The following is a 72,089-nucleotide window of genomic DNA, read 5'->3' on the forward strand; positions in this document are numbered from 1 at the left end:
CGCCGGCGGGGTTAGCGCTCAGAAAAGGCTGCTTCAAAATCGTTGGAGCTCTTTCGGACCTTCTTTTAAAAGAGTCGCCACCTAATTTTTAGGAAATTAGGAAAATCAGTTTTGAAGGGTTTATTCATACACCGTGAAAAATCCTTCTTAATCCAAAGTTATAGGTAAGGGTTCTAATGATCCCGTAGGGAAGGTGTTAGACATCGCAGTATTAAGGATCCGTACTATACGGTTGACCTTCGAATTCCAATATGTGAGTATTTGCATGATCTGTTTATTTAGTGTTTATTTCCAGCAAAAAAGCCTGTATGTTGCATATCATTTTTTGAAAAGAATTGAGTATGGTATTTAAATTCGGATTTATAATATCCGGGTATCATTATTTCCTTTTATGTATAAGGATAGTAGTTTTTCTATAGAAAAGGATAGAAAAGTTCATTTATTTTTTATAGTTTGGACGAATAGGTTTTATTCGTGCTTTACGCACACGTGGACTGGGTCAATCCGCTTAATACATTTCTAGAACATCCTTACCTATTTTTTTTTTTTTATAATTATAGGCGTAAAAATTGGACCGTTTTTAATTTTACAAGAAAGAGGTTCTTTAATTTTTATACGTTTTGTCTTTAGGGAAATCAATTGAATTTATTGGTCTGATAACTTGTGCACATATTCCCTTTAAAAATGTAATCCATATATATATATATATATATATATATATATATATATATATATATATTGAACAAAATCTCAAGTTTATTTTAAGGCAAAATTCAGCTTTTGAAATCTATTTTGTTTTATGGTCCAAAACACTTTACCTTATTTATTTAAAATGTGGGCCTTAGCCTAGAATTTTTCCAATCAAAGGTCTGAAAGAATCAGATGGGCTTTAACAAAAAAGAAAGGTATATGTTATTGGTTTCCTTTTTTAAATATAAAATTGTATGGCTTCTAGTAAAACAAAAAAAGGCCTTATTTTAGCTGTTAAACATGGGCCTCAATCATGTTTTCTTATCTACAAATTTATACCAAAAAGAGTTTAAGTGGATTCTTCAGCTCAAAAAATAGCTCATGTCATTTTGTTTTCAAAAGACTAAACTAAGAGCCTGTTTGGATGGGCTTATGCCTATAAGCTGCAAACAGCTTATAAGCTAAAAAAAATAAGTTGGGGTAGTCTAACTTATTTTTTTTGGCTTATAAGTTGTTTTCAGCTTATAAGCTGCTCTAGATAAGCTAAGTCAAATGAGCCCAATTATTTTTTTGAGCTTGTTTTAAGCACAAAATGACTTTAAGCTGGCCAGCCAAACACTTAAAAAAGCTGAAAACAACTTATAAGTAACTTATAAGCAACTTATAAGCCAATCCAAACGGGCTCTAAATGGGCTCTGGCCCGAAAAGATTTTTTTCTTGAAATGTTTAGTTTTCTTTAAAAAAGACTCTGATGGGCTCTGGCCCAAAATACCCCGTTTTTATTAACTCCAAAACCCAGAAAATGTATTTCAATAACTGAAAATGATTTTCTTATCTAATTTTGACTCATCCTCTTAATCTTGAACAAGCTAATACACTAATCTAATACACTATATTGTCTTTCAAAAAAACCTTTTTAGTTTGTTATCTATTAGAATAGACGCAGTTGCTTTCCATTATTTTTTTAATTTTCAAAATCAGTACGTGTTTTTTTCAGATCTTTCAAAAAAAGAAATTTTGAAGAGCTAAAGTCAATCTAAACGGCATATGCACCATTTTACCTAAAATGCCTAATTCACAACATAAATGATTCCAATAATGTTTTTGGTTTTTTTTTTTTAATTTTTTTTTACAAATAATGAATACAATACAAGGAAACACCTTAAGGAAATAAATAAAAACATGAATATGTATATGGAAGGTAAACTAGGGTGTACCAAACCCTAACCATTTTCACCCATGGCTGGGCCTTTATGTCATTTCTACCCATGACTGAGCCTTCAATATATTAGCTTCCCTTTCTTCTCTTTTAGACTCAATGAACTTGAAAGAATTTCCTTATTGGGCTTTTGACCCAATAGGATGGCTGGACCTTGGCCCAAGTGGCCATACAGTAGAGAGGGGAAAGAAACAAAAGACCACGGTTAGTTTATATTTTTACTGTTCTTATCATACATACACTATACACATATATACACAGTGTCCATTTTCTTTACAACTCCTATACTATACACAATTTTACACATGTACAGGCGATATATCCTACTTGTTCACAAGCTCACATGATGTGTGTATGCATTTCCATGCCTTTAAACTCAAACCCCAAACTTAGGTGGTGGGAAGGCCAAGTCATCACCTCCCTTATTCCTGATGCCGCACAAGTTCCAAGAGGTTTTATGAACCTCCGGCATGGCTGGTCACCAGGGGAAGGCTCAAACTAAACCCCCTTTCACCTAAACTACCTCTCAACCAACAATAACCATAGAAGACACAGATCCACATACACACATCCCTGGCTTGGAATAAATAGAATAGGTCCAATATGCATGATTATGGAAACAATTATAAGTTATCAAGAACATATGAGAACAAGAAAAGAAGAGATTGTTAGACTCAGCAGGCAAATTAATCTCATGAGCCAAAGCCAAGGCATCAAGTATGATTTAAACATGGGAAAAGAAAGCAATCTGCATGGGCACAGTATTGCCAAGACTGAACTAAACCAAGTAATCACAACATAGACAATCACATAGGAGTAGTACAGTTCCTAACAATATTGATTCAAGTAGACATAACAAAGTGTAAATGCATACAAGGATAGGGTAAACTAGCTTCTAGATATGGTACAACACAACAGATTTGGCATTCATAGAGTACATGTATAATTATTTAGACAAAATCTTCAAAGGAGCCTAGATGTCCTATGCACAGTCCAAGTAAAGGTTCTTGCCACTTTTCAGAAATTATATTCTAAAGTCTAGGTGACCCTCACAGAGAATACAAGAGATAAACAGAAGGATCCAAATTGTAATCCTGACAGCCATGATATGTACCAATCCAAATAGGTGAAATCAGAGTTCTTTTTATTGAAACAACCATCTACTAGTGCGTAACACACAAGGTAAGCATACTTAATCCCCTTAACTGTTTATGATACCCACAGGAACAAAGTATAGATAGGTCTAACTAGGATAAAGGAGTTCCATAAGAGCCATGAATTCATTAACCTAGACAGACACATGTGTGGTGCTGCATTACTCTCAGCCGAATCCAGTTTAAGACACACGCAAAAAATGAAAACTAAGCCATGATCAATTGTGGGAAAATGCCAAAAGACTTTCAAGTCCTAATAGTTCTATGTAGAGTACACAAACTTAGGTACAACAACTACATTTTCACACACAACTTAAGCAAGTAGAAGGGCCAAAAGTCCCATGGATGTACAAAAGATTCATATTTTAAGGTTAAGAGTTTGAAATTCTTTTAGTCTTTTCCTTCTGATCCTATTTTGTTGCAGAAAGATCCAAGTTGATTTTAAAAAGGATGCACATGATTTAGACATATTCATAAACAGTGGCTTACTCTTAGTTTTCGTTCTTCTAAAACTGGACAAGCATATCATATCCTTAGCTGATTTCTAATGCTGCACAAAAGGGAAAACACATCTATCCAACATGACCAAGTTTAGTTTTATCTTCTATTTAGACTTTAGACTAATGAACTCAAAACATATCTCAAAATGGGAAACATGGCATATTATCCAAAGTATCATAAAGAAGGGGTCAAAGTTACCCCTCAGACTGTACTGCCACCTGAAATAGATGCAAACCACTGATTTCTTTACTTTTAAGGTCCTACTGTTACTTAGAAAAAAGAAGAAGACAAACCATCTTTCAAACACAAGTTGGACTCAAATCAGTACACACAGAATTCACATGAAGGTTTTAATTATGAACCCAAATTAGCCAAATATCAAAGAATCCGTTATACCTTATCATATTATCTTCATAAAACTTTTCTTGCATTATTTTCAAAGAAATAGTATTCCTTTTTTAAAGCCTTTTCCTATTTCCAGTTTTATTGCAATCTTCAAATTATCATACATTACCTAACCTAATGAAACCGCCTCCCTTAAGACATATTAGAACAGACACGACAAGACTAGGTTTATTAATCTGAGTGAACAATTAATAAATGCACAAGAAACTCATTTTTTAGGATGCATTTAACTTAACAAAATGGCAAGGAAACACCAAATGTGCAAAGGTAGCAGGTTACACCCCATAGGCTTATGAAAAATGCCATGACAATCTCTTATTTGGGAAGAAAGATACTATGGGTCAAGTGATGCTTGACCCTTTATCAACCTTCTCCTAAGATGTCTTTAAAAGACTTCCCCATTTAGCCAATGAGTTTTCAACCCCCTACATCTACACTTATGATCCTCTTTATTACCCTTAAGTATATACTAAAAGAAGACTGGACAGTTCACATATTAGAGCTAAACATTTGCTTAAGGTTTCAACCACAATTTCCCCTCTTTTCTATCCTTTTTATCCTCTTCTTTTACTCAGACTAGAATTATAAGATCATTCCTTCTATTTTTATACCTTTCAATTCCAACATGATCACTAACCAAGTTACAGACTGACGACTATCTTGTTAGTTAGTTACTAGTTAGACTAACTGTAATTAATCTTCAAATGGGGACTTAGTCCTACATTTCCTAAAGTTGATCCTTTCTTTTCATTTTTCCCTTTTACCAAACTCTGAACCTTTAGGAGTAGACCATCTTCAGATGTAAACTTGTGACATGGACTATACAAGTCAAGCTATGAGCATCACATGTTCAAGCAACAAGTTCAGGCAGAAACTAAAGTCTTAATCAAACCAAGGAAAGAACAGAATTCACACTCAAGCACCTTAATCACATTAGTTCTAGGATTTGCTACAAATCATAGATAATTAGCACACACTCTGGCCTACATTAGATGATAACATAATCACAGGTATTACCAGTAACAGTCTACCAACCCACAAACTCAAACTGAACCTGATTCCCTTTTAATCTGAATATTAATTGATAGAAAAGGCAAACTGTTAACTAATCCTACCTTTACTCTATTTTATGTGAGTAAGATCATTTAAGAAGGAGGGAAAGGGAAAATGGAATAATCTACTATTATATCTCCCAAGAATCAGCAAACAGATTTAAACAATACCTAAGTGTTTATTTATTTTACAAGAAGAGAACACACCAGAAATTGTATCCAAATCAATTGTTAAGCTAAAACATTTGTAGTTAAAAATATCTTGATAAGATACTTTGCTTCACAAGGGATGGTAGTTCATGGCTGATTAGCAAAAAGGTACGTGATTTCTAATTATAAACACAAGCACACATTACAAGTAATTTATCCATGTTCATATGAACCAACATGCAGGCTGTCTTATCTCCTTTAAACAACACCTAGGATTTGAGTAGAGGAAAATAAGTTGAACCTTACTACATTGGTTGTACTTGGGATTACAGTTCACAAAACTATCATGACTTCAAGAGGGAAGGAAAAGAAAAAGGGAATTTTTTAAAAGAACTTCAACCATACCCCTTCAAAGTGAACATGGAACATTAGAATCACATGAACAAACAAGCCAATAGGAAGTTCAAACAACCTACTTCCTAATGAGTTTCAACATAACATTCACACTAGTTCTACTGTGTTTACCTCGAGAAAATACATAAGCTAAGCACACAATCAAATAGGGAACTCTTAGCAATGAGAACCACCATTAACAAGTATCAAACCATAAGCCAACTTAACTAATGTAAATACACTTAGACTAGGCAAAACTCTAAATAACAAAATAAAATGAATTAAAATTTACCTTTTGTGTGCGCAACCAAGAAAAGAAATGAATTCGGGAGCTTTGTGCTTCCAACCTCAATAACTCAGCCACACGAAAAAATAAAATGAAGCAAGAAAATATTTTGGAACTGAGAAAACCCTAACTATTTTCAGTCAAGGTATTAAAATTCTTTACTAAGAAGTTTTTGAAAAATCAAAATTTTCCAACTTCATTAACTTTCAGATTTTTCCTCTATTTCTCTATCTACTATTTTTTCCCTTGTTTTTCCCTACCTCCTCTATTTTTGTGAGAGTGTAGAACCCCAAAAGTTCAACCAAGACCAACAATGAACTATATGGGATAAACCTTCTTCCAATAACCAAATATTCAGTAACCAAAATCAACGTCCCAGATCTAACGATTTAGCAACACATGCGGTCAGATCTGACCCTTCTTGGGTTGATCTATAACAACAAACATGAACCAATAGGAAAATGAGAGAAATAATAAATAAAATAACCTAAAAGCAAAAGAAAATCATGAGTTTTGACTGAAAAATAAGTAAAACAAGGATTCATTACCATATTTTGGTGAAAAGAACATGAAGTCGGGTAAAGCATTTAATGCTTTCACCATAATAAGCATGTAACAGTTGTATTCACCAGCTAGGTGATTAGTTGGTATTTTACCAACTCTTCTTTAATCTTAGATTTTTGCTATGCTTGATTGAGAAAATAGTGTATTTAATTGCGCTTACTTCCATTTTATAGGTTTTATGTGATTTAGAAGTGATCGGAAGAAACCAATTGAAAACAAGTCAAAAAGATGTCAAATTGAAGAAAATGAGAAAAGTGGCTAGAAGTGCAAAAATTGGCTAAAAACGTAAATCTGAAGTTTGAGGGCTGTTTTTGTCATTTCTCATTGGGAAATTTGTGGAACTACAAAAATAAGACATGAGAGACATTATTCTCATCTTTGGCCACATTTCAATTCATCATCAACCACACCATTGGAGGAGAAGATTGGATCACCTTAATGAGAAATTTCTTAACCCTTTCTCAATTTCTTGTTTTGTATTGTATATCTAAGTGTGTAGAATATTATTCCATCACTTTAATCTTGTTTATGAAAATATTCATTTGCAAAGTTGGATTAAATCTCTTGTTATGCTTATGTATTGAATGATTTTTATTTCTATTGGAGTGTGTTTTTGCTGTTTTAATTAATCTTGTTCTTTAATGTTTCTTAAGGGATTAGCTAACCCTAAGACCCGCCCATTTACTTCGATTTGAGCTCGAGAGAGGAAGATTGAAGTTGAGAAAGATTAATTAATAAGAATTTGGGTCATTAAATCCCATCTAATAACTTGAGCTAGAGATAGGAAAATTACTTGAGATTATATTGATTGTTCATATTTTTCACATTCTAAGGCTTGAGAAAGCTTAGTAATAATATTCATCAATTTGGTCTAGAGACTTTTTGTGAGATTTTAGAAATCATTATCTATTAACATAAACCCACTCTTAGTTATAAAATCATAAAATATATTGGATCGTTACTTGAGAGTTCCTTGTATCCATGCTTGTGGCCATTGATTATTTTACTTGCTTTCTAGGTTAGTTTTATCTTTGTTATTTTTTAAATCAAAAATCAAGCATTGAAAAAGTGTTTGGCTTAGCTTAGTTGGTGATAATTCCTTACTTGATTAAATCGCCTTTATATTGTTCCCTATGGATTCGACCCCGACTCATAGTTGAGTAAATTATATTGCGATGACCGTGTACACTTTCTCTTTGAGGAATGGATTGGGACGTTATCACTAGGCTCCGCGATTTTGCCATTTTTGGCGGAGAGAGACGGTGAGAAATCAAAGGCGGTGCTAGGGTTACACAAGAATGGAAGAGAGAGAAGCGGGGGAAGTGGGGGGGGGGGGGGGGGTGGTTATTTGCAAAATAGGAAAATGAAAATAAAAGGGGGAGTATACCCCTCTTATCCGTTTAAGTGAATTGGGCCGGGTCTTAGCCTGGTCTTGAGCTGGACTCGATCCAAATTTGAATATATTAAAGAGGGCCCTATTTGTTTATTTATACACCAAGTGTATACATATGTATATCTAGTACATAAAAAGAAACAAATAATTAGAAAAATATTAAAATTGATGAAGCTTTAATTATAGGAAAAATTAGGACACAATCATTTTATTAAAATAATTTAAAAATCGGCCAAATTGTTAATGGGCCTAAAATTACGAACATGGCCTTAATTAATTCTAACATGGCATAATCATTTCAATTATGGCCTTTTTTTGGCCTAATTAGAAAATTTTGAAATTAAATTAAAACGATTATATCAAATAAAACTATTTAGAGGCTAATTTTACAAAAATGGCCCCAATTTCTTTAAGTCATGAACTGATTATTTTAATTGTGGCCATGGAAAATTATTTATATAAAAAGGATCAATTGACAATAATTATCATTTAATTAATTAATTAGCCTAATTAAAACATTTATGGGCAATTATGCATATTTTTAACAAATCATGCAATTATATAAAAATTAGAGATTTAAAGGATTAAATAGTTAATCACTCAAATTATTTAAATTACTCAAATTCTCAAAGATTAAAAGAGATAAAGTAGTTTGATTTCTTGACAATTTTAAACAATTAAATAAAAGGCCCTTTCTCTCTCTCTCTCTCTCTCTCTCTCTCTCTCTCTCTCTCTCTTTTTTTTTGTTTTTTTTTAAAATTAAATTTAACAAACATCTCCTAAAATATCATGAAAGTACTCTTTAATTTCCAAATAAATTCATGATGCCATGAAAATCCCCTTTATCAATTTAAAGGAGCAAAATATTGACTTGAACAATTTATAAAAATCATTTAAATCTTTCAAGATGCCCAACTCATTTTATTTATTATCCGGGGACTCTGAGTGATTGAATAAATTACGGGAGGTCAAAAATTAGGTGTCAACAATGGGTTCAAACAGCCGTCTATGGGAATGATTTGATTATCTCCTGAAATGACCAATGTGCCATTGAACGATTCAAAGACTATCTCCGAGCATGCTTTCACATGAAGTATTTAGGCCCTCTAAAGTATTTTTTGGGAGTTAAAGTTGCACGTGGACCAACTGGGTTATTTCTCTATCAAGAGAAATATGCCTTGGATATAATCTCTGAGTCCGGATTATTGGGAGCTAAACCAATCAATACTCCCATGGAACAAAATCACGATTTGGCGTTGGCCAAATGATCTAATTTGGGTGATTTGGAACCATACCAACGTCTGATCAGTAGATTGATATACCTCAGTTTTGTGCGACCTGAGTTGTCGTATTATGTGCATGTTCTGTCCCAATTCATGCAGCAACCGAAGAAAGCACACTAGAACGCAGCTCTCTGTATGGTGCGTTACTTGAAGAAGAACCCAGGACAAGGCACCGTGACGAGAAAAGATTGCGATCTCGAGTTGTACGGATGGTGTGATCTGGACTGGGCCGGATGTCCGTTGACTCGAGCATCACTTAACGATTGGTTTATCTCCCTTGGGAATTCATCCATATTATGGAAAACCAAGAAGAAACACATTGTCTCTCGTTCGTCAGCGGAAGCAGAGTACCGATCAATGGCATTGGCAGTTTGTGAATTGAAATGGTTAAAAAGAATTTTACATAGTTTGGGCGTTGAACAAAACTTTCCGGTAAAAATGTACTGTGATAGTCAAGAGGCATCGTATATTGTACGAAATTCATTTTTTCATGAACGGACTAAACACATTGAAGTCGACTGTCACTATGTCCGGGACGCACTCTAATCCGGTATTGTTGGCATCAGCTAGACTGATGAATATATGAGTTTTGGTGATTGACAAATGAGCAAACAAGGATTGACAAAAAATCACATTGATTGGTACCATAAAGAAGACAAATCCAGTCTAGATACATATGAGAATGTACAAGAATGATTGAATAAAGCTAGACAGTTGGATGAATGAAACAGAAGTTCCAAACACAAAAGACTAGTTGTCTAAATGAGTTGGAATGCAGCGCACATTGAACAAGTCCAAAAACCTGATCACAGAAATAGTTGCAAGTAATTGACCTGAATCATTTTCACAGACACATCAAGTACAGACAAGCACAGAGGGGAAGAAGATGTCCTAGCCTGTCATAGAGATGTTCAGTGTATAGAATGAATGATGTATGAATAAGACAACTGAACAAGGCAGCAAAGGGAGAGAATATGACTTAGCAGAAGAAGCTGCTCAGTGAAGAAATAGAATAAGTATACAAGCTGTTCTATAATAAGGAGCCATCATGTACAAGGGATAGTCACAAGTCATCAGGTGCATTGGTTGAATGACCTAGCAGTGAGGAGAGTTGAATTGACTCAGACGACAATGATTAGAAGGAAGAAATTATTCAGCTAAAGAGTTTGCAGACAAAGCATGTGTATCAGGTTAACAGAAGAATCAGGTCTGCAAACATGTTCCATTACAGAGCAAGAACAAATCATATGTCAAAGAGTGAGTCAAGATTAAAGACATGATTTATTCTAGCAATGAATAAATGCAGGAGGAGAAGACAGACCAGAGCTTAAAGTTATATGAAAAAGGTCTGTCAACATGTTCCAACCAAGATCTCAGAAGCATTTCAACGGCAGATGAAAAATAAAAGACATTGGCGAAACAAGTACTAGAACATGTTGTATCTTAGACAGTGCAGAGATCCGGAGGCAGACAAACTAGGTGGATAAAACCAGTGTTTTAAAAGGCGGGGGCGTAAGGCGGGGCATTTTACATACGCCTCGAGGCACGGGGCGTAAGCCTCATGGGTATTTAATTTTTAGTATTTTTTAAAATAATATAATTACAATAAATATTTTTAAATAGGTAAAATTACATAAAAAAATAAAATAAAACTGTAAATAAATGAAATATATATATATATATATATATATATATATATATATATATATATATATATATATATATATATATATATATATATATATATATATATATATGTGTGTGTGTGTGTGTGTGTGTGTGTGTGTGTGTGTGTGTGTGTGTGTGTGTGTGTGTGTGTGTGTGTGTGTGTGTGTGTGTGTGAGCACGCGCGCGCTTGATCCTCACAAAAAAAATGATCAAAGCCCATTATACACCGCTTATAACTTATAATTATATATAACATAATTTTACAAGTATAAACAATACAATGAAATAAAAGCTATTATGAAATGCAAAACAATTCTAACATTTTAACTTTCAAACACGGAAAAAAACACAGTTTCTTAAAACACTATTACTATCATACTATTCATTTTATCTCCCTATAAGCAAATAATCAATAAAATTTATCAATATTACAATTAAAACATAACTTCTTCATGAACAAAAAATAAAATTACATGATAATTCTGATACATAGGACTTATGACCAATGACAAGTGAAAATGTACAATTCCGCTATGTGTTTTTTTTTTTTTGTAAAATAAGTGATATTCACCCTCACGACGTTCTCAAATAGTAAATATCCAATACTACGATTTGTTATATGAGTTACACCCAATCTTCTATTTCTATAGATGAAAAACTATTAAGTATCATTATTTTGTTAAACAATTATGAGGGTGAATGATTTTAATTAAGGAATTTAAAATATAATTTGTGTAAGAACTGTTAGGCGAGCCCTGGGCGTTGGGCGTTAGACGTGTTTATGGCGTACGGTTGGGCGCTTAGGGCGTAAGCCTCATAGGAACTAAGCCCTGCACGTTAGCCCCAGGCTTTTTGCCACTGCCCTGCCCCGAGGCGAGCCCCGGGGCGAGTCCTGACATTGCCTTTTAAAACAATGGATAAAACAGGTTCATGGATATGTTCCAGGGAAAGTCTTACAACAACTAGGATTTGCAAAATTATGGAAAGAGCATGACGGCCAAGTAAGAAAGATTCTTTGCCATATTTGTAGGATTAGTAAGCCTTCTACACATATTAGAAGTAGGCTCAACAGGACAAGAATCCCAGTACTATACAAACCCTACGTACGTGTCATTGACTAACTAAGAAAGGGTTATGTGTTAACCGACCTGTGGAGCTTCAATGTTAAAAATACCCAGGTCTTTCCAAGAAGAAGCGTGCGCACCCACAAAGAGAGAATTCAGAAATTGAGCGAAGAAGATATATTCAAGAATTTAGGGTTGCGTCCCTATTACACAGAGAAGGATCGATAGAGCTGTTTTTCTGAATAATGTTTCTCAGTTCTGAAGTCTATATTTGTGTATTAGGTTTGTTCTATAAAAGTGTATATTTATCAGCTTATTAGAAGTATTAAAAAAGATACAAACAATTGTAACTCTAAGTAGGAAGTTTACTACTTGGCGATAGCTTGCTAGTCAGAGTTTGGGTAGCAAGGTTGTTGTAGAAATTAGCTTGCAGAGTGTGTAACTTAATCTGCAGTTGGCTCAGCTGTAATGAAGTTGTTGGGAAAATTCTACAGGTCTGCAGGTCATGGTTTTTATCACCTTTTGAGCCGGGTGGTTTCCACGTAAAAATCCTGTTTTCTTTACTTTACTGTTTGTTGTTACTCTGCAAACACGCTTATAGAATAGGTTAGGTAATGTGTTATGTCCATAGGCGAAAAGTAGGTACACATTGAGACAGACACTTAGGATGTGCAAAGCTAATAGGTATAATACTTCCCAGTCATGTGTCAACCAGTGATAAATTGGCCGATATGTTTACAAAGGCTTTAGGAAAATCGCAGTATCAATATTTTCTTGGCAAGTTGGGTATTCGAGACCCTCATGCTCCAACTTGGGGTGGGGGGGGGGGGGGGTACAGAACCATATTCTAGTCTAATTGTAATACTTTTATTTATGGTAAATTGTAATTATTGTAATATAGGATGTGTAGTCTTATTAGAATAGGAGTTACCTTATTAGATTAGGAGAAGAAAGACCTTACTTCTATATAAGGAGTCATTATGATGAATACAAAGCAGAAAGAATTTTCGCATTATTCTTGTCTCTCTAAATTCTCGTCCCTGTCTCAATTCTAACACATTTACACAAACACTTTTTAGTTCATATGATCTAATAATCTAATAAAGGAAATAAACTAACTTAGGTATGCTAAAAATGATTTGTTCATGATCCAAAATGGAACCAAATTAATTGTGATTTTCAAGAGAGCTGAATCCTAAAATAATTTAGCAAACTTCTAAAATATCTTGAAGTAGTTATAGTAAAGTGAGCTAAAGAGGAAATTTTAAGAAAGAAAAAAATAAAAAAGGAAAACACATTACGTGTTATAAAATAATAAAACTAGAACAAGAACATTGTAGAGAAAGAGGGAAGAGAAGAGAACACTTTATTTCTCTTGAGGGAATTAAAATATATTGAAGAGAACATCTTTATTTATAAGGAAAAAGTATCTTGGTCCCAAAGTCACAAACCCTAATTTTTCTCCTAAAGATAGACATCCATAACAATAAATAAATATTATTTATAACACTCCCCCTTGGATGTCTATTTAATAGATAATGTGTCTTGTTAAAACCTTACTAGAAAAAACCCAATGGAAAAAATTCTAGTGAAGGAAAAAGAGTACACATTTCTAATAATACGCCCTTTGGTTGCCTCAAGGAAAACCCAGTGGGACAAAAACCTTGAAAGGAAAAAAGAGTACAATGCGTATTAAATCCCCCTTATGAGACTTCAATCCAAAAACTGAATCTTCACAACCCAATCTTGTGTACCATCTTCTCGAAAGTTGCAGTTGGTACGAACTTGGTGAATAAATTAGTCATATTATCACTCAAACGAATCCGTTGCTTGTTGATATCACCATTCTTCTGGAGCTCGTGTGAAGAAAAAATTTGGTGAAATCTGATTTGTTCTATCTCATTTATAAATCCTCCCTTTACTTGGACTGTGTATGTTGCACCTCCACTCTTTTGATAGTGTTGCATCGTCGGCATATAATATTGTTGGAATAGTGCCAAGTACATTTCTGACTTGCTTTATAAACTGATGTTACCTTTGTATGAGTTGATTATCATGTTGAACAACATCGTATGCCCGTAATCCTTCATTGAAATAGATAATATGTCTAGATCGAACATTTTTGTCAATTAGATGAATGCTCTGGGTATTCAATAAAATTGATAATATTTGTTAAAACAACACATTCATATCAAACTTGTAATTGATCTTATTTCAATTTCTCCATGTAGGAATAAAATTATATCAGGCTCATAGTTATAACAAGATAAAATGCATCAATTGAGTAAAGATTTAGTACTTTAGGACCAAAGAATTTTGCAAGTTTTCTCATTTCAATTTCTTTCAACATATAATATACTACTTTTGAGAACTCTTCAAGAGCTTTAATAATATTCAAGTCATCAACTTGCACCAATAATATGACATATTTTGATTTCCACAAAGACGTGTGGAAAAACAACATCTTAGTCAATGAATATTCATTAAGATGATTAAATGACATTCACCTTGCTTGATTTAATTCATATTAGAGTTATGACCAAATTTCTAGAACACGTATATGCTTTAGGCAGTTAAATTCTTCAAGAATTTTCATATAAATGTTGTCAGGTAACAATATTCATTAATATTTGAATGCGTGACATTTTCTGGTGTGTGGACTGCAGGTCCAATAAGCTTTACACTTACAAAGATGCGTAATGTCACTTGGTAATAATTTCTAGATTAGCAGGCTTTAATAGGCGTAGAATTTAGATCCTCGCAATCTTTTACAATATTGCATGCTATATTGCACTAAAGATATCGTCGACGATATATCATTTGTATCAGTTCGTAATGTCACATAACTTATTCAGAACTCATTACTTTCATTATGTCACGACCCGAAACCCACCCTGGACGTGACCGGCATCCGACGTCACGAACAACATCGGAAGAACCTAAACAACACAATAATGGTACTTGAACCCGCCAGGTTCAACATTCGCCTCCAACAATTTATAAATTAAATGCAACACATCATGAGTTAAATCAGCGGAAGTCTTTATAAGTACTAGCCATCAACGTGGCAAACACCCATTAAGTCGTACGAGACTTTTGACAATCTACCCACAATTCTAACAACTATCTATGGAGCTTCTAAGAGACATAACAATCCTCAAACTTCGGGACGCAGCCCGGAAATCTAAAATAATAAATGAAACAGGGAGTGTCCCACGAACAATGATGTGGGCTCACCAAATCAGCAGCAACAACGAGTCCTTTCTAAGCGCCTGAAGTGTCAAGAACCTGCTCTTCTCCGTTACCTAACATACCATCCAAAAACAACAATGGTATGCCTGAGTACTTCGTACTCAGTGAGTGCCTCGGGGACAATAAGTAATATAGACATAAATATAATAATACATAAAGAAATCAGTTCCGAAAAAGATAGTATACAAACTGTTATTCCACTTTATGAGTCTTAATATCACTTATTGCACAGTTTAATAAGCCATTTCAAAATACCAGTTTCAATTAAGCTTTAAATCAATCTGGCATAAATACCAATTTCATAATAAAGATGGATATCACAATCGCCTATATGAGCCCAACTCAATATCATCAACATTTCGTAATACACCGGAACATGACTTCACGGTGGCTACTCTTCCTCCCGAATAGCAAGGCAATTAATGCACCCCCAGGTAGCGAACCCGGAAGTGGCCACTCTTCCTCCCGAATGGCAAGGCAATTAATGCACTAGGATCCATAGTGGCTACTCTTCCTCCCGAATAGCAAGGCAAATACAACAACAAGATTCATGGCATAGAAGCCGATTTACAATTTATCTCAAAGTAGTCACACCATTAATAACATTAAAAATTCATTAAGCCATATCGAAGGAATAAGTCATTCAAATCAACGGTTTGAAAACATATAACTTCTTTACAAAAGATTTCCATGTCCCAAATTCATCAATGAATATGTCATTACCAACCCTTAACCATCATCATTACGCATCTCTCATAGAAGAAAAACATTCACAATATCTCATACCTCTATAGGGTTTGTTACAATCTAGGTTTAATGTGGGTTTGTCCCCTCACACACATTAACCACCATTTAGACATGAATTAGAGTTCAAGAAACATGAAAAGGTTAGTTTTCCTTTAATTCATAAAAAAAAATCTTGAAAGAAAATTCATATTTCTACCCATAGATTCAAAAGTGATTTCATTCAAAATAAGTTCTTAAAAGAGAGACATACCTTAATTTGTTAAACAAGGTTTAACAATTCACTTTCTAATGAAGAACACCCAAACCCTAGCTTGAATCCCTTTGGAAAGAATTATGTTGCAACCCTAGGTTTTTGTCACAAGAATCATGTTAAGAATCATGGGTTTATTGTTAGGATTGATAATCAATGATTAAGATGTTCTTACCTTAGTGTTGGAGGCTTGGGGAATGATTTTCGTCCTTAGGGTTTTGAGAGTGAAAAGAATGGAAGAAAAACTAAAATTTGGCAACTTATAAATTTTCAGCCCGTCAGGCACAATCGACGGTTCAAACGACGAACCGTCGATCCGATCGACGAACCGTCGATCTGTTCCGTCGAATTCGTCAATTTTCCAGTGAGTCAGGCACAATCGACGGTTCATTCAACGAACCGTCGATCAGATCGACGAAGCGTCGATTTACTCCGTCGAATTCGTCAAATTTCCAGTGAGTCAGGCACAATCGACGGTTCATTCGACGAACCGTCGATCAGATCGACGAAGCGTCGATCTACTCCGTCGAAGCCACCAAACTTCCAGCGAAGACAGTCTTCAGTAAAACGGTCATAACTTTTTGTACAAAATGTTGCTCGGGCTGGGCGACCTACCGTTGGAAAGCTATTTCAAATATCTACAACTTTCATCAAGGATGTATTTCCAAATTCGCAACACATTTGCATGAAAATCGCCCAGAAGACAGACCTACCAAAACTTAGGCGAATTTCAGAGCCCCTAAGAACGTCACTAGTTGATTTGACTTCAAAACGATCCTTCTCCACCCGAATTCATCAAGAATGGATTCATATACATATAATATCATCTTAATACTAGATTTTTAATATATGCACACTTAATTCAGATTCACGAGGTGTTACATTATCCCCCCCTTAAGATCATTCGTCCCCGAATGAAGATAGTATTCGAGGAAGGTAAGTAACCAACATGAATTTAACCACACAATCACCTTGCACACGAATAGTTCAAAACTTAACTCATACCTGAAATAGGGAACAAGTGCGGATATCTCTTCTTCATGTCCTCTTCCGCTTCCCAAGTAGCTTCCTCAGTATTATGATTTCGCCACAACACTTTGACTGATGCAACATCCTTTGTTCTCAACCTTCTAACTTGGCGATCTAAAATCTGAACTGTTTCTTCTTCATAAGATAAGGATTGATCAATCTCAACCTCTTCATAGTTCAACACATGAGAAGGGTCAGGTTTATACAACCTTCACATCGAAATGTGAAACACCGGATGGACCATGGACATCTCAACCGGTAACCTCAACTCATATGCTACCGTTCCAACTCTTTTAACAATCTCATAAGGACCGATGTAGCGAGGACTAAGCTTGCCCTTCCTGCCAAAGCGCATTACCCCTTTCATAGGTGACACCTTCAAGAAAACCTTGTCACCAACAGCAAATTCCAATTCCCTACGCCTCATGTCCGTATACGACTTTTGTCTACCCTGAGCGGTCTTTAGTCGTTGCACAATAAGATTTACCTTTTCGATCGCCTCATGAACTGAATCAGGACCCAACAACTCTACTTCTGTTGGTTCAAACCAACCAATTGGAGACCGACAACGCCTCCCATAAAGAGCCTCATAAGGAGCCATCTGAATACTAGCTTGATAGCTATTATTATAAGCGAATTCCACCAAAGGTAGGTGTTCATCCCAACTTCCTCCAAAATCAATTATACAAGCACGCAACATATCCTCCAAAGTTTGAATAGTTCTCTCTGCTTGCCCATCAGTTTGAGGATGAAAGGCAGTGCTCAGTTTCACCCTAGTCCCCAAACCTTCTTGAAACGTCTGCCAGAAATGAGCAGTAAATTGTGTACCTCTGTCAGATATGATAGATGTCGGAACACCATGCAACCTAACAATCTCCTTCAAATATAACTTAGCGTACTCTGCCGCAGCATATGATGTCTTTACAGGAAGAAAATGGGCAGACTTCGTGAGTCTATCCACGATCACCCAAATTGAATCATACTTGGCCCTTGTGCGAGGTAAACCTGAAACAAAGTCCATATTTATCATCTCCCACTTCCATTGAGGAATATCAATGTTTTGAGCCAAGCCACCGGGCCTTTGATGTTCGGCCTTCACCTGTTGGCAATTCAAACACTTAGCCACAAAGTTAGAAATATCAACCTTCATACTCTTCCACCAATAGTGTTGTTTCAAATCCTTATACATCTTGGTGGATCCCGGATGAACCGAATACTTAGAACTATGAGCTTCCATCATTAGTTCTTGTCGAAGACCATCAACATCGGGAACACACAATCGTCCTTGTAATCGCAGAACGCTATCGCCAGTCCCAACCGTAAATGAAGTGTACTCACCCCTTTCCACTCCATCTCTCAGCTTTGCCAAAAGTTCATCATCAGATTGCTTGGATTTAATCCTTTCCACAATGTCAGACCGTGATGGAGTGATTCCCACTAACTCTCCATCTTTAGTTTCATCAAGCCTAACTCCAATACTGGCGAGCCTTCGAATCTCTTTCCCCATGGGCATGTCATGAGCACGTAAATAAGCCAACGTGCCCATAGATTTTCTACTCAAAGCATCAGCAACCACATTAGCCTTACCAGGATGATACAAAATGTTCAAGTCATAGTCTTTCAACAACTCCAACCACCTTCTTTGTCTGAGATTCAACTCTCGTTGTTTGAAGATATATTGTAGGCTCTTGTGATCAGTAAAAACATCACAATGCTCACCATACAGATAATGACGCCAAATTTTTAAAGCAAATACCACAGCAGCCAACTCCAAGTCATGAGTCGGATAGTTCTTCTCATGCTTCTTCAACTGACGCGAAGCATACGCAATCACCTTACCATTCTGCATCAACACACATCCCAAACCAATTCTAGAAGCATCACAATAGACCACATATCCACCAGACCCCGAAGGTAACGTCAAAATAGGAGCCGAAGTCAATCTTGCCTTAAGCTCTTGAAAACTTCTTTCACAAGATTCAGACCACTGAAACTTAGCAGTCTTCTGTGTCAATTTAGTTAGTGGAGAGGCTATTGATGAAAAACCTTCCACAAACTTTCGGTAATAACCTGCCAAACCCAAGAAACTACGAATTTCAGTCGCACTAGTGGGTCTAGGCCAATCCTTCACTGCTGCAATTTTCTGAGGGTCTACTTTAATTCCGTCTCCGGTTACCACATGGCCCAAGAAAGCCACAGAATCAAGCCAGAATTCACACTTAGAAAATTTTGCATACAACTCGTTCTCCTCAAGTGTTGTCAAAGTTATCCTCAAATGATTAGCATGATCTTCACGATTCTTAGAGTACACCAAAATGTCATCAATAAACACAATAATGAATCGGTCTAGATACGGCTTAAAAACACGGTTCATCAAATCCATGAATGCAGCAGGCGCATTAGTCAAGCCAAACGACATGACTAAAAACTCAAAGTGCCCATAACGAGTACGGAAAGCAGTTTTCGGGATATCTTCCTCCTTTATCTTCAATTGATGATATCCAGACCTTAGGTCGATCTTCGAAAAGAACTTAGCACCCTGAAGTTGGTCAAACAAATCATCTATCCTAGGCAAAGGATACTTATTCTTAATGGTCACTTTATTAAGCTGGCGGTAGTCAACACACATTCTCAAGGAACCATCCTTCTTCCTAACAAACAAAACTGGAGCACCCCAAGGCGAGGAACTTGGTCGGATAAAACCCTTATCCAACAAGTCCTTCAATTGATCCTTTAATTCCCTTAGCTCCGCTGGAGCCATTCGATAAGGTGGGATAGAAATAGGTTGAGTGTCGGGAATAACATCAATTCCAAAATCAATAACTCTATCAGGAGGAATACCAGGAAGGTCTTCACGAAATACCTTGGGATAATCGCTCACTATGGGAACAGATGTGAATTCGGGTACTACGGCTTTTGTATCATTAACAGCAACCAAATGGTAAATACACCCCTTAGTAATCATCTTACGAGCCTTAAGATAGGAAATAAATCTACCCTTTGGCTTGGCAATTTCACCCTCCCATACAATAACGGGCTCATCGGGAAAAGCGAAATGAATCAACTTATGGCGACAATCCACATTAGCATAGCACGCCGACAACCAGTCCATCCCCATAATTACATCAAAATCCACCATCTCAAGTTCATACAAATCGGCCACAGACTCACGGCCTTTACCCACAACAACACAATTTCTATATACTCTAGAAGCAATAACAGGAACACCTGTAGGCGTATCAACAGCAAAGGGTTCCAACAAAGATTCGGGTTTCATACCCATATCAATAGCAAAATAAGGAGTCACATAGGATAAATTTGAACCCGGATCAATCAATGAGTAAGCATCATGAGAACAGATGGTAAGAATACCTGTAACCACAGTGTCAGAAGACTCAGCTGTCTCCCTACGAGTCAGCCCATAAAGTCGAGCTGTCCCTCCACTAGAAGTATTAGCAATTTCTTTTCCCTTGCCATTATTATGAGCATTCTGATAATTATTGGTAGCATTCCCAACAGACGGAATTTTAGCAGATGCAGAAGCAGGCGAATTATTCTTTTGATTATTCATAGCAGCCATCTCACGTAGCCATTTTCCGCAGTTCCTCTTTATATGCCCTTTCACTCCACAATGATGACAGGTACGATCCTCCCACACTGGCGGACGACTACTTCCCCGCGAAAACCTACCAGTATTGTTATTATTTTTCTGGCCTTGCCTACCCGAAGGCACACTGGCATGGGAATGGGTGCCAGAATGAGCAGGTGCAGAATACACTTTACTCTGCCCTCCCTTATAATTAGTACTACTAAAACCACCCGCTGATCAGGCCTTCTTGTGCTGATCTCGATCCACCCTTTCTTCATTTTTCCAACTTTCTTGTTGTTCAGCAAACCCAACCAGAGATGAGAAGGTGTAAGTGGGAGACATAGCAACAGCAGCACATGCAGACTTGATACGTGGTACCAAGCCTTTCACAAAACGAGTCAACCTATGCTTTTCAGTCGGAATCATGTATAAAGCATACTTTGACAGACGAGTGAACTCCAAACTATACTCTCGAACTGACTTGTTACCCTGCTCCAGTTTCTCAAATTTCGTAGCCATAGCAATTCTTTCCTCATCAGACAAGAACCTTTCCATGAACGCCTCCTCAAATTCAGCCCACGTCGGAGCTAAAGCAGCGTCACCTCTCTCCGATTCCCACATCTCAAACCATACGTGAGCAACATCCTTCAACTGATACGAAGCAAGCCTCACAGCTTCTGAATCCTGGGCATCCATTGCCCTCAATGCCTTAAAGGTCTCATCTAAGAAGTGTTGGGGGTCGTCCACCTCTCGTGACCCAAAGAACTTTGGTGGCTTTAAGTCTAGGAACTGCTTAAATCTGCCTCCACCATGAGGTCCCACACCTCCACGCTGCTGTTGAGCCGCAACCAAAGCAGTCAACATTTGAATAGCCGTTTGCATAGTACCAATCTCAGGCACACCCGCAACGGGAACAGCAGGAGCAGGCGGTGCTGGAGGTGGTGCTTTATTTCCAGCATCATTTCCATTACCAACATTGGCGCCCCCCAGATTTTGCTTAGCTTTCGCGGGACGTCCTCGTTTACCATTTTTGGATCGCGTCAAAGGCATTTCTGCAAGGCACGAATTAACGAGCGAATTAGAACGATCCTAAAAAGACTTTAGGCTCTACAGCACAATCTAGAGTCAATAAGAATAGGAAACACCTATAAATGTCCTGGGAGTTTCTCAATCATGTAGGTGATCAGGCTGCACAAGGAAAACTCCACTAGACACAGCTCCACAGACACCAACAATAATCCTAGGACGTATTTAAACCTAGGCTCTGATACCAAGCTTGTCACGACCCGAAACCCACCCTGGACGTGACCGGCATCCGACGTCACGAACAACATCGGAAGAACCTAAACAACACAATAATGGTACTTGAACCCGCCAGGTTCAACATTCGCCTCCAACAATTTATAAATTAAATGCAACACATCATGAGTTAAATCAGCGGAAGTCTTTATAAGTACTAGCCATCAACGTGGCAAACACCCATTAAGTCGTACGAGACTTTTGACAATCTACCCACAATTCTAACAACTATCTATGGAGCTTCTAAGAGACATAACAATCCTCAAACTTCGGGACGCAGCCCGGAAATCTAAAATAATAAATGAAACAGGGAGTGTCCCACGAACAATGATGTGGACTCACCAAATCAGCAGCAACAGCGAGTCCTTTCTAAGCGCCTGAAGTGTCAAGAACCTGCTCTTCTCCGTTACCTAACATACCATCCAAAAACAACAATGGTATGCCTGAGTACTTCGTACTCAGTGAGTGCCTCGGGGACAATAAGTAATATAGACATAAATATAATAATACATAAAGAAATCAGTTCCGAAAAAGATAGTATACAAACTGTTATTCCACTTTATGAGTCTTAATATCACTTATTGCACAGTTTAATAAGCCATTTCAAAATACCAGTTTCAATTAAGCTTTAAATCAATCTGGCATAAATACCAATTTCATAATAAAGATGGATATCACAATCGCCTATATGAGCCCAACTCAATATCATCAACATTTCGTAATACACCGGAACATGACTTCACGGTGGCTACTCTTCCTCCCGAATAGCAAGGCAATTAATGCACCCCCAGGTAGCGAACCCGGAAGTGGCCACTCTTCCTCCCGAATGGCAAGGCAATTAATGCACTAGGATCCATAGTGGCTACTCTTCCTCCCGAATAGCAAGGCAAATACAACAACAAGATTCATGGCATAGAAGCCGATTTACAATTTATCTCAAAGTAGTCACACCATTAATAACATTAAAAATTCATTAAGCCATATCGAAGGAATAAGTCATTCAAATCAACGGTTTGAAAACATATAACTTCTTTACAAAAGATTTCCATGTCCCAAATTCATCAATGAATATGTCATTACCAACCCTTAACCATCATCATTACGCATCTCTCATAGAAGAAAAACATTCACAATATCTCATACCTCTATAGGGTTTGTTACAATCTAGGTTTAATGTGGGTTTGTCCCCTCACACACATTAACCACCATTTAGACATGAATTAGAGTTCAAGAAACATGAAAAGGTTAGTTTTCCTTTAATTCATAAAAAAAAATCTTGAAAGAAAATTCATATTTCTACCCATAGATTCAAAAGTGATTTCATTCAAAATAAGTTCTTAAAAGAGAGACATACCTTAATTTGTTAAACAAGGTTTAACAATTCACTTTCTAATGAAGAACACCCAAACCCTAGCTTGAATCCCTTTGGAAAGAATTATGTTGCAACCCTAGGTTTTTGTCACAAGAATCATGTTAAGAATCATGGGTTTATTGTTAGGATTGATAATCAATGATTAAGATGTTCTTACCTTAGTGTTGGAGGCTTGGGGAATGATTTTCGTCCTTAGGGTTTTGAGAGTGAAAAGAATGGAAGAAAAACTAAAATTTGGCAACTTATAAATTTTCAGCCCGTCAGGCAACCGTTGATCTGTTCCGTCGAATTCGTCAATTTTCCAGTGAGTCAGGCACAATCGACGGTTCATTCGACGAACCGTCGATCAGATCGACGAAGCGTCGATCTACTCCGTCGAATTCGTCAAATTTCCAGTGAGTCAGGCACAATCGACGGTTCATTCGACGAACCGTCGATCAGATCGACGAAGCGTCGATCTACTCCGTCGAAGCCACCAAACTTCCAGCGAAGACAGTCTTCAGTAAAACGGTCATAACGTTTTGTACAAAATGTTTCTCGGGCTGGGCGACCTACCGTTGGAAAGCTATTTCAAATATCTACAACTTTCATCAAGGATGTATTTCCAAATTCTCAACACATTTTCATGAAAATCGCCCAGAAGACAGACCTACCAAAACTTAGGCGAATTTCAGAGCCCCTAAGAACTTCACTAGTTGATTTGACTTCAAAACGATCCTTCTCCACCCGAATTCATCAAGAATGGATTCATATACATATAATATCATCTTAATACTAGATTTTTAATATATGCACACTTAATTTAGATTCACAAGGTGTTACACATTATTTTAGGTACCTAAACCTCTCATGAGGTTTCATGAAATGTTATGTCGTAGGCTCTTCAAGAGCACACTGCCTCATTGCTAGGACCATTTTGATCATTTGCTCCTCTTTCTTTTCAAGGATTTCTTTTTTGGAACCGATTGGTCTATCACGCTTCATGCATATTATAAACTCTGTCCTTCAGGGACAATAATTTTAATAGGAGCACTTTGCAGCTGAAATATGAGATTAGTTTTAGGTTAGCAAATGCTTCTAGCATTTGACTTGAATTACCTTTGAATGAGGATCAATACTAATGATAATTCATAGCATATATCTTAGCTTCTTATTCTCTCCCCCTTATATTAGAAAAACTAACATATATCCCATCCTTTTTGGAGGAATCCATCTTTGTGCATGGAAATATCTGGTGCCTGACACTAAACCAATTGTAACAGGAGAATTTATCATAATTTATTAGTCTGAAGCATACAAGTGATGCATTATGCAATATATTACATCTCAAACTTTGTTCTCATGAACAATCATTTAGCTATTAATTGGAGGCATTCAATGCTAAACTAGTTTGGATATGAACCAGCATTATCAAAATGAACTGTCTTGATTACATAATCTGAAAATCATGCTCTTAACTAAATTATTTTGAGCAAGCAATTATGCAAATGTCAAATTGCAGGTTGGCAATAAGTGCACATGTGCTGCTCGACTAGTGCTTAACAATACTTTGGGCCAAACGGCCAACTTGGGGTATTAAGTCCAAATGTGGGCCAAACAAATTTCCGATGGCCACTGTGTGTCCTTTTTCCCTTCAAGCATATATGTGTGTGTGTCTTTTTTTTCTCAATATCAAACCAACCCAAACCAAAGCCTAAGATTTGATCTGACTTTTTGATTTGGTGTGGTCTTCAATTTAGTTTGTAAACCCGGCCCTAATTGTAGATTCCCGTGGCCAAAGACTAGTTTGAATTGAGGAGATATGTTCTTCAACTCTACTAATTATGTTTTCCGTTTCCAAACAGTTAACGTAAAAATGTCTCATAAATTTTACTTTTCAAGTCTGAGTTAGAATTTGTTTCGTTATCTTGATACCTCAAATGGTGCTATCAATATATATGTCTCGAAAGTGGAAAGACAATTAATTCGTATTTTGTTGTTTTCAACTTTCCGTTTCATATAACCTTGTTTCAAAGTCCTTATGACTTTAAGTTTGGTTTTGTGATATTTTACTAAGTAAATTTAACTTTCAATTAATTAAAATGTGTATTTTTTTATTCTCGTATTTGTAAATATCCACAAATTTTAAAAATTACATATCATTACATCAATTGACTACCCATATATTATGTTAAGTTTCTACATTAGTTCATATATATTAGAGGGTGATATAGTTTTAAACATAGTCTAAATCTAACATATTTGCTATATAAAAGGATTAAAAAAAAGACATATTTTAATAAATTGAAGGTTAAATATAATCAGTCATATGTTATATGGATCAAATTTAGAATTTATCCATAACCGAGGGACTGAAACTACTGTTATCCCAAATTGTTTGTTCACTTCGCTAAAAGCTTATTTTGATCATAGAGAACTTCATTTTAGATTGAAAAGATCCATAGATTGCTACTTTAACAACAAAGTAAACCTAAAAGCCATACAATAAGAAAGAAGAAGCTATAAAGAGCTCTTTGTATAGAAAGTGTTTTCAAATAATAACTCAAAGTATCGGTAATAAGACTTAGAGTAAACGAATGATTTCAGGCTCCTTATAGAAGATAGTTTAGCTTAGTATATATATATATATATATATTCCATCATGAAATGGCTAGTTAACAAATTTAGAAGCGACAGAATTAGCGCAACCTTTCTCACAACAAAAAGAGCAATAACATTTTCCAGTTGCACAACTTCCCCCAAGAATTTGTCCTTTAATAGAACCAGGTGTCTTTTCTCCAAACTTATTAATGCATTTGGTGTGACAGTCTCTTGGCAGGCAAGTGTCACTATCTCCAAGTGGAATCAGACATATCCGTGCTCCGCATGTCCCCCTTAAGGTGGTGCCTACATTTGTTTTAAAAAGAAAAAAAGGGGAAAAAAAACTCAAAGTGAATATAAGAAAATTGATTAAAATCGATGACCATGAATCAGTATTGAGGATTTACATACAGAAACAATCAGTTTGATGGAAAATAGATATCTGTATTATTCATGTTTTACCTATATAATTTCTTTTGGTTTATATAGCAAGTTGTTAAAATCTATTAATCTGAAAAAGTGCTTTTATAGAGAACTAGTTTATTTTTTGCTAATCATTTTGGAAGAGTTTTTGAGCAGCAATTTGTCAAAAAGCATTTTTGAGTGTCAAGCTACAAATAATGACATGATTTTTTCCCACTTAATTGTTAATATTTTTTAAGTGGATAAATAATTTTAAATATTTATTAAGAAGATTATAGTTATTTTTTTCACTTTAAGATAAATTTAGTTAAATAAGGTCTATGAAATTTAGAAGTACTCTATTCTTTCAAGATAATTTAAATATATCAAAATATCATGCAACAAATATAAAAATACTCTTGAGAGGAGAACTACGATTAGAATAGCGTAAATATTAGGTTAAATTAAGTAGGGTTATTTTGATATATAAATTTTTTTGATAATGGTATTTTTGCAAAAGATTTTTTTTTAAAGTTGCTTCTACTTTTTGGGAGAAGCTAAAACAACTCTGTTTCTATACTCAAAAACACTTTATTTTCTCCTAAAAATTTAGTCAAACATCCCAACTCTAAAAAATAAATATTTTAATTGAAAACAAAAACAATAATTTTAGCTTCCTAGAAGCTTGGCCAAAGAGGCTAATGCCAACAAATTTTAAGCAAGAAGACAATAACAGACTTAAACATAAAAGTATATGTAGTATGAATACTTACCGAGAACAATGAAGAGGAGGGCAAATATAAAGGCTAGGCTAGAGAAATTCTTCATGATTCTTAATGGATTCCCAGGCTCCGGAACCAAAATGCCCTAAAAAAAAATATTTTGAACCAAAATACCCCAACAAAAAAAAATGTTACCATAATGCCTTTAGCGCAGTAATTTACTGCGCTAAAGCAGTTAACGGGAACGGCTCCGTTAACTACTATAGCACAGTAAATTACTACGCTATAGTGTGCCTCCCATTTTTTTTCCAGCCCTTTTGGTTAACCCTTCTTCCATTACACTTTTTAACGTACTTTGATCATAGATTAATCATGCTTCGAGATCCCGAAACTTCAATATTTTATATAGAGCCCTACTTATTTTTGTGCGATTAATAAGGTAGGATCAATACATCAAGGATACACAAAAGTTCGGATGACTGTTTTAGTGGTTGAAAAGTGCTCGAACGCCAGTTTCGTTTGAAGGCTCGGTGACATTAGCTTGAAGTTCTTTACGAATACTTAAACTTGTTCATTAATAATTAATCCAAAGTTAGTCAAAATGGCAGCATTCATACAAAAAAAAAATAAACTTAATTAAATCGCATCATTCATAACCTTGAGTAGATGAAAATACTTAAATTTGTTCATTAATAAGAAACCCAAACTTTTTAAAATACAATCATCAAAGTAAGAAAAAAACTTTAAAAACATTCATCAATTAATGCCCTTGAGTTGATCTTCCGCCACCACCGTGAGATGTTCCACCACCGCGAGATGTGCCACCACCACTAGAGGTACTTCCACCACGAAAGTTTCCTCCACCACGAGAGGTACTTCCAGCGCGAGATGTAGTTTTACCACCATGCCGTAAGGGACACTTGCACTTATCATGACCAACATAATTGCAAAATGAGCATTTTCGAGTGTATCTCCCCGGTGGAATATCCATTTCATTATGAATACGCGAGTATGCTTTCTTTCTGAATTTACGGATAAATGCTTTATTTGCAACCATTGAAAATGGATCCGGTGGCCAATAACTCTCACTGCCAAGTGGGTAGAACCTTCCATCATACGTTCTTGCATAATTTTCAACTGTATATTCCTCAGCTATGTATGGGGAGGCGTTCTTTCCCATTGCGATAAAACACTTGAAGGCATGAGGACATGGCATGTGATATGATTGCCACTTGCTGCATGTGCATGTTCTTGGAATCTCACAAATTGTGTGGACGTTACCTCATTTACCTTGGTGCACACTTGTTGTGAGTTCAAATATGCGCTCTGCAGGGTTGTACTCCATCCGGTCATGTTTCTGAGCTTTATATTTGTGGTACTCGAACAGTTTTGATGGTTTTGGCATCCATTTTAGACCTGTTGTTGCATGTGCTTTGGCCTATTTTGATCTACTGACGAACCGCTCCACAACCTGCTTAAATGTCATTCTCACCATTGCGGTGACGGGTAGTCCCCGTGCAGATTTCAACAAGCCATTGAATGACTCAGAGCTGTTTGTTGTCAGCATACCTCATCGCCTACCTTCATCCTGGTGTAATGTCCATTTGTCTTTATCAATTGCATTCAACCAGTGGAAGGTTTCCTCATTCGCCCGCCTAATAATGTCCATCTGCAGGTTAAACTTCTTCTCCTGATGCTCTGTTGCAGCCGCCCACATCCAATTGCAAAGTGCTGGGATTCGATATGCCTTTTGGAAGTTTGCCTTCAAATGCCTTAAACAATAACAATGGTAGGTAAAGGGTGGTTGCCACCCCTGCAAATTGAACATATTGTGTAATATGCCAGCATGTCTGTCTGATATCACACATATTCCCATGCGATCCTTAATATCGTGTTGCCTTAAGTAGTCCAAAAGCATACCCCACGTACTAATGCTCTCGTTAGCTGTAATTACAAAAGCTAGAGGGAATATAGCTCCATTTGCATCCATTTCAAGTGCTATTAGCAGCTTTATGTCATACTTCCCGTACACATGTGTTCCATCTATTGATATTACAGGCCGACAATGAGAAAAACCATAAATGCATGGTTTGAATGCCCAAAACACAAAATCAAAAAATACTACCGGGCACACCAGGCTTCGATTTGAGCTTCCATTCAACAACAATACCATGATTGAAGTGTTGTAGAGCCGCCATGTATCTCGGCAATTGATACGCCCAAATTACACCTTTAATATCAGGAGTAAGTGGTCGTTGTCAAATATAGAACCCAACGAGGTTGGGGTCGAATCCCACAGAGAATACAATGAAGAAATATACTTAATAAGTGTAACACCCAACTATTAGTCTATATTTCGGGGGAAAGGGGAATATAATAGTGGTTTGATTGTTGTTTGTTCATTAAAGACTAAGAGTGGTTATAAGATGTAAACGATTGTTAAATGGGACTAAGGTTGTGGTTCCAATGGAAAGTAATGCGATTAAGTATCAATTCAACTTATTTATATGCCTAAGTGCATTAAACCAAGGGTCACGCGAATCCTGCCAAAAGGTTTTGAACCAAATTAACAAATTTCATCCTAGGCTTTTCCAAGCCCTAGAATGTTTTATAAGAGAACGCCCATGTAGCCTCAACTAGCTTTCCTATTCCTAGCTCAAGCTATTAGATGGATTTAATGACCCAAATTGTTGCTATTAACTCTTTTCCTAACCTCTACTTTCTTTTCCAAGCAAAGTAATGGTATTAAGGCACAAGTAATGTTGTACACCATCACAAGACATTAATGCTTGAAGAGTTAATAGAAAACACCATTAGCATATAAATGTAGTATGATTATGAAACCCAATCACATAACTAACACATTTGGTCCCACAATCTTAGCTAAAAAGATTAGCTACTAATATTCATTAAAGGTAAAGCAATAAAATAAAGTGTATTCATAAAGCTTACAATAGTGTTGAATGGAGAAGATGACAAAAGCCAAAAGGAATCTTAAAAGCTTCACCAACCAATAATAAATGAGCTCCACAAAAATCTAGGCTAAACAACTGTAGAATAATGAGTCCAAAACCCTAGAAAATCTATTTATAGAATGTCCAAAACGGGATCAACTTCCAGACAAAAATGCCCCTGCGCATCTGGTGTGAATCGCACTTGGTGTCACATGTGCAACCTGCGAGTCGCAGGTTGCACCAAAGCATCGCAGGTGTCGCACCTTCAATCATCTGTGGAGCAGCATCTGCGACATAAGATGCGATTCGCATGTGCCACCTGCGACTCGCATGTGGTGCACCAATGTCTGTCTTCTTTGGCCATCTCTGTCAACAGATGCTGCACCACCTGCGACTCGCAGGTGATGCCCTGGTTCAGTTCAGCTGGAATTTGCTTCATTTTGCCTCAAGTTGCTTCCGGCACATGTTATTCTACAAATTGACACAAAAACACGAGAAACGACATCAAAAGTACTTGGGGATTTACAAAAGGCTAAGTAGTTGGCGTCGAATGTGCCGTAATTTCACGACACATCAGCAACTTCTTGAAAGAGCCCTCCCAATTGCCGTAGACTATCTCATGTGCACGCCTACGCCCAAGATACACCTTCCTCCTAGTAACAGTTTTGCTATATACTTTCAGGACGGCTGTAATACAATCTTTAATAGGGAACCTGAAAAAGTTAAATATCTGCATTTAACAATGAGGAACATTATATTAACACCAAAAATCCAATTCCACTTAGGCGAAGGGGATACCTTGCGTTTTTTCCAATGTCGCCAACTAATACACGCGCAATCAAATTAGTATCTAGATTGCAATGATCATCTGGGAGGTCACCCATATCACAAGTGTGCTGTGTGTAGAACTTTGAAATAGTCCACATCTTTTCAGCAGTTTCCTTACCACGGAGCATCCATTCGCAGCCTTGATATTTTCGCTTGCAGACCAATCGCCAAAGTTTTCGTATGGAATCATCAACTTTAAACTCCCTCATCCCCTGGATGCCATAAATCTTAACAGCCCTTCGCAATGATTTTTTAGAGCTAAAAATCATCCCTTTTTCAATATGAGTTTTTTGTTTTAAAAGATCCACTGGCTCTTTCCACAAATTTCGCCGAATATGATCATCATCCCTAGTAAAGACAAAGGCATTTGGGCGATCTTGAAGATGATCAAGATAGGGGATCTCATCGGAATGCCACTGAATCGGAGTCAACTCTTGCTGTTCAAATGGTTGCTGTGAATTCAGTTCCTTCTCGTGTGCCGGACTGTCCATCATGTCTTGCAACAGTTCTACTTGATGTTGAAGATTAGTTCCAACCTCAATCTCATCGTCACTTTGCTCATCGTCACTTTCCTCCGCATTAGGTATTTCCTCACTATCGCTGGATGATGTCACTATATCATTCGGATAATCCGGACCATCCATAGCAGGCCTTTGCCTATAATTTGGTGCAACCACCACATTCTCCCTACATAAGAAATTAGGGTGTTTTAAGTACTACACATCAAATAACACTATTGATGTTAAAAAAAAAATAGACGTACTGATAGTAATCAACTGCACCGAAACTTGAGGAAGGACCATCGCTTTGAGTTGTTGGATAGGCTGAGGATATTCCAACCTGATTCCTCCATACTGATTGAGGAGACCGTCCGATATGATCCATATCAGGTGTATAACCCCTAAATAATATAATCGACATCATTAGTAGCATTTAAGTGCCACTAATAATAATAATAATAATAATAATAATAGTAGTAGTAGTAGTAGTAGTAGTAGTAGTAGTAATAATAATAGTAATACTAATATGATACTAATAGTAATAGTAATAGTAATAGTAATACTAGTAATAATAATACTACTAATAATAATAATAGTAATAATAATAATAATAGTAATAATAACAATAGTAATAGTACTAACAATAGTAGTAATAATGTTAAAAAAAAAATAGACGTACTGATAGTAATCAACTGCACCGAAACTTGAGGAAGGACCATCGCTTTGAGTTGTTGGATAGGCTGAGGATATTCCAACCTGATTCCTCCATACCGATTGAGGAGACCGTCCGATATGATCCATATCAGGTGTATAACCCCTAAATAATATAATCGACATCATTAGTAGCATTTAAGTGCCACTAATAATAATAATAATAATAATAATAATAATAATAATAATAATAATAATAATAATAATAATAATAGTAATAGTAATAGTAATAGTAATAGTAATAGTAATAGTAATAGTAATAGTAATACTAGTAATACTACTACTACTAATAATAATAATAGTAATAATAACAATAGTAATAGTACTAACAATAGTAGTAATAATAGTAATAATAATAGTAATAATAACAATAGTAATAATAACAATAGTAAATAGTAATAATAATAATAATAGTAATAATAATAATAGTAGTAATGATAATAATAATAATAGTAATAATAATAATAGTAATAATAATAATAATAATAATAATAGTCATAATAATAGTGATAATTACAATAGTAATAATAACAATAGTAATAGTACTAACAATAGTAGTAATAATAGTAATAATAATAGTAATACTAATAATAGTAATAATAACAATAGTAATAGTACTAACAATAGTAGTAATAATAGTAATAATAATAGTAATACTAATAATAGTAATAATAACAATAGTAATAATAACAACAATAGTAGTAGTAGTAGTAGTAGTAGTAGTAGTAATAATAATAGTAATACTAATATGATACTAATAGTAATAGTAATAGTAATAGTAATAAGAATAAAAATAGTAATAATAATAACAATAGTAATAATAATAGTAATAATAATAGTAATAATAATAATAATAATAATAGTAATAACAATAATAATAATAATATTGTAAAAAATGAATATTTACCACTGCCCGTCAAATTGCTGACTTAAACTATCCAGAGGCATTTGGCTAGTCAAAATGCTTTCATAGGTACTCATGTCAGGGTAATTGTGTTGATAAGTAGGTTCCGCTTGAGTGACTTCGACCTGAATTATAGACGGGGCTTCCCGACGAGGTCTATTTCGGGCTTCCCGAGGAGCTCTAGCCATGAATTCAAGTCGATTAATGGGCACCTTCTCTATATACATTTTATGGACGTTTAAAGTTATGCATTGCCTATAATCATAAGGCGCCTTCAAATAATCAGTCAAAGAATCATCGTCTTGAATGTACCACTGTCCATAACTAGTTACACCTTGCGGCGTAAATGACATTGGATATTTTCCAATTATATTTAGATCAAAATCACTTCTACTAACTTGTAGTCTATTATACAAGGCTTGGAGTAGTTTTGAGAATTTTAAGTCAAGTGGAAACTTAACATGGTATTTTGGGGAAGAATCATAGCGCAAATTATTTTCCTCGAATATAATTTGTCCGTCCCAGAATAAAGAAACTCTAATTCTTGGAAAATCTGCCATATTTTGAATAATTTAGGAGGACTACAAAAATGCAAAAACTAGATGAAACTTCGATTTTTTTTGCTTTTCTTTTGCCTTATACGAACTCGGTATTAATAGGATTTGAAGTTTGAATATAGAACCAACGCATGCATGCAATTACAGTGTCTTGCAGTGTTACGTCAAATCAAATTATATGGAGCATTGCCATAACGCATGAAATAACTGCGTTATGTCAGAATAGCGCATTAAATTACTGCGTTACTCTGTCACAACGCGGTAAAATAATGCGTTATGACAGAATAACGCAGTAATTTAATGCGTTATACAGTATAACGCAGTATTTTACTGCGCTATACCTCTGCATCTTATTGTCACCTCAACTGTCAAACAGAAAAACGTCATGATTCGAATCAAACTTTATATAACGTAATTTGACGAATAACTGTTACCAACCACACAACATTCCACACAAAATTGAGTTACTATGTCATTTTTTGACCAATTTAGAGATATTAATCGTGTTATATCGTTCACTCCAGCAAACATCTTTGAAGCAATGGGTAGGACCTGGGAACTAGGTGATGATGATTTTCATTACTCAAATAACCCTAACGACAGATTCAATCGAGAATACAATAATAAAATGAGAGAGGAGTGAGATTGACGTGTTAGGGAGGCTGCAGCACTGGAGCACAAGTTAGCCTCAGTAGGGATTAAACGCCCAAAAAAACGTGCTATGTCAATGCCTCGCGGAACTCCACAAGAGTTTAATTTGGCTCTTAATCGTTTTCGCGAAGAGAACAATCGGATGCAAATACGTTACCATAGGGTAGAATATGGTATACATGGTAGCACAAGATTTAGATCCAAGTGGGATTCGGATTGTGAAATGTCCGATGAAGATTAATATTTTTGTTACAATAAGGTAAGTAGGTAGGGTCATAAAGACCCCCCCCCCCCCCCAGGGTACTTGGGGGTTTGCAACTATATAAGTAGCCCTTTCTTTTGTTATTAGACTATACCATATTCAATGTCAAGTAGTAGAAACTCAGCTTGGTCTTTACTCCTCCCAAAAGAACCAAATAGCAGTGATGATGAGAGTTCAAATCATAGCAGTTTTTCGAGCGATACTAGTGATTTCAAACTAGATGATCTAAATCCCCACCTTCTTATAGAGCGTAATGATGATTTCTGCAGTGTGGAATATTCAGATCCGCGGGAATATTATTGCGGTTTACGCTGAGAATGGTCACATCGGCTTGCCGAATCAGAACCTTGTTCGTGACTTGAAAAATCTCAACGCTCCAATCCCAACAAGGTACTCCCTAACCATGCCTCAAGTAGGTCCAGAAACTTGCGAGCTTGCCGTGCAAAGGATTAGAAAAGAAAACAACAGAATGCTGACAAGACGATGTAGCTTTTACATGCTAAAGTTGGCTGAAGAACAAGCATCATCAACCGGTAGAGAACTAACTGCTACTGAAAAAAGATGTGTCTTAAGAAACCACCAATATTTTTCTGAGGACGATATTGAGGACTTGTACTCTGATGATGATTAAGAATGTTGTGATTTTAGTTTTAAGTTTAATTTATGAGTATGCTGTTATTTTGAAGAATATTAGTATGTTAAGTATTTTCATCTACTCAAGGTTATGAATGATGCAATTTAATTAAGTTTTTTTTTTTGTATGAATGCTGCCATTTTGACTAACTTTGGATTAATTATTAATGAACAAGTTTAAGTATTCGTAAAGAACTTCAAGCTAATGTCACCGAGCCTTCAAACGAAAATGGCGTTCGAGCACTTTTCAACCACTAAAACAGCCATCCGAACTTTTGTGTATCCTTGATGTATTGATCCTACCTTATTAATCGCACAAAAATAAGTAGGGCTCTATATAAAATATTGAAGTTTCGGGGTCCCGAAGCATGATTAATCTATGGTCAAAGTACTTTAAAAAATGTAATGGAAGAAGGGTTAACCAAAAAGGCCGAAAAAAAAAAATGGGAGACACACTATACCGCAGTAATTTACTGCGCTATAGTAGTTAACGGAGCCGTCCGTGTTAACTGCTTTAGCACAGTAAATTACTGCGCTAAAGGCATTTTGGTAACATTTTTTTTTGTTAGAGTATTTTGGTTCAAAATGTTTTTTTTTGGGGCATTTTGGTTCCGGAGCCTGAATTCCACAAGAAGTTCACTAATCAATATCTATTTAGTGAGATTATTTTATGTTGGGATTAATGTGTATTGAAATTTATAGGGCCGGATGAGCACTGAAAATGGAAAAAAGAGGTAATAATTTTCTAAAATCTAGCTTCTATTATCTTTTTGTAAAACATGAATTATCAGTCAATCTTTCAGATGGAGCTGTTATTGTATTTCCATTTTCATTTACACAATACTTTTTAGTTCATATAATCTAATAATCTAATAAAGGAAATAAACTAACTTAGGTATGCTAAAAATGATTTGTTCATGACCAAAAAGGAACCAAATTAATTGTGGTTTTCAAGGGAGCTGAATTCTAAGGTAATTTTGCAAACTTCTAAAATAACTGGAAGTAGTTATAGACTTTCTATTAAAGGTCTGACTTCAAAACGTTGCACTTATACAAAATCTTTTGATTGGAAATAAATTTGCTATTGATTTCTTATTAAAGATACATTAAAGGGAAAAGGATAAAAAATATCCTTCTACTTTGTTTTAATGGCTAAAAATATCCTTCATTATAATTTTGAATTATTTATGCCATTTCCGTTATGATAGTTAACAAATATAACCCTCATTTAACAGAAATCCCCAAATTGACTCCAAAAAATCCGATTTCACAAAAAATAACCCATCCCTATTTTACCTAGCCTTGACGCACTTCCTAAAATAACTCATTCTCCTATAATACACTAGACAAGTTCACTAATTAATTAATCAAAAGCTGGCTCTTTTCAAAGATGGTAAGGTACGTAATCTTTTCCTGCACACTGCTTCAGTAGTGTGATCCATTTGACCATAACACATGCTTCAGTAGCTTCTCCCCTGAATTTTTGACTGAAATATTCATTAGTTAAAACATTTAACAAAAAATAATACAGTTTTCTGATAAACCTATCAGCAACAAACTCTTCCGATCGGTCAAATATTTTCGGGTCTTTAGTTGCAAATGGTTGAAACTCATAAAGTAGATCTGCCGTATTGCGATGCTACTGGTGGTTCAATTCGTAAAGATTCATAGGTTGAGAATAAACCCGCCACAAAAATAATATTCACGGTATTTACAGCGGAATAATTGTAGCACCGTGATATGGTTAGTCAACAAGAATAATAAAAAAAAAAAAAAGAGCGATAATGACACCAAATTTTTTATGTAGATACCCAAAAGGGAAAAACCACGGGCCGAGAGGAGCAACTGATGTCACTATAGCAAGGATTTTACACTTTGTAGGTTCGAGTAAAATACTCCAAAGACCACTACACACTCAAAAGAAATTACCCTCTTTTAAGATTTTCCACCTCACTACAATATCGCTCACACTCTCTATTTTTCCTCACAGACTATTTTCCTATCTGTGAATGCCTCACTCTTCTTTCTCTCTTTGTTGGTGTGTTCTCTCTTTGTTGGTGTTTTTGAAAGAAGTGAGCGAGCTTCTCCTTTTATAGGGCAAAAATACTTGGCCTCCAAGCACAAAAAGAGAAAGGAAAAGAATGAAAAATTTATCTTCCACAATTTTTTCCTTGCTCCCCAAGTTCAATTTGTAGCCAATTACCACCAAATGGAATGGACTTCATCAATCTCCCCCTCTAGTCCCATTCACCTGAAGGAGGCAACGTCGGGCTTCTAGTTTGAGTGCATGCCGACAAGTTCCTTGCATAGCTCAAACTTGTCTTTTGGTACCACCTTGGTCAGCATATCCGAGGGATTATCACCTGTAGGGATCTTCTTGACCTGCATAGATCCATCTTCTATCTTTTCTCGAATCCAGTGATATCTCACGTCGATGTGCTTCGTCCTTGCATGGTACATGAAGTTCTTGCTCAAGTATATTACACTTTGGCTGTCACAATAGATGACATACTCCTCCTGATGCAATCCAAGCTCTTGAAGGAACCGTTTCAGCCATATCATCTCCTTACCAGCTTCTGTAGCGGCAATGTACTCTGCTTCAGTTGTAGAGAGTGCGACACACTTCTGCAACTTCAACTGCCATGATATAGCTCCCCCTGAAAATGTGAACATGTATCCAGTAGTAGATTTACGATTATCAAGATCACCTACCATATTACCATCTGTGTAACCCTTCAAGACTGGATCAGATCCTTCGAAACACAAACAATCTCCAGTAGTGCCTCTCAAGTACTTGAGTATCCACTTGATTGCTTCCCAGTGTTCTTTTCCAAGATTTTCAAGGAATCTACTAACAACAACTGCATGAGCAATATCAGGTCTAGTGCATACCATTGCATACATCAAGCTTCCGACTACTGATGAATAAGGAACTTTGGCAATGCCCTCTTTTTCATCCTTTGTTGTAGGACACATCTGCTTGCTCAACTTCAGATGACCAGGAAGAGGCATGCTTACGGGTTTAACACTCTTCATGTTGAAGCGTTCTAGTACACGTTCAATGTACTTCTGGTGAGATAGCCACAACTTTCTGCTTGTTCGTTCTCAAACAATCTTCATCCCCAGAATTTGTTGTGCTGGGCCCAAGTCCTTCATGTCAAATGACTTGGACAAATCTCCCTTTAACTTGGCAATCAGCTCCTTGTCTTGTCCTACAATTAACATGTCATCCACATATAACAACAAAATAATAAAGTTGTTGTCAGAAAATCTTTTGAAGTATACACATGGATTATAATAGGTCTTTGTGTAAGTTTGACTTTTCATGAATGAGTCAAACTTCTTGTACCACTGCCTTGGTGTCTGCTTCAACCCATAAAGACTCTTATTCAATTTGCACACCATGTGTTTCTTTCCTGATACTTCAAATCCTTCTGGCTGCTCCATGTAAATCTCCGTGAAGAAATGCAGTTTTCATGTCCAACTGCTCCACTTCAAGATCTAGGCTAGCTGCTAAGCTTAAAATGATTTGAATAGAAGTCATTTTGACAACAGGTGAGAAAATTTCGTCAAAATCAATACCTTTCTTCTGTTCGAATCCTTTTACCACCAATCGAGAAGTCCACATGACAAAAGAAGGGTTTTGCTAAAAAGGAAGGAAAAGTTAACAGAGGGATGATTTTGGTTAAGTTTAGGAAACTTAAAGGATGTTGAAGATTAGGTGGGATAATATAAGAATGTAATGAAAGTTAGGGTGAAACAATAGGGATGATTTTGGTCGAAAACTCTATATTGTTTCATAGGGTATTTGTGCGACTATAAGCCTAACAGTTTTCTTAGAGATGAGATTTCTTTATCGACAGTTAGTTTCCTATGGTGTTAAAACTTAAATGCTTGATGTGGTGACAGTATTGATGTTGGGCGTTTTGGCTATTTCTCTGTGAATCCCTTCTTTATTAATACTAAATAAAATTACTCAATAAATGCAATTAAAAAATTTGCCTACTTATAAACTGAATTTTATTTTATCCACGGAGCAAAAGAAGAATGGAAAGTACTCTTACTTACCTTGTGGCAATAGAATAGTTGAACTTTTGAACAAAGTGAGGTTACTCTGCTCGGCAAGAATCCATAGACGAGAAGGGCATTTTATCACCATCAAAATCAAATTCCAATAAATTTGTAGCTTGAATCTTGACTTTTTCCAGACTCCTCAATTGTGATAAGATGAATTTCTTGAGTTTTTCACTCCGAATCTCTATATTTTCAGCTTATAGCAATTTGTTAGATCAAATTCATAAATGTTTGGGAAGTTATAGGATACATCTTGAAACTGTTGGTCTGTGATGCTGGCACCAGTGAGCTTGAGTGTTTGTAAAGTATCGTAACCGTACAATATAGCAATTTCGGAAGGAAGAAAATTGTCCTCAATATGTTCTGCATAACTAAAGCATCGAAGATATGGAGCCTGCACTGTCACACTGTCAAGTTTGCGCAATACAACAATCAAATTCTCCAGATGTACTAAGCCGAAACATGCAATTTGTCCTCGCAATACCATAGGCTTAGATTCCTGATGGATGGGCATCTATCGATAACTCTTTGCAACCACCAAAGCAATCCAACGATTCATATGAGAAGCCAATTATTATGGATCATGACCAAGGTATCTAATGTTGAATTCTTCAAGAACTTCTGTTTAACATGGGGTTGTAGGGATGGATCAACTGTTATTTTAGGGCAGGAGCGGCTCAACTTAATTGGTGGTCAAAATATGAGGCTCTAATTTTTTATTTTTTTTTAAACACGCATACATCATTTGATGTGTACTTTTCTAGCTTTTTAAATACAAAGTTTCTAGTTGTTATTTCCGGACGGACTAATAAACAAAGTGTGTCACATAAATTGAAATACAAGAATTAAAAAAAAAATCAAATTAAAAAGAAAAGAAAGCAAGTTACTGGAACAATAGAACCTAATTCCGAAATTTGATAACTCGATATTATACCAAAATTTAACGACTTCTATCTGCTTACTGCTATGCATGATAACCCGGGAAAAAATAAAAAAAGAGTGCAATTTGATTTATTTTTACCTTTGTTTTCGCGAGAATAAATAGTTTACTAGAAGGAAGAAAAGAGAGTATTAAAATAAATATGTTTTTTTTTATGAGAATAGAAAAAAAAATAGAACAATTATTTGGATTATATATGTAAATTACCCAAATATATATAAATAAATTTTAAATTACCTAACAAATAGTTCTATAGATCTTATACCCTTTACTAGATGTTTTTTCAAAATATTTACATAAGACCAACTTTTAATATACTACTTAATTAATATGGGGCCTAAATATCTGGGGGGCCTAAATATCTGGGGGGCCTAAAGCGGTCGCTTTATTCGCTTGGCCCTTGAGCCGGCTCTATTTTAGGGAGCACTTATACACGAGAGGAGAGGGGGGGGGGGGGGTGGAGGGGTGAATTGTGTGTGTAGATTTTTGACCTATTAAAGAACCAGGTTCTTCAACTACAGAATCTGCAAATACAATTACACTAAAAAAGTAAAAGTAAATAACATAACAATTTTACGTGGAAAACCTCTTGCTCAAACGAGTAAAAACCAGGACCTACGACGTGTTCAATGCGCCTCAAAACTTTACTACATAACAAAAGCGATTTTAGGTTACAACTCAATAACCAAACGGACTTAAGGTTACAACTCAATAACCAAACGGACTAAGTCTGGTACCTCAAGCCCTACAATCAACTCAGACTGTATCTACACATTTTCAAGACTATAAACTCTAGCCTAGAAAGCAAAACAACTTCACTAAACTGTTTACCTACAAAAATGCTACTCAATAATAAAATAGGTTACAACTCGAGATCAAAGAATCAAAGACTCAACAATTAAGAACTACAGGATCCTTCTCCAACAAGGTTCTTCAGTTAAGCATCTTTGATTCCACCAAAGCACCTTCATGCAATAATGGTTATCGCTATGAGTGAATCTCAATGATTGCTTACAATAGCGCAAGTCTAAAAGTCGCCAGTAACGTGTTTTATATATGCATGAAGTGGAATTACTCTAACTTTTTGCTTCAAAACCTAGAATAATTCAGTTAAGGAAGGCAATCCCAATAGGAGTTTCCTTAAATTGATTCCTCACTACTAAAAAAAGCCGAAAACCGACCTAAGTCAGTCGATTTTTTCCTATTTTTAAAAATTTTAAAATATACTAACCAAGCACGATCATTTGTTTAGCGCCAAAAACTAGGCAAGTGTAAATTCAACGTTCATTAAAAAAATACAACAACTTTTTAACAATAAAATGATCAATGTTTGTTGGTTTTATTTAAAATTTTAAAATAAATTATTTCAAAAAAGCGACTGCGTTTGGTTTATGAAGAAGCAGGTGAATTCGGTCATTTATTTTTGAAGAAGCCGTCCCAATTAGGTCAGCTTTACTTCACGAATAAATGAACTTTAAGTGTATAAATTAAGAAAAAAAAATGAGTGTCAACGAGTATCTTAAACCAACAAGCACCAATGATCTAGTGGTAGAAAAATATCCTACCACGCTAAAGACGGGGTTAGATCCCTAAATGGTGCATTTTATAATTGTGTAATTTAAATAATCGACCGACCGAAGTCGGTATTTTCCCAAATTTTCTTTTAAAAAATAATCAAAGTCGATCGGTATTTTTCAATTTTTTTTTTAAAACCGACCGAGTGCGATCGATAATACCAACCGAGGTCGGTCGTTTTTTGTTGCCGACCATGTCAATACCTACCAACGATCTGATGGACACCTGTTTTTTGAAAATGGTTGATATCAACAATTAAATAAATATATGGTAATCAGTTAGCAATAATTAAATCCAAATCCAAATTTAGGTCACAGAATCTCAAGAATCTCAAATTTATTCCATACCGTAACACTTTTTAAAACTGATTTGTAACTCCGTTTTCTTTCTTTTTTTTTTAAAAAATTAATTATTGTGATACTTATCATTTTATGGTAAATATTTTTTTTCCCGAGATTAAGTAGTGGGATTAAATGATAGAAAAACTGGTTGACCTTCAAATAATAAATAAATGGCAAGCATTTAGCAACAATCAAATCCAAATCTAAATTAGATCACATAATCTCAAGTATCTCAAATTTATTCAATAACCTTAAGATTATTTTTTTTAACTGATTGATAACTCTTTTTTGCTTTTTTTCTTTTAAAATTTTAATTGTTTTATTGATAAGTAGACTGGTAGACTAAAAAAGATTGTAAATACTCTATTCAAATACACTGATAATGTAAATATGTTTTATACTATTAATTCGTATATCCTAAATAAAGTAAAAAGACGGGGTTGTTTCTTGTTGAGATATTTATGAGTTTTAAGTATCTTACATGGAATCCAGTGCAAAACTTGTTTAGAAACCGAAGTGGTATGCAGAAAATTAATTAGAGATTGTCCAATTGTGAAAATGTATGTTAGATTAGCTCAAATTTAAGAAGGTTCATTAAATTTTATTGCCACCCCTTTTGGTTCGAAGCTTTGGAGGTAATTAAGTATTGCAATAAAAACTGTTATCAGTTTGTCACCTAAAAAACTCATACTTGTACAAACAAATGAGTTTGACTCCTTTTCTAACTTTGCGGTCTCTAATATTCATTAACACCTCTTTATTTTATTTTATTTTATTTTATTTATTTATTACTATGAAAAAGATAAAATATCAAAGGATAAAAAATCTCTAGGTCCATTCCCTAATCTTTTAATTGATGACAAAGTGAAAAAGAACAAGACTCAGTGGGGATCTCTTTTCCTTTTTGTTAAAAAAAAAAAAAAAAAAAGAGAATAAACAATGCAAATGAATTTATTAAAGAAAAAATTCTTTGATAAAGAAAACGTTAAAAAATAAAAACAAATGTGGCGTTTATTTACTCTATAAATCCTAATTATAAAGAGTAATGCACACATATTTTTGTCTTTACATATACACACATGTATAGATTAAGAGATACTATAATTTCGATAAAACAGAAATAAAATTTCAGTGATTGCATGGTTTGGTTAGTAAAAAAATTATTCTTCCTCCACCTCCATCCCAGAGACAACATTACAAAAAATAGAGGCTTTACACCAAATTACAGAAAGAAAGAAAGAAAAAGTGTAAAAAAAGAAAGAAAAGGTGTAAAAACAAAAAATAAAGTTAAGGGTATATAAAAAAATGAGAGAAAATAAAATGAAAAGAGAGAAAAAAAAAGAGGGGAGAACAAGCTTTTTCTCTCCTCTTTTTCCTTTAATTCCACAATAAATATATATATATATATTCCACAATATATATATATATATATATATATATATATATATATATATATATATATATATATATATATATATATATATGTATATATATATGGTCTTGCTAACATACTACATGAAGGTAGTATGTTAGCAAGATACCCATTTTTAGTTTACCCAGAATACCCTTAATAGTTTATTGGAACATATTAATAGAGGTGGTTTTTTGGTCTTCTTACAAATAATGCTAAACCCAAAATCTGATACCCCATTTTATTTGAAAAAAAAAAAAAAAGATACCGCCATTTTCTCGTCCCTGTCCTCCTCTTCTTCTCAACCCTTTCTGCCATTCATAGATTCATCTCAATATGTAAAATTAAAAGATACCATGGTCATAATCTCTAATAACTAGAAATGTTTTTCAGTTTTGAAACCGCGATCTATTTTATAAAACTCCATTTCGTCTCTTGCATTTTGTTTTAAATATTTTGAGGTAGCCTTGGGAAGATACACAACATCAATGGAGCTACACATGTAATCAATGACCTCTTTTTCTTCTGGAAGTGGGTCTAATTTGGGATTTAGTGTCAATGGTGCTTCTGTGGAGATTTAATCCTTAAAGGTGAGATTTGTCGTCGATCTTCTTGGTTGCTAACCGTATCCCTCCTTCCGATGAATTTGCCATGTTTAGTCCCTCTATGTTCTTGCTTGGTGAATTCGTTTTCGTTTTTCTGGTTCTTTCAGATCTGCGATTGTCCTTCACTGCATTATAATTCTATTTTTTTTCTTGGGTTTGTTCTCTTTCCCATTACTTGCTATAATTTTATGGACTGGGGACTTGGATGTTCATGTTCAATTTATCTTTTTTTGTTTTTGTTACCTTCTTCGTTTGTATATGCGGGAAATATTTACTTTTACTTAATTTTGCTTCGGTCTAAGTTTTATGTTTAAGTAAAGATTTGCTAATTCTCAAAAAGTTAGTATTAGTTTTTTTCTGCTAATGAACAAATGTTGGTTGATTTTTAAAAGAAATGTAATCGATTGAATAATCGAATTTTCAAAGGATAAATAACTAAATATGTGAAATTCTTCTCTTTTGCAGCTCTGAAAATGGTGCTGAGAACGCACCAAAAATTGGTCAATTTGGTGCTAAAATGGTGCTGAAAATGTGCTAAAATGGTGCAGAAATAGTGCTGAAAATGGTCTAAAATTGTGCTGAAAATGATTTGATCTATAGCTACATTATCTGCTGAAAAAATAGCCAAAATGGACCAGTTTTGCAGGTAATTTGTTGCTGCATTATGTGCTGAAATGCAGCAAAAGAAATGCCTACACAGTGACCAATTTGCTGCTGCATTTTGTGCTGAAATACAACTTAGACAGCACTCCAAAATACAGCAAAATGCACAAAGAAATGACCAATCTGCTGGTGCATTAGAGTGCTGAAAATCCAGCCTCAAATGCACCAAAAATCTAGCAAAATGGCCATACTTTACTTGTTGAAACACAACCTCAAATGCACTTTCATTTTTGGCAATTCTGAGCTATATTCTGCAACTAAGGAGATTCTCGTCCATGAATTTGGCCTTTAGAAACTAGTAACTTATTCTTGAAATCTTGTAAGAAGAGATGATGTTCTCTTTACCTAATGTACTATTGGAGGTTAGGCTTCATGTCCCCCTCCTCTTGTACTCATCTGAAACAATATTTATACGGAATAAATCATGTTCATATTCAAAAACTGATTTGATACACAATGGATTGTTCTGATTAGTAAAACAACATCTTGTTCATAAACAAAAAGTGATCTCTTGCAATTTCGAATCTCTACACAACTTAGAGTTGCATTGAACAAAATATGAAGTATACTGGCTGGTTCCAGTAATCAAAATGATTCTTTCACAATTGGATCACGTCAAAGCTTCTTTGTCCATCCTTTTGGAATCCTGCAACCAAAAATAATTTGTTTCTTATTTCAGTTTGTATACATTATGAGTATCTACATTTAACAAGAGATTAGACATAATGAAACTAATACTTACTTGTTAGGAGATTGTGATAGTGGAATTTCAATTGTTTTTTTTTCAGTAGACAATTTCTTGAGTCATGACCAATTCCACCACAATTAGGAACATGGCAATATCTTGGTTTCTTAGCAGCTTCAATGCCTCCAACTGGCCTTTTTCCCTTCTTTCTTCCTTTTGTCTGGGATTGTTGGTGATTTTCAATGTGATAATCTTCATTTGAAGAATTGTCTTTAGTAGATTGACTTAAAGTAGCATGTTCGTGTTCTTTATCGATACACTCATTCTCAGGAAGGCATTGAACAATTTGTAACACACTTTCTAATTCCTTCTTAGCACATTCAAGACACCTTTTGTCTTTATTGATTCAACAGTCAAATGTCGGACTATAGAATGAAGACTTTGAAACTCATTGTCATCATTACTGGAATTTATCATGTGACTAAATTTTAGAGCCAATGAACTTTCTTGCCTCCATAGAGCCAGTAAATACTTCTCAGGCACCATAAAATAGTTATGAGCAGTAAGCACTTGAATGCAATGCCTGCACAAAATTCCTGAAAATTCAAACTCTCGGCAAGAACAGTGAACAACCTCTTCTAGTGGATCCCAATAGACAAGGCGTCCACCATCTGTTTTGATATAGTGACGAACAATATGTGATCCATCACTATTTGGAAATAGACCATATTCAACAGAGAGTATCATCTCATCTTGTAATAATTTAAAAGCGAAAGGTGTGAGGACTTTTAAAGCATGTTTTTCTATTGGCATGAATGTCTTAATATGAGGATTGTAATACTTTTGTCGCATCGTTGCCTCTTCATTAGCATGATTTCTTATGCTGACCGCAGTCCCGACCTACTCAACAAATTATTTTAAACTTGTTCTTGCATGTAAAAATCTTTTCAAATAAGCATTAATAGATTCTGAGCGTCCAGTCGTTGTCATTCCAGCAAAAAAGTACCCCTTCAAATAAGGCAATGCCCATGATACACGATTTATGTATAACAATTTGATATGCCGATCCGATCCAAAATCAAACTGAGAAATTAATTCATCCCATTGGTGCTCAAATTCTTCAATGCTGCCAAGTTCATAAAGCCTATGAAATTTAGATTTGAATTGCAAATACCTTGAATCAAGGACAAAAGAAAACCAAGTGGGGAACTTGAATGTAATATGCCATATGCAAAATGCATGTTTGGTGTGTGGCAATTCATTGGCAATAGTTTCTGTTAAGCCAAGATCTTGATCTGTTAGTATAGTTTGTGGGTGCTTTCCATTCATAAGTCGCAAAAAACTCTGCAAAATAAATATACATTAGCTATAAAACTAGAAAATATTTTTTTAAAAAAATTGAGAATACAAGGGTATTAACTTTTAACGCCCACGAAAAAAGAAGATTCTTTCTCGTTTCACAAGAGAACATAACCAAAGAAAATAGAGTTGCCATGATTGTCCACACCAATCCAAACTCCCAATGGCATCTCATAATGATTCAATCGGTAAGTAGTATCGAAAACAACTACATCTCTAAAAATTTCATAAGCACGAATGGAGTCTCCAAATGCCCAAATGATATGTTCGAGTCTTTGACATGCATCAACTGTGAAATCATATTGGAAATCACCATCTTTATCTTTCAAACTCTTGCATATTTTTAGTAGCTCCAGTGCATCACTTTGAATATTGGTAGAACTTTCTGATTGAACAAAGTTCCTTATATCTTTTTTCATAAAAGGCAATTAGCTTGGATCTACTCCCTTTTCTAATTCAACCACTCTTCTTATTAAACCCATGGAACAACCGGCTCTCGCAAGAAGTGTAATTCGCTTTTGATCAACAATGTCAATATTTCGATAAGCGGGGAGGAATCTCACCTCCTTATCACTCAATAGGTCATGGTTGTGGACATTATCAAAACATACCACCGTCCAACGAGTGATCCCGTCAATTATTGTTAGAATTATTTAGTATATGTGGACTTAAAATTAACTTAATATTATGTTTTAGCAAAATAGGCTAAATATTAATAGTTGGTGGATAAGACAGAGGCCGTTTATTTATGTGGATTCCATGACGGGCACTTATCATTTCATGCAATAGGTGTGGTCTGGCAATAGTGTAGGCCTGTTGTAGATCGGTGAGCCTGTAATGAGGAGGTCCACTAGGTTAAGGCTTTTAAGCCTATAAATATGAGGCTAGGTCCCCTCTCCTAGCTTACCCAAAAACTTATTCCCATAAAAGTGCCAGCCGTTGTAAGCTTAAGGAGAGGAAGACTCGGCCTAGTTCTGTTATACCCCGTATTTTCGCATATTCGGAAAATTCGAAATAATTTTGACTTGTAAGAAATAAGGTCATATGTTGATTTTAATTAATAAATGTGTGTTGTTCATGAAATATTAATGTGCAAATATAGAGGAAGGCTAGGGGCAAAATTGAAATTTTGGAAATTAGTTTCGGGAATTATGAAACAAGATCCATAACCAATTGGGCTCAAAAAAATAATAAGAGAAAATGAGGCCCAAGAGTATAGGGGTGGCCGGCCATATGGCCAAGGCCCAAACCCATGGAAATTATCCATGTGATAAATTAGTCCTTATCATTAGAAGTTTCAAGAGAAAATAAGAGAAGGAGAAAAACAAAAGAAAGAAGAGCAAGAAAAATATAAGGCCATTCGGCCATGCTCCATGATTTTTGCCCCTTGAAATCTTGTACCTAAAATTATTTTCTTGTGGTATTCCTACTAATTCAAGGACCCTCTACAACGTGGTGTAGTTGTTTCGGAGGATAGGCCGCTTGTTTCGTCGATTTAATACCTTGGTCAAGTGAAGAAGCTAAGAAGAAAAAGGTAAGATTTTACTTCTTTTGTCTTGGAAGAAATATATATATATGTGTTGTAGAATGTGGAAAGGAATGTAGAGTATGAAAATTGTGTGTTATAGGTATGTGTGTGTATGGCCGAAAATGGTGTTGATGGATAGGGATGATTAAAATTTTATTTGTTATGTTAATTGTGTTGTTGAAGCCTTGCGATGGAAATGGAAGAAAAATGGTTCAAGTTGGCATGAAAAATTGTTGAAAATGATTATAGGAAATTATGTGATTTTAATGTAGTTTTTATGTAATTATGGAAGTGGAGTTCTAAATGTGAATTGTTATGTTGATTGGTGAATTTGGAAGGATGCTAGTCCATATTAGCATGAAAGATTGGTTGTTAAGTTGTTATGGAAAGTTTTGTGATTTTATGGTAGATTTATGTAATGATGAAAATGAAATTGTTAAGGTGCGAATTATGATTATTGTTAATGAAATTGGAAGATGAAAATGTGTTATGAATATTTATGTCGAAGATTAGAGGTTTCGGATGAATTATGGTTTTGGTGGAATTTTTGTATATTTTGTAAATATTTTGTAGAATGATATGAAATGCTTCCGAATTGTATTGGAATGATCTTGATTAGTAAATGAATATGAAAACATTGATATTGGTTTGGAAGTGCGAAGTTAGGTTGGAAGTTGTCGCACTATGTAGGAAAGAAAACTATTCATGTTAGAATGCGTTTTACTTCGATTGTTGATGCTGTTGGTGTTGTTGTGGGTGCTGTTGTTGACATTTTGGCCGAGTTAAATTCTCGGGGATGTTGTATGTATAGGGAGATGCTGCCCAAATTTCTGTAGACAAGTATGAGTTAAGATTGAATTCCTAAAGGCTTGTAATTGATATTTGGTAATTGTGACCAATTGTAGATTTTGGAGGAAACGGGATTTGAGTTTGGAGAAGCGTAAGGAGCGAATAAGGTATGTAAAGCTTTACCTTTCCTTCTTTTGGCATGTCTTAGACATAATAGGTTTGGATACGAGCCTCGGGAACGACTCTATTCCTAGAAATCCAAGTTTGAATTTGACCCTTTTTCATTCAATAGAATTGAATTAAGTATTTCATGCCTTGGTGAGATAATTGCCTAAACACCTACAACTTGCCCAAATGGAACCGGATCACACTAAAACTTTCATAGGTGACTCCATAAAGCTTAATGTACGTAATTTGTGTACACCACCTCAGTTGACCCAAGGTGGGCCCACTATTCCCGAATCCTCTCCTATTGTACTATTGACTTATTTTCGAGCGATTTTAAAGGAACTCTTCTAACTACTAAACGAAAATTGTTTTAAATATTCCACTGAGCCTTATAAACTATTTTGGGACATGGAAACGATCCCAGAAAGATTATTTCTACGTAACTTATTATGACATCCGAAATACACCTACTATGATTATCATCCGATTTCATTATTACGATTTGTCATTCGAGATGTCCTATCGAGTCTTTGTAAATGTATTGTGTTTTACATTGCATTTAGTTTCTCACTACTCCACTCGTGGACGCCTCAATGTTTCCCTCACTAAGCCCGGGCCAGGATATGTTATCAAGCGTATTCCACTGCATTGTTCGCCGTGCCTCGATGTGAGGGGGCAGGTATACACGTACATGGGTTGCGGAGTATGCTGTGCCATGTACACATATTCTGATATGATATGATATGATATGATACGATATGGCCATCTGATATGATATGATATGTTACGGAGTTATTCCCTACTCTGGAGTATGATGTGTTGTGGCGCCAGTGTCGGGGTGGCGACCACGTTCTGTTCACCGAGTCCCTTGACGGGGGCCGGATATGGCATATGTTTTTGCATACACTATTTATGTTTTGTAAATATGCATTTGATATTCTGGATATTACACTCATTTTCTGTACGTTCTGTTCCGATTATGATTTTATTACTGTGCTCCAGGCTTTACATATTCAGTACATATTCCGTACTGACCCCCTTTCTTCGGGAGCTGCGTTTCATGCCGCGCAGGTACAGACGACCGATTTGCTGATCCGCCCGCTTAGGATTTTACTCTGCTGTCTTGGAGTGCTCTCTTGTCCGGAGCCTATATTTTGGTACAAAATTTTTCTATGGTACATATATATGTTATTCAGGGGTATGACGGGGCCCTGCCCCATCTTATGATTCTGTTATTATTCGTAGAGGTCTGTAGACATACATGTGGGTTGTGTATATGTTTTGGGTTGATATGTTCTGCGATAGCCTTATCGGCTTTCCCCGCGTTATATCTGTTTATCTGTGGTAATTAGTAACGCTATTCGCCTTCTATATCTGTATATTCGGTTTATATGCTGGATTGGGTTACTGGGTACGTACGGGTGTCCAGCACGGACACTAGTCGCGGCCTACGGGGTTGGGTCGTGACAAGTTCGTCTTCAATTTCGTGTTGCTATGGCGGACAAAGGTACGCACCTTACTTTCGAGTGTTTTATTATTCTATAGGTGTTCTTGGTCTATGTTGTTATTGTAGTCCTGATATTTGATAATTATTACAATTATGTCTTTGGCAATAGACATTTTGGCTTTACAATTGCATCTGGAAGATTTTCGATCTCTTTGCCGCTCTTTTTCTGCTATCTTTTGATAATTATTACACTTGGCATCAGAGCTTTATCATATAGATTTAGAACCCTAATAATCGTTTATGAGACGAATAGTTGAAAATACTAAAGTTAACGCAATCTGTATCGCGGCCTTGAAACTAAAATCTGTAACGAAGTCTGTTTTTAGGTTCTTTTTTGATTGCTGCATATATACACGATATTATTCTATTAAAATAATCCTGGTGAATCAAGTTCAAAGTTGATTTCAGTTATGGGGTCTTAATTAGCAGTGTTTGCTTAACACGCTGTGCTTCCGCTGGTGATGATAATCTGATAACGTAGAGTTATTTATGTATCCTTCATTGACTAAGAATTTGTGAAATTAGAGATCTTGATTTAGAGTTTTTCTTTGTGAATCTGGGTATATAATAAATTATTATTTTTTATCTTTGAGATATTCTTGTGTGTGTTTTCAAATTGACATAGTCTTCTTGGATTTTGGTTCATCCTTATTTTTTTGAACAAAGGAATCATATTTACAAAATGGGTCTAGATGTCTTTAGATCTTAAATTTATAATATCAATCTCCATACTACTGAAGGGTAAAGCTAGTAGAACGTAAATACGAACCTTAGAGAAATTCCAAACATATTGTTTTTAGATGCCTCACTGTAATTAAAATTTCGATTGGCTTAAAATCACTGTTTTCGTTCTCATTCTTTTCTATATAAGTGCATCTATGAAATTTTTGACAACAAGACTTATTGGTGTAAGTCTTAACCATGATTACTACGGGTACATGTTAAAACACTTCAAACAATATGTCGTATCATCTGTGTTAAGCAATGGCATGTGTAATCCCTGAGATTGAATTTGTTTTGTGAATTGAGATAAGTAGTGTACACCAAAGTGACCTATTTGCTTCAGTTTATGAGACTTGTTTAATCCGTTTTGAGGGATATCACTGAGTTAGAACATACAATGGCCTGCCCAAAGGGGGTTTATTGTGTGTTTTAATTTGGTGTTGTGATGAGGCCCATTATGTGAAAATATTTTAATTTAGTGAATTTGTCTTCCCAAAGGGGATAGGTTTCTAGTATTGAAATATTTTCTTGCCCTGCCCAAAGGGGGCCTACTTATTGATGCTGCGGGAATCACCGTTGTAATAAATTATTGATCTTATGCCTTGCTATTCTAATAAACCCATTCATGTTGTGTTGTGTACAGTTACCATTTCTTTGAACAACAATAATGCTGAAGTTGTGGTCTTGTCGGGCTCTAACTTTAAGATATGGAAGGAAGATCTTGAATTTGCTTTAGGCATGGCTGACATAGATCAGGCATTGCGTGAAAATGAGCCACCAGCTCTTACTGACTCTAGCACTGCTGCTCAAAAAGAACATTATGCTAGGTGGGAGAGATCTAATAGGCTATGCATCCTTGCTTTTAAGAGGTCAATTGTGAGCACCTCAAGAGTGGCGTGCCTGAAACTACCAATGCTAAGAAATTTCCTGCCCAAGGTGAAGAAAGGTACCATGTATCCAATAAGGCTGATACTGGAGATCTAATGAGTAAACTCGCGGGGATAAAGTATGCCAATTCTTGGGGGGGGGGGGGGGGTGTTAGAGATCATATAATTAAGATGGTCCACATCCAGTCTAAACTGAAAGCTCTTGACATAACTCGTCCTGATCCTTATATTGTTCACTCTGCACTTAACTCCTTACCTGCTGAGTTTAGCCAAATGAAAACTGCCTATAATACTCAAAATGAAGCTTGGTCAATCAATGACCTTATCTCTAAATATGTTGTTGAAGATGAGAAAATTAGAAGAGAGAAGGGTCAGATAGCCTTGTTTGTTTCCCATGATTCCAAATCTAGCTCTAGTAAGGGGCCTAGGAAGTTTCAAAGATCTAATAATCATACTTTTAAGAAGGGTCAAGACACCAAAAGACATGGTAAAGATCAGGCTGAATATCTTGGGGTTAATAACGTGGTTTTTAAGAAAAATAATAATTGCTTCTTTTGTAAGAAACCTGGTCACAAGCAAAGAGATTTTGTCAAATTCCATACTTGGATAAAAAAGGAGTCAAAAGACGGTAATCATCTTGCCCTTGTTTATTTTGAGTCGCACTTAGTAGATGTCCCCATTAATTCTTGGTGGTTTGACAGTGCAGCTACGACATGTTGTCATTTCCTTGGTAGGGTTCATAAACAAAAGGAAGCCAAAGGAAAATGAGTAAAAAATTAGAGTCGCCACAGATGTCCAAGTTGAAGTAGAGTTCATAGGAACAGTAATTTTAGACTTAGAAACTGGTTTTAAAATTGTTCTGGAAAACACTTTTTATGTACCGTCTTTCAGACGGAATTTGATTTCTCTTCCTCTTTTAGATATAGTTGGTTTTGGTTTTAGTTCTCTCAATGGAAAAGTTAATTTGCTTTTGAACTCTAAAGTTGTTGGTCATGGAATGCTATCTGATGGTTTATTTAAAATTTGTCTTCTGATGTTGAATACAACTCTTTTAATTATGAAATTGTTGGATCTAAATGTCCTCTTTTAAATGAAAAGTCAGGTATGTTGTGGCATAGGCATTTAGGTCATATCTCTAAAGACAGAGTTAATAGATTAGTCAAGTCCAATATTTTACCTTCTCTTGATTTCGGGGACATAAGAACATGTATTGATTGTATTAGAGGAAAGTTGACTAAAACAAGAAAAAAGGTGCTACTCGTAGTTCTGATTTGCTGGAAATTATCCACACAGACATAAGTGGTCCATATTCTTCAACAATCTGTGGTTCTAGTTATTTTATCACCTTCATTGATGACTTTTCTCGGTATGGTTATGTCTTTCTTATTAAAGAAAAATCTGATTCTGTTGAAAAATTCAAAGTGTTTAAAACTGAAGTAGAGAAACAATTAGGAAAGGTCATTAAGATAGTGAGGTCTGATCGTGGGGGTGACTACTATGGTAGACACACCGAGGCTGGGCAACATATGGGACCCTTTGCCAAATATCTGCAAGATTGTGGCGTAATTGCTCAGTATACCATGCCTGGTAGTCCTGACCAAAATGGTGTAGCTGAAAGGCGAAATCGTACTTTAAAAGACATGATGAGAAGTATGATGAGTAGATCTAAATTACCTGGTTTCCTCTAGGGTGAAGCTATTAAAACAGCCGTGTACATTCTTAACCGTGTTCCTTCCAAGTCAGTTCTTAAAATACCTTTTGAGTTGTGGACAAATAGAAAACCTAGCCTAAACCATTTTCGAGTTTGGGGTTGCCCTGCTGAAGTGAGAATTTATAACCCTTCCGAGAAGAAAACTGAACCTAGAACCTCGTATTATTTTTTCATTGGTTATCCAGCTCATTCTAAGGGATACAGGTTCTATTGTCATATAAGGGGAACAAGAATAGTTGAATCACAAAATGCAAAATTTCTTGAATTTGATGTTGCAGATAAGGATTGTTCGCAGAATGTTGCTAGTGAGCCTATTGAGAATGTTGAAGCTATGAGAATCGCTCTCCCCATTGCCAAAGAAACCTTTGTGTCTGCATCTGCACACATTGAAGATAATGAATCTATGCCTATGCAAGCTGAGGATCCTATACCTGCAGAGGTTCAGGAACCTACTGTTATTGAACAAGTTGTTCAGGCACCTGCTATTGTTGAACAAGAAGTTCAGAATTTGAAGAGATCAAGTAGACCTAGAAGATCAGCACTACCTGATGACTATTTGGCATAACTTGCTGAAGGTGATGTTATGGATCCCGTGACTTATTCTGATGCAGAATTATGTGCTCAATCAAAGATATGGTTTGATGCTATGACTGAAGAGATGAACTCCATGAATAAGAATGAAGTGTGGGAGCTTATTGAACTCCCTAAAGGTCATAAGGTTGTCGGTTGCAAATGGGTCTTTAAGACCAAGAAGGATTCAAAAGGAAATATTGAACTCTTCAAGGCAAGATTGGTTGCTAAGGGGTTTACACAGCGAGAAGGGGTTGATTACAATGAAACCTTTTCACCTGTGTCATCTAAGGATTCTTTTAGGATCATTATGGCACTGGTAGCCCATTTTGATCTAGAATTGCATCAGATGGATGTAAAAGCAGCTTTTCTGAATGATGATCTTAATGCAGGGGTTTACATGGAACAACCTCAAGGTTTTGTTGGTACAGGTGATGAGCATTCAGTGTGTAAGTTGAAGAAGTCTATCTATGGACTGAAGCAAGCTTCTCGGCAATGGTATTTGAAGTTCGAGGAAATCGTCACTTCTATGGGCTTTGTGGAAAACAAGATTGATCATTGCATCTACCTCAAGATTAGTGGGAGTAAGTTTATCATTCTCACTCTTTATGTTGATGATATTTTACTTGCAAGTAATAATTTAGGAATGCTTCATGAAACTAAGCAGTCATTGAATAAAGTATTTGATATGAAAGACCTGGGAGAGGTATCTTTTGTTCTGGGTATTGAAATTCGACGAGATAGGTCACGTAAGTTATTAGGACTTTCACAAAAGGCCTATATTGATCGTATTTTGAGCATATTTCATATGGAAAACTGTAAGGCCGGAGATGTCCCTATTGTAAAAGGTGACAAATTAAGCCTGGAATATGCCCCAAGAATGATCTAGAGAAAGAGTATATGAAATATGTGCCCTATTCAAGTGTTGTAGGGAGCATTATGTATGCACAGGTTTGCACTCGTCCTGACATTGCCTTCATTGTCAATGCTCTTGGGCGTTATCAGTCTAATACAGGGAGAAGACATTGGGTTCCTGCTCAGAAAGTAATGAGGTATTTGAAGAAGACAAGAGATTATATGTTAGTGTACAGAAAAGTTGATGATCTTGAGGTGATTGGTTACTCAGACTCAGACTTTGGTGGATGTCCTGACGATTTGAGGTCTACTTCTAGTTTTATCTTCATGTTAGCAGGGGGTGTAATATCTTGGAAGAGTGTGAAGCAGACCTTTACAACATCTTCGACTATGTAAGCAGAGTTTGTAGCTTGTTATGGAGCAGCTACGCAAGCCATTTGGCTTAAATTTTTTATTTCGGGACTTATGATAGTTGATTCCATCTCTAGACCCGTAAAGATTTATTGTGATAATAGGGCAGCTGTGTTTTAATCGAAGAATAAAAAGTCCTCTTCAACTTCTAAGCACATAGAAATAAAATATCTGGTTGTACGAGATATGGTTAAAAAGGAGGATATTATGATTGAACATATATCTACTGATTTGATGCTTGTTGATCCACTAACCAAGGGATTGAGACCCGTAGTTTTTAAGCAGCATGTTTATAACATGGGCGTTGTTGAGTCATTTGATTTGTTAGGTTAGTGGGAGTATTCAGTATTGTTATTTTTATTCGTTATTAGACTCTTTACCCTATTTTTTGGGGCTTATGGTGATATTATCTCTCTGAGACACTTATGCTATGGTGGATTTTGTTATCATTTATGTTGTTGATTATTATTACGCTCATTTTAATTTTGATTTATTATCTTAAGACTTGTTGTCTTATGTGTTGGTTATGTCTCATAGTATATCATTCATGCTTTGTGAGTTTTCTTGGCTGTTGCACGATATAATATGTTGCACATGTTGAGCCTTGAAAAATAAGATTTTCTGGTAGAGCATATGTTGTTTTAGTGCTCACATGTTGTAACAGAAAATCGCAGTGACAGTTTTTCGATGGTATGCATGTTGATTTAAAGCGTACGTGTTATGAAAAATCGTTTGAAGAACTGAAATGAAATAGCCTTGATTTGGAGTCCATGTTGGCTATTTCTTGCTACACTACCACACCTTTGGGTTTGTGTCTATAGAACTTTCTTGTTAGTGATTGTGGACTGGTCTTGTGTCATTGAGTGATGCAAGTACTGCTGCATTTTGGCATTGATAGTTTTGTTTGACTAGACCATGATGGAAACGACGTTCCACCACTATATGTTTATGGCCACTATCTATTTAACCCGAGAGTCATTTTTATAAAAAACAAAATTTTCCAATTTTTTATAATTAAGTTAATGTTGTCCAAGTGGGAGAATGTTAGAATTATTTAGTATATGTGGACTTAACATTAACTTATTATTACGTTTTAGCAAAACGGGATGAATGTTAATAGTTGGTGGATAAGACAGAGGCCGTTTATTTATGTGGATTCCATGACGGGCCCTTGTCGTTTCATAAAATAGGTGTGGTCTAGCAATAGTGTAGGCCTGTTATAGATCGGTGAGCCTGTAATGGGGAGGCCCACTAGGTTAAGGCTTTTAAGCCTATAAATATGAGGCTAGGTCCCCTCTCCTAGCTTACCCAAAAACGTAGTCCCATAAAAGTGCCAGCCGTTGTAAGCTTAAGGAGAGGAAGACTCAGCCTAGTTCGTCTTCAATTTCGCATTGCTATGGCGGACAAAGGTACACACCTTACTTTCGAGTGTTTTATTATTCTATAGGTGTTCTTGGTCTATGTTATTATTGTAGTCGTGATTCTTGATAATTATTACAACTATGTCTTTGGCAATAGACATTTTGGCTTTACAATTTCATCTGGAAGATTTTCGATCTCTTTGCCGCTCTTTTTCTGCTATCTTTTGAGGACGAGGGCTACCGGCTCGATGAAAAACATAATCCTTTTTACAAATTACCATAGGATGTTCTGCACTTCCTAAATGGCGCTCACATCTAACTAAGAAATCGTTTCTTTTAGCAAAATTTACATAGCAATTATAAGCCTCATCATCACTATTAAACATTTTGCCTTTCTTCAAACTACCATTAGTGTTATCAATAATATTTTCTTGTCTAAGTTCTTCATGTAAAATTGTTGTAGATCCTACAACTACGTCTTCATTAATAAAGCACCCAATGCCACCACACGGACACCGACTGCTTGAAACTCCTATAGTAGAATCACTCGTACTCCTAAAGACCTGTGTTTTTTAAACCCATTAAAAGAAACAATTTTGTCAATACACTAAGCCATCCAACTGTAAAATCAGTTCACTGAACTTTAAATATTGAGTTTTACCAATCAAAAAACAAGAACAAATCTAAAGGCACAAAAAATTATATATAAACAAAACTCCCTAATAGTTGGGCAACTCTGTTTCAAAAAGGAAAAAAAGTATCAGCATAATCTAATCCTATATTTAATCAACAAATGAAAAGGTATTAAAAAACTATATTCTTACCTCCATAATGCATTGATCAATGTTGGAAGAAGAGAAAACTTAGAAAACAAGATTGAAACTTTAGAGAGAAGAATGGTGCTTTGTCCCTTTTTCCCGCCAGCTCTCTCTCTCTCTCTCTCTCTCTCTCATCCAAATGGGATTTTAGTTTTTGAGACTCTTTGCTTAGCTCTCCTGGTTGTTCTTGTTCAAATTTTCTTTTGCTTCTCTTTTAAGTGGTTAAATAAGGTTTTTCTTTCGGTTATCATGGCCAGTTTGGACGCTCAATGACTGGAAGTTTTTATGTGTTAGATCGCCATTGATTTTATAGAAAAAGCTATTACGTCTCAGTGTTATTTTGTCCTTATATTTTTTATGAGTGATACTCTTGATAAATTGTGCTTGTCTAATTTTCTTTTGATTTTGGTTGTATGTGATTTCCCCCTTCTTTTATTTTTATAATTATGATTTTTCGTTTATTTGTTTGTCCTTTTCAGACTTGAAGTTGCCATTCTCGATTACTTGACTAAAAGATGTTTCAATCAAATTGGTGAGACACTCTCCTCCGAAATTCATGCTAATTAAAATCATGTTGGTAAGTAACTCCTTTTAATAAATTCTATTCTTTTAGTCAGTTGCTAAAAGTTGATAATCTAATGAAAATAAGATATGTGTTTCTGTAATGGTTGTTTTTTTGAAGGGTCATAAAATTCTTATGCTTAATTAGTTTGGTAATTTTTACATATGACCATATGGTGAATTGTTGATTATGTTGTTCTTGATTTTTTTTTAAGAGACTGATGTCATATTCTTTGATAGATGTGGTACATTGTAGTTACCTAATGTTGGATGTTGTCATTGTAATATTTTAGAAAGATATGCTGAAGTGATTTAATAATGTGACATCGAGGTTTGGAGTAATGATTTTTGATTTTGTAGTCTGTTTCAACTGTCAATTATCCTCGTGAAAACTTTCTGCAAGTGTGGTGGGGTAAATTTTATGACACATTTAGCTCTAGGTTCCCTGGCGTTCCTTTATTCGTGTAACGACCCTTCTGGTCGTTATGAAAATTTAGGACTCCATTGGGAATTCCGAGGCCGCGGTTGGATTCGTAGGGCGTCCTTTTGTATGTATGCATGTTTCGTTTTGTGTTTTAAGGCCTTGGATGAAATGTGGGGTGGTAGGAGGAAAAACTGGACAGAAAACGACCACACTGCCCAAAATGGACTGCTACAGCGGTGGGTTTACCACTGCGGCGGTACCACTGTAGCGGTGACTTGACCGCTTCCAGCGGCCAACCATTTCCTTGGTGGCCGCTGTGGCGGAAGGTTGATCGCTATGGCGGTATCGCTATAGCGGTGAACGGACCGCCATAGCGGTCAGTCGATAAAGTGGGGGACCGCCATAGCGGTCAGTCGATGGGAGGTAGAATGCGGGTTTTTAATGCCTTAATTTTATTTTCTCATTCATAAAACCCCAACACACTTCCTAGAGAGAAATTCCATGCTAGGCCAAGACAATCTTTTGAGGTAAGTTTCATTGCTTCCATTCTATCATTCCTTTCCCCTCCATGATTATAATCATCCTCATGGGTCTTTAATGGTGGAATTGAATAGAAACCCTAGAATATTAATGGAACTTCTAAACTTGTTGGGTTTCTTCTCTCTCCACGTTTTGGGGCACGTTAGGGTGAGTCTAACCTACGCCTTCACCGGAGATGGCGAGAGGGCGACCTCACAAAGATGAAAATAAGAACCAGGTACAGAACAACAAGTTATTAGAGAATTTGGGAAGAGATTTGGCTATCGCGAGCTCCCAATCCCCAATTCGAAACAAGACTATAGCAAAAGGGGTCGGCAAAACCCAAGAAAACACTATGACGGGAGGTTCTACCACTGGTGGAAAGGCGACTGCAACAACCAATTCAGTCAGTACCTCTACGATAATGGTTGGTCAAGGCGAGGCGAACACCGGCGGCAACAATACAGCTACTACCTCGTTAGCGGTGAAGTGTGTTCTGGGTCCTACAGGTTCTACACCAGAAACACAAATGGAATCAGATCCACAACCTATCAACCCTGAGAAGAAGACATGGGCTACTCTTTTTAGCAATAAATTAGCAGCACGTGGACAGAGTTTGAAATTTATTGCTCCGCAGATTCAAAATGGTGAGAAGGTTGCTCAATTTCAGATGGTTGATGTTGCCAAAGAAATAGAGAAATGGAAACAAGCTATAATACTATATGTGGTTGGTGATGCCCCTTCAATTGGTGCAGTAGATAGGTTCTTAGCTGCGCAAGGGAATTTCTCCATCAAACCGAAGATCTTCTATCACAACGAGGGGTATTTCATTGGGCGCTTTGCTACTATTGAAGACTGCAATGAGGTATTACTGTCTGGCCCTCATAATTTGAATAACAAACCTGTTATCGTGAAGGCGTGGTCTCCTAATTTGACTTCACCACTGAGGTTCTCAAAACAAATCCCTTATGGATTAAATTTCATAATTTGCCTTTAAGTTGTTGGGGTATTGAGTCCTTAAGTCATATTGGGAGCACAATTGATACACCGTTATATGCTGATAATTGTACATCGAGAATGGAAAGTATTTCGTTTGCAAGGATGTTAATAGAGGTGGACACCACCAGGCCACTTCCGAGTAAGGTGAAAGTGCAGAACCCTCTGGGACATACCTTTGAGCAAGTTATCACATACGACTGGAAGCCTGAATATTTCCAAACCTGCTTGATTCTTGGGCACAATTGCTATCCTAAGATAGCACCCAAGCAGCAAATTCAACAGGCCCTAAAACAGCAAGCAGTATCACAACCAAATCAGGGCAAAAAGAAGGCTACCAGACAGACATGGCATGACAAAGCACCTGCTAAGACCAATACCACATTTAACTGTCCAGAATGTGGACAAAGGAAATTACTCTATGGAAGAGGGATGGCAAGAAGTACGTGGCAAGTCGGCTAGCAAAAGTGGTAAGGCTGCTGAATCTCATGACAAAATGGCTATTGGTAATGATTTTAACCCATTAAGGGACGAGTCAAGGGGAAATAACTTACTGCCTTGCAGCTCAAATAGTGGAAAGTGTTAACATAGAGATGGGGTGCTCAACCATAACCTTACGCATTCCTTATGAAAGTAATTTCTTGAAATGTAAGGGGCTTGAATAAGGTGTATAAGGACAAGGAGATGAAGGTGTTTATGAGAGAGAATAAAGTTGATGTGTTGGCCATCACAGAACATAGAGTTACTGAGAGTGGAGCTGTTGCTATAGTTTCCAAACTATTTCTTGGATGGAATTGGTTTTCTAATGCATCACCAAGCAACAAAGGTAGAATATGGCTTGTATGGAACCCAAATACAATTATGGTTCAGGTTTTAGTAAGCCATGCTCAATTCATACATAGTTTTCTCAAATGTTGCACGAGTAGTTTGTCATTTCATTTTAGTGTTGTGTATGGGAAACATACTATTGCTGATAGATGTGAAATGTGGAGTGAACTAGGAGATATATCTTCTTCTCAGCATGGACCTTGGCTGATTATGGGGGATTTCAACTCTATATTAAATGCTGAGGATAGAATGAATGGATCAGAAGTGTTGGAAGCTGAGGTTAGGGATTTTAAACAGTTCCTAACTAACAATAGTTTGGCTGAATTACAATCCTTTGGCAGGGACTATACATGGACTAATGGGCATGTCATGAGCATTATTGATAGGGCCATTGTTAATGCAGACTGGATGACTAGTATGCCCAATATGCAAGTACAACTCGTGTATCCTTATTTTCAGATCACTCCCCACTACTCATTGACTTTGGTAATGGATCTCACTCTGGTCCAAAACCATTTAAGTTCTTGAATTGTCTGGCAAAGCATCCTTAGTTCCTTAAACTAGTTGAAGAGAAGTGGCAGATCCCTGTCAATGCTGTCCATTTAGAAGGTGTTTGGCTAAGACTAAAGCATGTTAAACAGGGGCTCGAACAGATCAATATGACAGAATTTGCTAGGGTGACTGAGAAGATAGCTAACATTAGAAACAATTTGAGAAACATACAAGCTCAAATGAGTGATCATAACCTGGTTGAAGAGTTGTTTCAGGAAGAGAAGGCTCTCAGAACTCAACTAGAGGATTGGAGCAAAGTTGAGGAGAGCATCTACAGACAAAAGTCCAGAATTCAGTGGTTAAAGCTTGGTGATTCCAACTCAGCTTATTTCCATGCTAGCATGAAGAGCAGAATAGCCCAGAACCACATTAACTCCTTGACTGAACAAGATGGATCTATTATTCAAACCCCAGAGGGCATTAAGGCAGAAATTATAAACTTTTACAAGCAATTACTTGGCTCTTCCAGTAGCTCTTTGCCCATTATTTAGCAGACATCCTTAAATTGGGACCTATACTTACGAGACAACAACAACTTTCTTTGATCAACCCTTTCACTGTTGAAGATATATACAGAGCATTGGTGGACATTGATGATTCTAAGGCACCTGGTTGTGATGGACTAAACTCTCACTTATTCAAGAAAGCCTGGCCAATTGTAGGTGAGGAGATTACTCAGGTGGTTCTATATTTCTTTGATACTAATACTATGCATCTGCCCTTAAACTGCACTTCAGTGGTCTTAATCCCAAAAGTAAAGAATCCCTCATTTATAAAAGAGTATAGCCATATCATGCTGTAATACGGTGTACAAGATTATTTCTAAACTGTTAACTGGGAGGATGCAAGGAATTATGGAATGGTTGATTGATAACAGCCAGGTAGCTTTTGTTCCTGGTAGAGTTATGTCTGATAATATTTTTCTTGCACATGAGTTAGTGAAGGGCTATGGAAGGAAAGGTATTTCACCTAAGTGCATGCTCAAGATTGACAGGCATAAGGCTTACGACTCAGTGGAATGGACTTTTCTTAAACAAGTTCTTATTGGCTTGAATTTTCCTCAGAAGTTCATTATTTGGATTATGGTATGTGCCAAGACTGTCTCCTATTCCATCACAATAAATGGTACTCCTACCACCCCTTTTAAAGCCAAGAAAGGTGTTCGACAAGGTGATCCCACGTTACCGTTTCTATTTGTTCTTGCCATGGAATACCTTAATAGGTTGTTGAAGACTTTAACACACAAGAATGGCTTCAAACACCACCCTAGGTGTGCAAAGTTAGGCATCATTCAAATTGGATTTGCAGATGACCTTTTACTTTTTAGTAAGGGTGATACTAGATCTGTCTCATTACTTTTTGACTGTTTCAAGCTGTTCTCTGGAGCCTCAGGTCTCATTGCTAATTTGGGGAAAATCTCTATATATTTTGGTGGTGTTCCTGATGAGGTTCAGCAGGAGATACTCCATATCCTAGGTTTCTCAGTTGGTACTATGCCATTTAGATGCCTAGGTGTGCCCCTTAGTTCTCAAAGACTCTCCGTCATGCAGTGTCAACCTTTCATGGATAAATTGATAGGCAGAATCACAACTTAGACTGCCAGGTTTCTCTCTTATGCTGGTAGGCTTCAGCTAATTAAAAGTGTATTGGTGGCTATTTAGTCATTTTGGTCTCAAATCTTCATTCTACCAAAGAAAATATTGGAAAAAATAGTAGCAAGTTGCAGAAGTTACTTATGGACAGGTGGTAAGGACATCTCAAGAAAGGCCATGGTATCATGGGAAACATTATGTCTTCCTAAGACTGTAGGGGGCCTGAACATTACTGATTGCATGATATGGAATAGGGCTGCTATACTTCAACATTTCTGGAACTTATGCCTCAAAAAAGACAAGCTTTGGATTAAGTGGGTGCATATTTACTATGTAAAAGGTAGATCAGTCTGGGAAACAGAGGCTTAACAATCATCTTGGATTATTAACAAGATTATCAAGGCTGGGAAGTATCTAATAGAAGCAGGTATGACCCCTGATACCTTGATGCATAGGCCCACATACTCTAAGGCACACATACAACATGCTAAGGGGTGACTCACCAAAGGTTTGGTGGAGAAAAATGACCTGCAATAATGCTGGTTGTCCTAGATGGGTATTTGTGCTCTATCTCATAATTCAAGGCAAGCTTTATACTAGAGATAGATTGCTAAAAAGGGGCATGATCAATGACCAAACATGTCCAGTATGTGAAGCTACTGAGGAATCCATTCAGCACCTCTTTTTTGAATGTCCTATCTCTTCTTATATCTGGTGCAAAATTCTTAAATGGCAAGGTTATACTAGACAGGCAATGAGATGGCATGATGAGTTGCAATGGGCTGTGAAATTTGCTGCAAACAAGAGCTCTAAGGCAGAGATATATAGGATGGCGATGGATGCCACTGTCTACTACATATGGCAACTCAGAAACAACAGTCTTTCCGAATCCATCCAAGACTGGTGATCAAGTTGTGAGGCTAATTATACAGGATGTTATATGTCGAGTGAATACCTTTCCTAGGTTGGCTAGAATGATGGTCACTCTCAATTTTTATCCTTAGTTTCCTAGATAGTATAGGCGTTATGTTGCTAGTGTTTGATTTCAAAGGTAGCAGTTGTTGCTAGGTGTTTGTTGGTGTTTTAGTTGAGGCTAAAACTGGGACTGTCCAGTTTTAGAGGGTCTGTTTTGTTTGTAAATATTATTTCCCTGGTAATAAATTCTTTACTTACTAAAAAAAACTTGTTGGGTTATGATTATTATCGCTTAGTTATCATCTAAATGCGTTGGTTAGTTGTTCTTGATAGTAAATTGAACATTTAGAGACATAAGATAAGTGATTGGAGACCTAGGGTTATATAAAAATGGTGTCTTGCTATAGAAAATTGTTTGTAATGGAAATATTGATGAATGTTTTTATAAATTGATGATTAATGATTACTAAGAGTCTAAATAGATTGTTTATCACCTAGAAAATCATCCAACCCTTGGAATGGGGTAAGGGAGGGGTATTCTTGCATTGGAACTTGTGATTGAGTATTATAACTCATTGGGTCCCATATTTCTAGACTTTGAGCGTTCTGAGGCTTTGAGGAAAGGAAAGGCTGTAGCAGAGTGACTTGCATTGTTCCAGCTTTGCTTTGAGGTAGGTTACAGTTTACTTGAGTTAGACTTTGGTTAGTTAAATGTATGTTTTTGATTTCATTAGGAGAAAGCATGTCTAGTATTCATTACATGATATGGTGTGGTTAAGCTCCTATGTGTTTGTGATTGAATGTTGTGTAGACTTTATGCCATTATTCCTGTGTGATTTACTCTACAGTGGTTGTATTGTGATGAGAATTAATATAGTCTTCTCGAGAGTATTGTGACATGAAATATGAGGTGAATATGAATATTGGGAAGGTATAACAAGGCACATAGTGTTTGTACTGATACTACCATGCTGCATTCTTTGAGTGTAGATTTTGATATAGAGACCACTACTCGTCTTCATATCTAGCGCGGAGGATAATTGCTGACAGATTTTGGGGTGAGCTCCTACCCATGCCAGGCTGCCCGAAGATCTTCTACTTATGGTGTTTTTTCTTATTCTAGACATTATAGTTATTTATTAGACAGATTTCAGTTTCTTAGACGTGTTTTGGCTTAGAGTCATGTACAATGACTTTCGGGTTTTGGGGAATTTGTAATAGTTAAACTTCCGCACTTGTTTTAGTATTTTATGGCATGACTTAACCAATTTATTGGATGCGTGAATGAGTATAATCGTTGACTTGTTTAATCTAAAATCAGACTTGAATGAATAGAGGTCTTGTGTGTTGGTCCGCCCACTAGGACTTAGTTGTGTGCCAGTCATGGCGGGTTAGGTCGTTACAATTCGCTGTTGAATCCTTTGATAAGGTGTTACCTATGGACATTTTCTATGGCCTGCTCATATTTAACTGATATGAAATAATTGCGAACTAAATGCTTGATTTTGAAATTCTTAGGTCGTACAAACCGTGGAAGGCGTTGTGTCTAATGCTTTGCCTGCTTCACCGAAACTTTCTGATGTGGGTTTTTTTTATAATTTAGCTTTAAATATTTTGCATTTAGTTTATATAAGTTTTTGCCATTTGCATTGATAATGTGAGATGTTTGAACACTAAGACAATTTGCAAATGCTTATAGCATAAACAATCCATTAGTAGGATAAATGTGCATATATTGAAGAGGACTTGCTCACTTTTAAGGTGTAACAAATTATAAATTCCTTTTATTTTGGATTATTATTGTGTATATCTACCATAAACATCAAAATACTATGGGTTCCATTTGATTCTCCAGCTTAAAGGGATTATCTCTATATATATACTAAGATGAGTCTGATCGGGAATCCTCAATTAATCTCAGTATATATACTTGGTCATTTTCGATTTGAAAAGACGAATTGCATTGTTGAAAGATGCACATGTTCAGTTTTTGCTGTTATATAAAAACGTTAACTAGGTTTTGCTGATCTACTTGTTAGCTATCAGGACAAATGAAACATTCCTCTATTTTAGTAGGAAACTAATAACAGGTGCTCTGCAACTCTTGCTATCAGGCTCTTCAACCAAATGCTTCCTGAATGCACCATCAAACTCTCCATCCAAATAAAGTTTGTTTGATTATTATCTTCCTTTAAGCATGAGATGGATGAAGAAGTTGATATTTTGAGAAAGCTGCTACTATATTTAGGAAAGAAAGTCGTGAGAGATCACTTATTATCCTTAAAAAGTCGTGAGAGATCACTTATTATCCTTAAAAATGATGAAGAGGCATGAATAATCTATTACTTCTTGGTAATACTGAGTGTTTGACGCTCTTGTATCCATAAGTACGCCGGAGTGTATTGTACCGAATAACATCTGATAAATACATTTCAAAAGGTGTTAAAGAAGTATTCAATGATAGTGATTGCTTTCTCCCAAACTATTAAATGCTTGTTGCAATTTTCTGAATCAAATTAGAGATTTGGAAGAAAAAGCCCTTCTTTTGATATGGAGGAGAAGAATCTCTTCAAGGAGTTGTTATTGCTTTTGCTATTGGAGGAAAAAGGTAACAAAAGCTATTGCACTGCACAGGTCAACGCGTACCACTACCATTTAGATGTGGTCTAGTGTATCTATATTTACCCGTAAAGTAATGGTGCGTACATTGGTGGATTCAAACATCAGGAGCATGAAACTTAAGTTTTAACCGATAGAGTTACACCAGCTAGAATGAGAATGATGTATGATTGAAGCTATAATAGCGATACCTTCTCTATTGCCACTTCGCTGCCTGTTGTTAGTTAGCGGTAAACCAGAAAGACCTTATCAACAAAGAGAAAAGGGAAGGATCTACCTAAATGGAAGCTTGATCCCATAAGGTCCTTCGCAGAGTCTCTTTATATCTCATAGACCGACAAGAATGGTTTAAGAACTGCCAGAGACTTCTCAATTTTTTTTTAATAATTGTAGTGTCCCCGCAATCTTGTGCTCACCTAACCTAATTTTATAGTGTACCTGCTACCTCCAAGACTTCTTAACCTGGAACCTAATTTTATGTCGTTAAGCTAGAAACGATCCAAACGGAAACTCGCATCACTAAACTCATCCTTTATTTCTTGCTGTGTAGCTGATCTCGCTTCCAAACAAGCTTAGAGAATGAAGCTCAACTTGAAGCCATCATAAAGCGTCTAAACTCCACTGTCCTTAACCTTGGTGAAGTACCACATTATTTTCTAAAGTATTGTCCAATAAAGGTAACTCATTTCAAAGTTTACTCGTATGTAAATGGTCAGTAATCATTTAATATACGTCCTTATAATTTCACCAATGTCCACTTAGAAGCTCAAAGTATATATACAACCCTACTAGTTACTAGTGTGAAGAATACATTAACGTCTAGTTAGGAATTCTTTCTTTTCCATTTTAACCATTTTTAAAAGTGTGAAAAATTAATGAAGTACGGACATATTAAAGCGGAAACCTTTTCTAATTTCCTCTTATACAAGTTTTAATAAATTTGCTCGTCCAATGAAGGATTAGATATAAATTTATATTGCATTGGGAAGGTAATTGTGTCTTCTCCTATGAATCTTGCGACAACCATTGTATTGGATCAATAAAGAGATAGTGGATTTCAAACTAACTAGTAAAATGGTCATATAACAAGCTTTTCTGTCATGCTCATATAGCATTATGCTCCCTTGTGATAATTTCATTTGGATTACTTGTGACACACCAATTTTATTCACAAATCTCCAATCGCACTCTTTAGCATGAATACAACCTTTTCGAGGTTGCCGAGGAGCATCATACAAGGGATCCCATTATGAGCGATTTACAGTTAGATGCAGCATCAGGTGTCCTCCTCAAAATGTCAACTCCTTGCTCATAACTAAATGATCCTGAACATCAATATTAACTGCATAGCTTATTTGGATTTTCTCATTCCTCTCAAGAGATTGTTCATCCTACCATCAATCTACAGTAGGAGTCCTAATAAAAGTGGCCAACTTTCTACTTTAGTTTGTTCCAAATGACTTTGAACTTGTTGCCTTGCATGAAAAGTAAGGCAACACGTGAGAGGCATGTTGAGAATATAATAAGTAAATAAAAGTGTGTTCTCTCTTACAGCTTAACTTGTTAGATTAGATGGTCACACACAAGCTTGAATATGCCCAAGTAGCTTTTCTCCTTCTCCTAGGAGTCCTAACTTGGAATGCAAGCTCAAGGAAGCGATAAACATTGTGAGGGCTTGGGAATAGAGTTTTTTAGAGGAGGGAAAATTTGTAGATTGGAACTTTTTAGATAATGTACTGATCTCAAAATATAGAATAAAAGGTCTTCACTCTTCATACTTATGCGTGTTTGAAATATTTTGGGGTTAGAGCTGACAACGAGGTATCTTCCTATATATAGTTCCTTTCTTATAAAAGGATTTATGATGGGAATAAGCCAAAGTGTATCCGAACTAAGTCATATTTAGTGGGACAAAGGAGTTATGGCTTTGGTTTGCTCTCATTCCCTCACACATACATATTCTAGAACTAAAACTTCCAATACTTAAGGCTAAGCATTGAAATTCAAGTTAAATAGCCAACTTTAGGTTGATTCAATCTGGGTGTCATGCTGTAACTATATTAATACACCAGTTTAAAGAATCTGGTGTTGCACCAGAATGATAAATTGTAGTTGTTTCTTAGAATGATATATTGGTGAGTCATGCTACCTTGAGAAGAGTATTACCTGTACTTTATGTGGTAAGAGCTTAATCGTTTTCCATTTATTCTTTAACCAACCTAAGTTTCAATATTGAGTTTCTTAACTGTGATCAAATAGTTGGGCGTATAGAACACTAGCCCAATACGATGTTCACTATGGTTCTTTAAACAAGTGCATCTATAGCACATGTGCGACACTTGCTTGCCCATTATAAGACAAGTAAGGATGCTTAACATCCTCAAAGAAGTGATGACCATGGTGCATCTTTAAAATGCCATTGTTCAAGTTCACATCAACGGAAAGGAATGAGGATGGCGGATTGATGACTGCCATTTTAGCCTTTGCAAGGGCCTCATGAAGAGCTAGCATTACTTGCTACATTTATGTATCGCTAATTCAAGATGGCTAATGGGGGACTACCATATGAAAGCCCTCCCAACTAGCTAACCAAGAAAAACATTCTCGAGTAGCAGTTGTTACTATGTGAATCTCTTACTAACCTAGCCAGGACACATGAGCACCATTCCAGGCGGAATAACATATGGTATAGATTAATAAATGTGGCTTGCATGGGTCTAAGGCGGCTTTTGTTACTTAGTTATCTGATAATACTTAGTTGTTCAACTAATTAGGGATATCTAGTGAGCCGCGTTTGTTCGAACAATTCCGGCATGTGCAACGTTAAGGCCGACTCATGTTCTTGAAAATAATTATCTTGACTAAGTGTAAAGTGTACTAAGCGTTTTCTTTAGTATTACACTTATAGCAAACAAAAATCATTATATATTCATTAAAATGATATATATTTCCTGATTTGATTCTATGATATAAATTTTTTATACTATATGTGTGTGTGCATGTAAGTTTAGTAAAGAGATTGAACTCGAGTTCAAGGTTGTTAATTCACTTTGTTACTATATTGAGTCGTGCTTAAACTTGTCTACCTATATTCCAATTGAGCTCTACTCCAATTTGAATAGCAAAAGCAATAACAACTCCTTGAAGAGATTCGTCTCCTCCATATCAAAAGAAGTGCTTTTTTCTTCCAAATCTCTGTTTGATTCAGAAAATAGCAACAAGCATTTAATAATTTGGGAGGAAGCAATCACTATCATTGAGTACTTCATTAACACCTTTTGAAATGTATGTATCAGAAGGTATTCAACACAATACACTCCGGGGTACTCATGGATACAAGAGCGCTGCCGCCAAACACTCAGTATTACCAAGAAGTAATAGATTATTCATGCCTCTTCATCATTTTTAGTGATAATAATTGTGGATACGGTAAAAATCGGACATTTGCTAGACCGGTGAGACCGGATATCGAGGGAAGAGAGAAACAAGCACGAGCATGAAGACTTTCTTTCGGACCGGAGAAGTGCTTGATTCGAAGAAAGCGAAGGAAATCGTTTGGTCCGGTTTCTCCATAGCCGAGTTGATCGAGGCCGTTGGTCCGGTTGGTCGTGGCCGTTGGCCCGGTGATCCGTTACATAATTTCCACGCGTCAAGACTGTTCTGCCACATTATACTGCCTGTCGTACGGGTGTCAGACCGTACGACCCAAACTTATCCTTTTAGGGTTTTTCTTTATTCAAAATGGCTTTATGTTGTATGAGGCCCACAAGGCAAAACTATAAATAGGGGGCATTACCCTAATTTCAGGAGTTGGCTTTTCAGATCTAGAACATTGTAATAGCAGAATATATAAAATCTCTTCCTCTCGTTTTCTGATATTGGTCCGGATTTAGTGTGTTCTTCTTTAGATTTATTCAATCAAACAATACTCATACATTATTTAATACATACATTTAGTGTAAACCATCGATTATTATTCACTTGCTCATAGCATATCCATATATATCCTTTTTCAACCAAATAGATTAAAGCTCAACCACATATCCTATACCTCACTCATAAATTTAATTGATTACCTAAATTCGGGATAAACAGTTTGGCACCCACCGTGGGACTAGGATAATAGTGGTCTTTGATCTTAGTTTCTATCTCTTACCCGTCAGAATCAAAACAAATCTTTTGTTCGTCTTTGTGAAAACGGACCAAATGGCTAACAGTGGACAATCTGGTCACGTCAACAACAACGAGATTGTGGCCGAAAATGAAGACAGTGGGCCGCGAGGATTACCAGCAAATCCCGCTGACCCGAACCCTGTTAATTCGAGGGAGGGCCTCAACCGGCAAAACACCGTGAATCAGGAGAATGCCGCCCCGCCGGCCACCGATCTTTTAAATACTCACAATTCAATTACTTTGTCCCGGACACAAGGCTGGAAAGTACCGGATACCCCGGATGATAATATTGACTTACGTTTAATTTTTGAAATGTTGCATGAACAAAGAGCAGCGATTGCCGAACAAGGAATCGCAATAGCCCAGTTGCAAAACAAAAGTGATAAAACGACCCTGGAGAGGGCGAAAGGTGTTGCTGAAACTAGAAGGGACGAGACGCGGATGGTTGAGAGCAATGGGTCCAGAGCTGGTTCATCCATCGAAGTTCTGAGAATGCTCGAAACATTGGCGAAGCGGGTAGACCCGACCGAAAAGAGGGTGGAAACATATAACTCTCGGGTGGACTGTTGACACCCAATTTTGTCCCACCTTTCCTCCGAAATACCTATTTTTCGCTTCTAATATTTTGGCAACTTTAAAAAATAATTATTTGCATTTTTTACTATAATTAGCTTTCATTAATACTGGCATTTCATTATCCTGTCATTATCTTTTACTACCGTCACTACTACCATTATTATTATTACTAATATTATTATTATTATTATATATTTTTTTTATTATTATTATTACCAGTATTATCAATAATTATCATTTCAGCATTTTTACCGTCTTATGCACACGCATCGCATTTATTTTGCGCAGC

At 36.1% G+C, this 72,089-nt stretch overlaps 3 protein-coding genes and 1 pseudogene across 3 annotated transcripts; 3 read left to right on the top strand and 1 right to left on the bottom strand.

Annotated features, from left to right (window-relative positions):
* Positions 1-45,288: 45,288 nt before the first annotated feature.
* Positions 45,289-47,322, bottom strand: LOC132601707 (protein FAR1-RELATED SEQUENCE 11-like; annotated as a pseudogene).
* An 8,217-nt stretch (positions 47,323-55,539) lies between these two features.
* Positions 55,540-55,851, top strand: LOC132601708 (secreted RxLR effector protein 161-like). The gene has a single exon (XM_060314776.1). It carries the CDS (start codon positions 55,540-55,542, stop codon positions 55,849-55,851), a length of 312 nt encoding a protein of 103 aa, XP_060170759.1.
* A 5,378-nt stretch (positions 55,852-61,229) lies between these two features.
* LOC132601709 (uncharacterized) lies at positions 61,230-62,416 on the top strand. The gene is made up of 2 exons (XM_060314777.1): positions 61,230-61,805; positions 61,925-62,416. The coding sequence occupies exons 1-2, from the start codon at positions 61,230-61,232 to the stop codon at positions 62,414-62,416; spliced, it is 1,068 nt and encodes a 355-aa protein (XP_060170760.1).
* Positions 62,417-64,040: 1,624 nt separating this feature from the next.
* On the top strand, positions 64,041-64,424 carry LOC132601710 (uncharacterized). The gene has a single exon (XM_060314779.1). It carries the CDS (start codon positions 64,041-64,043, stop codon positions 64,422-64,424), a length of 384 nt encoding a protein of 127 aa, XP_060170762.1.
* The last annotated feature ends 7,665 nt before the right edge of the window (positions 64,425-72,089 follow it).

The sequence above is a fragment of the Lycium barbarum genome, chromosome 7, assembly GCF_019175385.1.
Source record: "Lycium barbarum isolate Lr01 chromosome 7, ASM1917538v2, whole genome shotgun sequence".
Lineage (NCBI taxonomy): Eukaryota > Viridiplantae > Streptophyta > Magnoliopsida > Solanales > Solanaceae > Lycium > Lycium barbarum.

Excerpts from the sequence above, each read along its gene's own strand:
- LOC132601710 (XM_060314779.1), top strand. The coding sequence starts at position 64,041 with ATGACCTGCAATAATGCTGGTTGTCCTAGATGGGTATTTGTGCTCTAT.
- LOC132601709 (XM_060314777.1), top strand. The coding sequence starts at position 61,230 with ATGAAGGTGTTTATGAGAGAGAATAAAGTTGATGTGTTGGCCATCACA. Across the intron at positions 61,806-61,924 it reads CTAGTATGCCCAATATGCAA|TTCCTTAAACTAGTTGAAGA; the intron begins GTACAACTCGTG and ends AAGCATCCTTAG.
- LOC132601708 (XM_060314776.1), top strand. The coding sequence starts at position 55,540 with ATGTATGCACAGGTTTGCACTCGTCCTGACATTGCCTTCATTGTCAAT.